The 60,804-nt window shown below is 41.6% G+C and overlaps 1 protein-coding gene across 1 annotated transcript; it reads right to left on the bottom strand.

Moving 5' to 3' along the window:
- Window positions 1–30,407: 30,407 nt before the first annotated feature.
- LOC146959841 (heat shock 70 kDa protein 12A-like) lies at window positions 30,408–41,977 on the bottom strand. The gene is made up of 5 exons (XM_085772861.1): window positions 41,702–41,977; window positions 40,511–40,735; window positions 40,263–40,434; window positions 39,374–40,136; window positions 30,408–30,744 (listed from the first exon to the last, which is right to left on the bottom strand). Exons 1-5 carry the CDS (start codon window positions 41,975–41,977, stop codon window positions 30,408–30,410), a joined length of 1,773 nt encoding a protein of 590 aa, XP_085628987.1.
- Between the last annotated feature and the right edge of the window lie 18,827 nt (window positions 41,978–60,804).

Here is a 60,804-nt window from a genome sequence, read left to right on the forward strand (position 1 = left end):
TCAGATCAGTGATGTTGTTTTTTATTGCATCACAGTGGTTACAGTACGTTCAACAGAATCAGTGGTTCTCATGGGGGTCCTGGACCCCTGTGTGGCGAGGTGTATGTGTGGCTGGAGGCCACCAGAACCTGACCCAAACAACGCCACCTGGGGAGTTTCACCCCAGGAAATATCTTATGAAACTCTGAATAAGACCTCAATACTTTCACAGACAACACAAGTTCGTATACTAAGACAAGACAGAGACGTGGTTTCCAAATAAAGCCAAATTTATTTGTTTCAATTGAATTAATTAATAACTGGAGATATCTGTAAAGAAGGGGATTAGTGGCACAAAAAAAGATGAATCAAATTAAGAAAGTATAACAAATTTTATTAACAGGGGATTCTTTTATAAAAACACTAAAATTACTATTTTGGTGACACTTATTCTGAAATTAACAAAAAGGAGTGGACAGAAGCCAACTACAGGGAGGCAGCCTACCTAAGGATGTGTTCCAGAGGTGCAACAACTTACCCACCACGTGCTCACGGCAAATCACTGCAAATGGTGCACACTGCAACTGTGTCCCGGTGCGCTTTAACACTACAAACGGTGAAGGGAACCACTCTATTGTGACTAGCCTCCACTATAAGCCGACTAATGCCACTAAAAGAAATAAAGCAAAACAAACATTAACACAAGCAACAAAAACACCAGTTGGTCCAGACTAACAATAATCAACAATGAAGGCAACACTAAAAGCAAGGCAAAACAGCAGCTGACAATGACCTTAATAAAAAGGTGCACTGGCTAACCCAGGTACCAGCTAATGAGTACCCACATTGGAGAACTCCATTCATTCATTAGTAGATGCAGACACCAGTAAGACCAGGGGAGAGAGGGAGAGGAGAGCTCAGAGTCAGAGGAAGCCCACACAGCAGCCAGAGAGAGACAAAGAGACAGCCAAGAGGTCACAGGTGACTTAAATGCCCTCAGTCTAATCAGGAGGCAGTAGAAAGGGGTTGGCCTGAACACAAGGGTGTGTTCAAGAACCAACTGCAACTCTGGTTTCCCCATCACACCTGCATATTTTTGATCTCTCCTGTAGCCTGGCCGGGTCTGGCTCCAAGTTTAATTATAGACAATTTGATCTGCAGACGCACAGAGGCATGCGTAAAACACATATTTTGACTACTTCATGCTGTTGCTATTTTTTTTAAAAGTTACCTTTCGTTTCCTTTGGATTTTTGTGCGTATTATGGAGCCGTCCTGGTCCATGTTTGTAAGCCTTTTTACCAGGAGTAAATTCCCAAAAGTTGCAACAACTTGTAGTGATCCACTTGCCTGGCCAGCTGGGGTAGTTGATTTGCAGGTTTGCTCCCCAGGTTTTTTTCATTGTGTATTAGGCCAGGGAAATTATCAATTATCCTTGTGGTTTGCGCACTGGGACGTGCGGACCTTTAATGAATGAATGAATGTTTCTTTTTTTCTGTAAATTGTGTGCGTAATACGTAAAAGTGCATTAGTGGGACCGAGGGTTTAAATGGAGAAGTGACGTGGTGAGAGGGGAGGAGAGGCGGCAAAGGCCCGTTTGGACACCGCTGTGAGCTCGCGCACCCCTGCACACACACATACACGCCGGCATGGACAGTGACAGTGCGCTCGCGTACCCACACACACACTCATTCCCACTCGGTTCTGTTGATCTGTGTGTAATTGTTTATTATGTGCCGCCTGTGATGGGCGTGTTTTGAGTTCAGTGAAATACAGAGACTCAGACTAAGTAGCGACTTTGATTATTGCTTCCCTGGACGCACCATTAGGGCGAGCCTAGATCCGCCTGCAGCAGTTGTGTCAGTTCCCCTTATATCCTTATTGTAAGGGAAATTGTTACAAACTGACATCGGAGTGTGTGATTGTAAATGGCGAGACTTTGTGTTTGTTTATTTATTAAGCTTCCACTGACTGTATCACATCTGTACACATGTCTTAACTCATTGAGTGCCGCGCTCCTTTCCAAAGTTTTAGTCAAGTGTACCGGCAAATTAGACCATATTTGACTTTTTATTTTAGAGCCATAGTGTATTCTATATTATTGCCACCAACACATACTGTAGCTCATTTGAAAGGTTTAACTTTATCCTTCAAATGGCCACAAACCGTTTGTTTCTACGTGCCTCCGTTCCTGAGAAAAGTCAAGCTAAACATGGCTGGGTTTCACCAAAATCCCTCCTTTTTTTCTAGAAAAGGAGATAGAGCGTCTTTTATGAAAGGTGCGCTGTTTGTGTCTGTCGCTCTTCAGACACTCGCATTTCTGGATCAAAGGGCTCGTATAAGATAAATATACACAACAATTGTTGTTCTATTCACAAAACCACCATCGGGGGCGGGGGGGCGCCACTAAACAGCAATAACACAGACGCACCGTGCCGTGTCACAGCCTCTCGCCGCGGAACGTGAGGCTCTGCCGGCCACAGCGGCTCGCGAACACCGGTCCCGCCGGTGGTCGCGGTCCGTCTGTGGTACGGGTCGGTGGTGCCGGTCTGCTTTGGTCCAGAGACCATCAGATTTTACCGCGGGAGGACTTTGGGGAGGACACGGTGTTGCTCCAGATGAAGACCGGGCGGGACAGTGGGCTGAGAGCTTCCTGGTTCAGCTCCCAGCTGCTGCAGCCTCGCGGGTGAGAGCGGAGCAGCTGCTGCATCCACATGCAGAACTCCGTTTGCAGAAGCTGAGTTATGATAAAAACTTCCAGATCATGAGCTGTCATGTGACTTTGATCGTCATCTATTTCAGTTCTCCTCGTCGTAGAGTCCCCAAATTTACATATAATGTGTATTAAAGTGTCTATTTTCATAATTTAAAAAAAAAGCAAAAAACAAAAAATTTCGTTTTTGGCACTCAACGCATGGGAACGAAAAACGAGAAATTACGTGGTTGGCACTCAATGAGTTAAAACATGAAAAAAAAAAAAAACATACACACATACACCTAACCGCCACTCGGAGTAACGCACATTTCCTTATGGAAACTAAAGCCTTGTCGGAATGCCGGGACGAAACTGTCGGAATGGCAGGACGTTTGCATGTCGGAATGGTGGTATGTCTGAATGGTGACATGTCTGAATAGTAAAATGTCGGAATGGCGGTATGTCGGAATGGCAGCATGTAACCGTGTGGGAGAGGAGTGCGCGCTTCCGCGCGCATTTGTATGTTACCTGTGTGTTTTGATGTGTGTGTGTGTGTGTCTGTAACTGCACGTTAACTGTGTTTTAATCACATGAAGGTGTGTGTGTGTTTGTGTGTGTGTGTGTGTGTGTGACTGTAATCACATGAAGCTGGCTCTAGAGTCTGTGTGTGTGTGTGTGTGTGTGACTGACTTGACACATAGTTAGTTAGTAGCTGCATCCTGTGTCAGTCTGATTTAGCTGTGTCTGTGTTTCTAAACATTTAAACGAGCGCCAGGTGGATTGTTTATGAAGTTAACGAGCTCTGGCCTGAGGATCAAAGAGGTTACCACGGCGATAGGGGCCCCCGCAGGCTGAGACAGACAGAAACGTGGAGAAAAAGAGCGATTTTCTGCCTCTGCACCGGTCTCACATTTAGGCTTAGGGTGAGAAAACGGTAACTCCTATCAGAACAAAACACACATCATAAATATTTTGGAGAGGATGGCAGTTTTAAAACATCAGTCCGTTCTGCTTCTCTCAGAAAATATTTGTATTGGAGTCAATGAGGAGCAGAGACAGACGTGGCCGCACACAGAGGCTTATTCTGTCAATTCTGTAAGTCTCTCTGATATTTTGAGCACATGACATGAGAGATAACAAGTTTGTCTTACAAATTCTGAAAAAATGATGTGTGTAGAGTGTAAATTGTGGCCAGGCTCAGTGTGGAAAGAGAAAAAATCTTTTTTCTGGCATCTCTCCCACTCTAACCGATGATGTCACGCACTCTGACACGAACATTCCGTGCAATACACAACCATTATAATCTCATAATTTCTCCCAAAATGATCATGGTCATTGAACAGGGATTGATCAAAAACTATATGACCTATCAAAACGTGGAGTAATACACCAATACACAAGACTTGTGTCTACTGTTTAAAGTTTAAATGAAGTCTCTAGGCGAAAGTATGCCTGAGCAGTAGACGTTTGTTAAACTCCAATGATTGGTCTTTTTCGCTCTTTTTTTTCGCCCGTCCCATTGACTTCAATGCAAAATTTTGCGCAGTTTTTCACGACTTGCGTCGCGAAAAATTCGTAGACTGTTGAGAAAAGTAATAGCACACCGATCCCAATCAAGACGCACGTTTTGACTAGTAGCGAACCGAAAAAGCGTCCGGAAAAGGACGGAGAATAACTAGAACTAGAAAAAGCATTTCCAAGAATGGAAATGGTGTGACTGCTGAAAGCAGCTGAACGCTGTTGCAGAATTAGCAAATAGTGCAAGCAGTGATCACCATACAAATGTTTGACCAAGGTCGGAATCGAACCCACAACCTCATGGTCAGTAGACTTCCACTCTGCCTCTAGGCCACAGTGCACACACAGTTGCAGAGACTGTTGTCTGTTAATGATCTGCACTCTGTCTCACTCTGAAGTTAACGAGCCCAAAGCTGCACCTGTTGGAAACACTGTCAACATCAAGAAAGCTTGAGAGTCAAGCTTGAATGACTTAGAATGAAAATTTCTGTGAATTTCAGGCTGAGAGCAGCAGTTTCAACATGAAGCAAGTTATCAGAAGTCAACAGAGGACGACTGGGAAAATAATTCACTATAATTGTTATTGAGGCAAGATTTGAACCAGTAACCTTCAGGTCTCCAGCTCAGCAAGCTAACCACTAGGCTACAGGCAGAGACAGTACGTGAGGGGCAAAGAAAACTTAATAAGAGGATCACTGGCTCCTGCTTAAAAAAAAAGGTAAGGAAAGTGCAGAAATTAGCCACACCAAGAAAGAAGAGGACTTTTTTGTGACCTGTGACTATTTTTTGGTGAATTAAAATGATTTCAAAAGCACTTAACAGCAAGTTACAAAGTTGAGCTCCTTCTCCTGCTGCTGTGAAAAAAATGTATTGGGCTGAATGAGAGCAGAGAGCTCCCTGGCTGCATTTAAAAAATATTTTAAATTATTATCTAAGTCTCTTTGCATTTTTGACCAGAATTTTAGCCAGAAGACAAGTGTGGCTACAAAACTGGAGAAAATAATGTGTCTAGAGTTTAATTTGTGGCCATGCTGACAGTTTAGCCAGAAAAACTCTAGAATGTTTTTTTGCCTCTCTCCACTCTAGCACCACTCTAGCTCTGCTCTTTAGACGCAACACACACACATTATAAAGCTGAAAAAAATCAGAAAAAGTTAAATATTTGAAAAAGTATAAATAGTTAAAAAGAGAAAAGTAATGCCGATAAAGTTAAAAAAAAGCTGCACGTTTTGATATATGAATTGTTGAAATCGCACAAAGTATGAAGGACTAGTTAAAGACCGTAAAAAGGCGGAAGAAAATGGCCGAACAGAAGAACAATAAAGCATTTCCAAGAATGGAAATGGTGTGAATGCTGAAAGCAGCTGAACGCTGTTGCAGAATTAGCAAATAGTGCAAGCAGTGATCACCATACAAATGTTTGACCGAGGTAGGAATCGAACCCACAACCTCATGGTCAGTAGACTTTCACTCTGCCTCTAGGCCACAGTGTACACACAGTTGCAAAGACTGTTGTCTGTTGATGAACTGCACTCTGTCTCACTCTGAAGTTAACGAGCCCAAAGCTGCACCTGTTGGAAACACACTGTGTCAACACAAGAAAGCTTGAGAGTCAAGCTTGAATGACTTACAATGAAAATTTCTGTGAATTTCAGGCTGAGAGCAGCAGTTTCAACATGAAGCAAGTTATCAGAAGTCAACAGAGGACGACTGGGAAAATAATTCACTATAATTGTTGTTGAGGCAAGATTTGAACGAGGAATCAAACCCACAACCTCATGATCACTAAACCTTTACTCTGCCGCTTCGCCACAGAGAGCACAGACATAAGCATGTTGCCATTGTAATGTGATGATGTGCTGCAAACGGTGGCAGTAGCAATTAATGCGTCTCTTAACGAACACCTGTAACCAATTGAGGGTGCGGGAGGGGAGCAGAATTCAACATCACATAACAAGATTGCTCAGCCTAGATTCGAACTAGTGACCTTGGGGTTGGCAAGTGGCCACCTTACCAACTGGACTACAGACAGAGTTGTGGAGAAGAGAGGTTGAGACTTTGATGAATGTGAGATTTTTCAATGATGCTTTAAAAAAAAGAAGAAAATAGTATACTAAATGAGCCACAACAAGTAAGTAGAGGACTTTTTTGTGACCTGTGACTATTTTTTGGTGAATTAAAATGAATTAAAAAGCACTTAACAGCAAGTTACAAAGTTGAGCTCCTTCTCCTGCTGCTGTGAAAAAAATGCATTGGGCTGAATGAGAGCAGAGAGCTCCCTGGCTGCATTTAAAAAATATTTTAAATTATTATCTAAGTCTCTTTGCATTTTTGACCAGAATTTTAGCCAGAAGACAAGTGTGGCTACAAAACTGGAGAAAATAATTTGTCTAGAGTTTAATTTGTGGCCGTGCTGACAGTTTAGCCAGAAAAACTCTGATATATATAATCGAACCCATGACCTTATGATCATTAAGCCTTTACTCTGCCACTCGGCTACAGAGAGCACACTGCTTTCAAGACTGTTGTCATTCATTGTAATGTGATGATGTGCTGCAAACTAGTATGAGTAATCAAGGAGATAACAAACACCTGTAACCAATTGAAGGCGGTGGAGGAGAGCAGAATTCAACATAACATAACAAGAGTTCTTCCCTTGGATTCGAACCAGTGACCTTGGGGTTGGCAAGTGGCCACCCTACCCCCTACACTACAGAGGAGTTGTGGAGAAGAGAGGTTGAGACTTTGATGAATGTAAGATTTTTCAATGATGCTTAAAAAACAAAGTAAGGAAAGTACAGAAATTAGCCACACCAAGCAAGAAGCAAGATGCTTTAAAAAAAGAGAAATGAGCCACAACAAGTAAGTAGAGGACTTTTTTGTGAAAATAGTGCAAGCAGTGATCACCATACAAATGGTTGACCAAGGTAGGAATCGAACCCACAATCTCATGGTCACTAGACTTTGACTTTGCCTCTAGGCCACAGTGTACACACAGTTGTAAAGACTGTTGTCTGTTAACCCTGTAAAACCCAAATATAGAAAAAAGCAAAAAAAAAAAAAAAAAATTCAACCATTCAGATGTTGTTGTAGGAGGCCTTTGGGGCTGAAAATGGAGTGTTTTCAAAAATGTTATGTTTTAGTAAGGTTTTACGGAAATGTTGTAATATTGCAACGTTGGGCTTAATGGGGAGCAGAATCTCCTGTATTTCCACTCATTGTCTGAACAGCAATACAGAACTAAGGATTCATTTGCAGGGTTTTGCTTTTCCCAAACCAGTATATAACATGAATAATAATCTCAGTCGTGTTGTTATGAAGAGTCATTTATTCCAACAAGAAGAACTTTGACATTTATTTACATTATTTACAGTGATAGTCCCAGGAGCAGTTCTTGTCCTCTGAAAAACAGAGGCAGACATCCAACCCAGTCTCACAGCATCACACTTGCTTTGGGTATCAATATACCTTTTTGAATGCTGTACTCATTCGTATTTGTTACCAGAGCTTCAACCATGTCTTCTGACACAAACTTTTGGAAGTATTGCAGTGGTGTGAGGAGGGAGTTGACATCATCAGTGAGAGCTGGACCAGAAAAATCAGTATTGGGACTGATAAAATCTTTTTTTTTTTTGCCAGTGATATCTTTCACGGGGCATGATGTGTTTGTTTGATTGGGGCTCAATGTCCACATTGGCTGGGCAATCAGTAGGTACTTGGTTTTCTTTGTCCACACAGGCATCGCTATCTGATTCTTCATCACTTGCATCAGTGTCGTTGAAATCCATGTCCACATGTCCTATGTCCTCTCTCCATTTTGGACGATGGCAATTACATCCTGCACACTGTACCGAGGATCTCTCCTTGGTGGTGGCATTCTGAAATGGAAAAAATAAAATTGAAACAAATGTACCGGTGTATACAAATAGCACACATGCCTACTAGATTCTAGATGACCAGCAGGAAAGATGGGGCGGTGGGGAGACTGATTTCATTCTGAAGTGTTTACAAATTGCACTGAAGTAGCCTATTCACACATTTCACTGGTCATACAATACTGTATGGCTGACCTATAGACTGTGATTATCATCCTAAAAGGAAATGCATGTAGCCTCCATCTTACAGCCACACCTTACATCCATGAACATTAACACCTGTTCCAGAACAATGCCACAAATGCACCAGGAGCATCCCTGCTTTGACTATGAATTGCTAGGAACATTTTCTTATCAATAGAGACTAAGAGAAAGATCAGACATGCACAAACTAAATTTCTTTGTAAGAAACTCCTGCATTCTGTGATAAGGAGAAAATACTGAGTGTTGAAGGTGGTTAGAAATTAAGTAAATTAAAATGTTTAAATATTGCATATATCTTTGCTCTTTAGTTTCTAATACAATAAAAATATGTAAACATGTAATCCAATATAAGGCTGAAGGCTAGAATGTGTAAACCATGTGTAGTTTAAAGTTATATTGTGAAAATTTCAATTGAAGTTCCTCTCAAAAACAGGGCTGGACCCAATGATCATGTTAATATGGTTGAACCAAAAAAAAAAAAAAAAATTAGATGTTTTTTGGGGATAACCAAAAATGTTGTAATTCTGCAACACTGGGTCTTACAGGGTTAATGAGCTGCACTCTGTCTCACTCTGAAGTTAACGAGCCCAAAGCTGCACCTGTTGGATACACACTGTGTCAACACCAAGAAAGCTTGAGAGTCAAGCTTGAATGACTTACAATTAAAATTTCTGTGAATTTCAGGCTGAGAGCAGCAGTTTCAACATGAAGCAAGTTATCAGAAGTCAAAATAATTCACTATAATTGTTGTTGAGGCAAGATTTGAACCAGCAACCTTCAGGTCTCCAGACGCAACACACACCCATTATAAAGCTGAAAAAAAATCAGAAAAAGTTAAATATTTTAAAAAGTATAAATAGTTAAAAAGAGAAAAGTAATGCCGATAAAGTTAAAAAAAAAAAGCTGCACGTTTTGATATATGAATTGTTGAAATAGCACAAAGTATGAAGGACTAGAAGAAGACCGTAAAAAGGCGGAAGAAAATGGCCGAACAGAAGAACAATAGTGTGAATGCTTTCAGCATTCACACTAATAATTCACTATAATTGTTGTTGAGGCAATATTTGAACCAGCAACCTTCAGGTCTCCAGACGCAACACACACCCATTATAAAGCTGAAAAAAATCAGAAAAAGTTAAATATTTTAAAAAGTATAAATAGTTAAAAAGAGAAAAGTAATGCCGATAAAGTTCAAAAAAAGCTGCACGTTTTGATATATGAATTGTTGAAATAGCACAAAGTATGAAGGACTAGAAGAAGACCGTAAAAAGGCAGAAGAAAATGGCCGAACAGAAGAACAATAGTGTGAATGCTGAAAGCTGAAAGCATTCACACTAATAATAAAAACTAGAAAAAGCATTTCCAAGAATGGAAATGGTGTGACTGCTGATAGCAACTGAACGCTGTTGCAGAATTAGCAAATAATAATAGCAAGCTGTGATCACCATACAAATGTTTGACCAAGGTCAGAATCGAACCCACATCCTCTTGGTCATAAGACTTCCACTCTGCCTCTAGGCCACAGTGCACACACAGTTGCAGAGACTGTTGTCTGTTAATGATCTGCACACTGTCAACATCAAGAAAGCTTGAGAGTCAAGCTTGAATGACTTAGAATGAAAATGTCTGTGAATTTCAGGCTGAGCACTAACCATATGGCCACAGAGAACCTGAGTTACAATGAGCTTTATACTATGAGGAATCAAAGACTGTCCAATGACAGCTGAATAATTGGAATCAAAAGTCAAGCAATGAAGTGAAAAGACTGAGGCAGGAATCGAACCCATGACCATATGATCACTAAACCTTTACTCTGCCACTCGGCTATAGAGAGCACACTGCTTTCAAAACTGTTGTCATTCATCGTAATGTGATGATGTGCTGCAAACTGGTATGAGTAATCAAGGAGATAACAAACACCTGTAACCAATTGAAGGCGGGGGAGGAGAGCAGAATTCAACATAACATAACAAGAGTTCTTCCCTTGGATTCGAACCAGTGACCTTAGGGTTGGCAAGCATCCACCCTAACCCCTACACTACAGTGGAGTTGTGAAGAAGAGAGGTTGAGACTTTGATGAATGTGAGATTTTTTGTGAAAAAGTTAAATATTTGAAAAAGTATAAATAGTTAACCCTTTGATGCACAACATGGGTCTAAATAGACCCGAGTGAGTTTTTTTGTGCTATATCTTTGCGAAAAATTTATTTCATCATATAGAATTCCAGGTATTCCTCAATTAACTTGTTTTTGATCATAATACATCCTTATTTTATTTTTTACTTTTTCACTTTTTTAATAAAAACACATTTTGTATCACTACCCCTCTAATGCGCAACATGGGTCTAAAATGACCCACATTCATTTCCAATGTGATTTCATGCTGAGTGATAGTTTCTTTGCTGTAACTTTTGAAATCTATCTATTTTATGATTGAATGTTCCAAGTATTATTTAATATCTTGTTTTTTATTAGTGGGGTCATTATTTCCATTTTTCCTTTCTTACTTGTGAACAAAAATGAACAAAAATGTCTCAGTGAGTGGACCAGTTGAAAAAACAAGTATAGCAAGAATACTTTAATTTTAGCATTCCCTCACTATCTATACCAACAACAGACAATTGTTTCCTTGATTACAATAATGACTAGTCATTACTTGTCCTTTTTCCCCATTAATAGCTCTGTTGACATATTCTACTGTGGTCAACAGCTAGCCATAGTTTATTCTATCTGAGTAGGCTATTTCAATGTTATATCTTTGAAATCACTGCACAGTATTTATCATTTTCTTAAGTAAATATTCTTTTTTAAGCACATATAATCATATTTACTTGTTTTACAATTATTCCAATTTACCTAAGGAAACATTTGATGACTCATTAAAGATAACTGTGCATAATTGATAAGGTTTTAGTTACCTTGAATAAGTAGCTACATTACTTGTCATAAAGGGAAATACCTTATATTAGCAAGTTAGCTAACTGTTAACATGATGACATGTTCTAGCTGGTGACAACAATAGAATAATATTCTATTGTAGACACCAGCTAGAACATGTCAACAGCTACCTACCTAGCTAGCTGTTGACATGTTCTACTGTAGTTAACTAATACAGTAGAATGTAGAAATGTCAACAGCTAGCTAGCTAACTGGTCCACTCTCTGAGACTTTTTGTCTATTTGTTCATAAAATAAGAAAGTAAAAATGGAAATAACACCCTGTACTAATTACAAACAAGATATTCAAATGATACTTGGAGGATTCAATCATAAAATTTATTGATTTTAAAAGATACCACAAAAAAACACTCACCCAGCATGAATTCACATGGAAAATGAATGCGGGTCATTTTAGACCCATGTTGCGCATTAGAGGGGGTGTGCATATGTTGTGCATCAAAGGGTTAAAAAGAGAAAAGTAATGCCGATAAAGTTCAAAAAAAGCTGCACGTTTTGATATATGAATTGTTGAAATAGCACAAAGTATGAAGGACTAGAAGAAGACCGTAAAAAGGCGGAAGAAAATGGCCGAACAGAAGAACAATAGTGTGACTGCTTCAGCAGTCACACTAACTAGAAAAAGCATTTCCAAGAATGGAAATGGTGTGACTGCTGAAAGCAGCTGAACGCTGTTGCAGAATTAGCAAAGAGTGCAAGCAGTGATCACCATACAAATGTTTGACCAAGGTCGGAATCGAACCCACAACTTCACTGTCAGTAGACTTCCACTCTGCCTCTAGGCCACAGTGCACACACAGTTTCAGAGACTGTTGTCTGTTAATGATCTGCACTCTGTCTCACTCTGAAGTTAACGAGCCCAAAGCTGCACCTGTTGGAAACACTGTCAACATCAAGAAAGCTTGAGAGTCAAGCTTGAATGACTTAGAATGAAAATTTCTGTGAATTTCAGGCTGAGAGCAGCAGTTTCAACATGAAGCAAGTTATCAGAAGTCAACAGAGGACGACTGGGAGAATAATTCACTATAATTGTTGTTGAGGCAAGATTTGAACCAGCAACCTTCAGGTCTTCAGACCAGCAAGCTAACCACTAGGCTACAGACAGAGACAGTATGTGAGGGGCAAAGAAAACCTTTGATAAGAGGATCACTGGCTTCTGCTTAAAAAAAAGTAAGGAAAGTGCAGAAATTAGCCACAACAAGTAAGTAGAGGACTCTTTTGTGAAAATAGTGCAAGCAGTGATGACCATACAAATGGTTGACCAAGGTAGGAATTGAACCCACAATCTCATGATCAGAAGACTTTGACTTTGCCTCTAGGCCACAGTGTACACACAGTTGCAAAGACTGTTGTCTGTTGATGAGCTGCACTCTGTCTCACTCTGAAGTTAACGAGCCCAAAGCTGCACCTGTTGGAAACACACTGTGTCAACACCAAGAAAGCTTGAGAGTCAAGCTTGAATGACTTAGAATGAAAATGTCTGTGAATTTCAGGCTGAGAGCAGCAGTTTCAACATGAAGCAAGTTATCAGAAGTCAACAGAGGACGACTGGGAAAATAATTCACTATAATTGTTGTTGAGGCAAGATTTGAACCAGTAACCTTCAGGGCTCCAGCTCAGCAAGCTAACCACTAGGCTACAGGCAGAGACAGTATGTGAGGAGCAAAGAAAACCTTTAATAAGAGGATCACTGGCTCCTGCTTAAAAAAAAGGTAAGGAAAGTGCAGAAATTAGCCACACCAAGAAAGAAGAGGACTTTTTTGTGACCTGTGACTATTTTTTGGTGAATTAAAATGATTTAAAAAGCACTTAACAGCAAGTTACAAAGTTGAGCTCCTTCTCCTGCTGCTGTGAAAAAAATGCATTGGGCTGAATGAGAGCAGAGAGCTCCCTGGCTGCATTTAAAAAATATTTTAAATTATTATCTAAGTCTCTTTGCATTTTTGACCAGAATTTTAGCCAGAAGACAAGTGTGGCTACAAAACTGGAGAAAATAATTTGTCTAGATCTTAATTTGTGGCCATGCTGACAGTTTAGCCAGAAAAACTCTAGAATGTTTTTTTGCCTCTCTCCACTCTAGCACCACTCTAGCTCTGCTCGTTAGACGCAACACACACACATTATAAAGCTGAAAAAAATCAGAAAAGGTTAAATATTTGAAAAAGTATAAATAGTTAAAAAGAGAAAAGTAATGCCGATAAAGTTCAAAAAAAGCTGCACGTTTTGATATATGAATTGTTGAAATAGCACAAAGTATGAAGGACTAGAAGAAGACCGTAAAAAGGCGGAAGAAAATGGCCGAACAGAAGAACAATAGTGTTTTCTAATAATAAGAAAAAATCCACACAATAACAGTAGTGCCCGGTGCGATTGCCCGTGGCCCTAACTAATGATCCAGTACTCATTACCTAGTTTTTTTGATGTCTCACTTTACTATAAGGTACACAAAAAGGGTAACTAATGATTCAGTCATGATTCAGTACTCATTACCTAGTCATTTTTATGTCTCACTTTACCTTAAGGTACACAAAAAGGGTAACTAATGATTAAGTAATAGTTAGTTCCTCAGTAATTTGATTAGGAGTTACTGAAGAACTCGCCATTAACTAATATTGAGTTCCTCATTCATTCCAAATTTGTTTCATAGTAAATAACTACTCTAAATTTTGTGCACCTCAAACAACTTTACTGTGAACCACGGTGTGATCAGTATACAGTACTACACAGCCCCATGATACATTCATTTAACCTACCAAACATGTGACAAACTATCATATTTATTTCGAAGGCAACATGGATGGTCATATTGATGTGTATGTGGTCTGAAATTAATGAATACAATCTTCTCAAGAATCCTGCTGTCTGTGGGGTTTTTTTTTAAGGAACTACTAATTGTAAAGATGAAGATGAAGAAATGAAAAACCACTCATTATGTGTCACTTTAGGTCATAAAGGTTAACTACTGGACATGTTATTGAGTAATGATTCTGTACTGATGAAGTAACTAGTTCACTAATCATCAAGTTGTGATTAACTATCTATGAAATTTGATCATGAGTTAATGAAGAACTGACCATTAACTAATAGTTAATTAATCATTAGTTCCCTAACTAACTACTCATTAGTTCCTCAGTAACTACTCCTCTGAAATTTGATCAGGGGTTCCTGAAGAACTGACCATTAACTAATAGTTAATTAATCAGTAGTTCCTCAGTAACTACTGTAATTTTGTGTACCTCAATTCCTCACTAACTACTCATTAGTTCCTCATTAGTTCTTCATTAGTTCCTCATTAACTACTCTAATTTTGTGTACCTTATTGTAAAGTGTTACCGGCATGGCCAAATGGCTGAATAGCGCCCCCTAGAAATTTTCAAAACATCAGCCCCGCCTTTGCGTTTCACCTAGACCCATGAAATTTGGTGGGCTTATAGAACATGGCAAGACGCACAAAAAATCCTCTTCACGACATGGTGAAATCACAACAGGAAGTCGGCCATTTTGATTTGAACTTTTGACCTTTTTGAACGAACTCCTCCTAGGGATACCCTGGCAAGTAAGTAGTTTTACAGTTAAGGCTCTAACAAGTCTAGGCTACAGGGATGACACAGGTGCATATATTTCTATTGTTGAAAACCTGGAGCCTGGTGGGATTCGCTGCCATATTGTACAATGTTCGACTCACCGGCTGCTTCCGCTCACCACCTGTAGCTTGGTCCGCGAGGCTTTCCTGGCAGACCGGCGTCCTGCTTCAGTGGCACCGGGCAGCCACCAGCTCCAGCGTCCTGCGTGTATCGATTTAGATGCAACTCTGATAAAAAGTTATTAAAAGAATGTGTGTAGGTCAAAGGGCGTGGCTTCTAGGGCCTTGTAAATTTTGGCGACTTTTCGTTTGTTCGCCATTTCACCTTCGAACAGCTCTCACGCCCACATACTTTATCCGATCAGCTTCAAACTTGCTGGACATGATGAAAGCTCCGCCCTGAACGTCCCGATATATTAATTTCCTACATCACTCATAGCGCCCCCCGATGGTAACAGGAAGTGGCCAGGTTTTCCTTTAACGTGTACTGGTGACACATACTTGACCCAATCAACTTCATTCCACTTCTAAAACATGCAGAACAAGTTGGTGAAGCTACATTATGAACGCTGTGAAGCTATGAGTAATGGCGACCATGTGGCGACGTGGCGACTATCGACCCTCGCCATGAAATTACGTTTGCCCTTTTGATGGCTTTAATAAACGTTTATCGTATCATCATGAAAATTGATACACAGGTCCAGGGTAGCGACCTCAACGTCTCCATATGCTAATAGGCAATCTCACTCATCTCACCCCCTAGTGGAAACAGGAAGTGCCATGTTTTACATCAACATTGTCCGATTTCCACGAAAATTCACATGTGTAATGACTGTCCCACCCTGAACGCATGAACGCCACAGCCCCGTGATGCCTCAGGCCCCGCGGTTGCATGGGGTGAGGGCCCGTCATCGCCGCTTTCTTTCATTATTTTTCTCTCAAAAGGATCGCATTTTTGGAGGCTTCAACATGCACATCAGGCCTCGCGAAAAATTGGATATTTTAAAGTCGTTGGGAATGGGCGTGGTCAAATGGCTGAATAGCGCTCCCTAGAAAATTTCAAGTGAGTTTGGTGTGATGTGTTGGGCCAGCAGGAAACGGGCTAACCGAGTCTGCCAGTCCCCAACGACTATCCTCTGCAGAGCATCCTTTGTCGTTTGCAACCATCCTCTCAGCTTGGCCATTAGAGGAGGGATGATACGGGCCGTTGTCACATGCCTGATTCCATTTTTCTGGGTGAAAACCTCAAACTCCATGGACGTGAAAATCCGTGCCGTTGTCCGACACCAGGACATCAGGGATACCATGAGTAGCAAACAGCAGCCGCAGCATGTTGATGACAGCACCAGAAGACATAGATGGCATGACGGACACCTCCAGCCATTTCAAGTGGGCGTCCACCACAATCAGAAATGTCTTCCCCTGAAACGGTCCTGCAAAGTCGATGTGGATTCTCGACCACCTCTTGGTGGTCCACTCCCACTGGTGCAACGGAGCCATAGGTGGGTTTTGACGAGTGAGCTGGCAGGCCTCAAAGGCTCTCATGACCCTCTCCACCTCTTTATCCATGCCAGGCCACTAGACATAGCTCCTCGCCAGGGCCTTCGTATGGACGATCCCTGGGTGAGCATCATGCAGCATTTTCAGGACGTCAGCTCTTGTCGCCAGGGGCACCACGACCCTGCTCCCCCAGAGCACACAGTTCTTGTGTGCAAACAGTTCGTCACGGTGCTGGATGAAAGGCTTGAAACACTCCTCCTGCCTCCCTGCCGGCCAGCCATGGAGCAACCAGTGCAACACACGAGACAGCACTGGATCCTTCTGTGTCAGACTCCAGCGCAGCATGCGAGGCGATACCATCTGTAGTACCGGCCTGGAGTGATGCATTAGTCCCAACAGTGGCTTTTGGTCTGTGTAGATAACAAACTCTCTCCCCAGCACGTACTGGTTGAACTTCTTCACAGCAAAGACAACACCTCTTTGTCAATCTGCACGTAGTTCCGTTCCGTTGGGGTGAGGGTTCTTGAGGCAAAACATACAGGTGCTTCGTGTCCATCTGGCTCCACGTGGCTCAGCAGAGCCCCAACCCCATATGGCGAGCTCATATGAAGCAGCTCCTTTGCCTGTCTGTAGGCTGCATCGTGGACTGCAGTCCAGTTCCAGGCTGTATCATGGTCCAGCAGTCGGTGCAGTGGTTCCAAAACAGTTGTTTTGCCCTCTAAAAAACAACTGTAAAAGTTCAGGGGCCTCATTTATCAAAGAGGGTGTAAAACTGCTACTACATTTTTGCGTACGGCGAAAAGACGAAAATGGCGTACACCCAAAATATTTACACCTTTTTCAGATCTATCAAACTGTGCGTACGCACAACTCTCCGCAATAAATCACACCGGACCCAAGAATGGTGCACATGTGAACACACCTCTTACTCCGCCCCCATACAACTATATATGGTCAGCACGTGCATATTTAATTAGCCATGTGCGCTCTGTGGAGCGGCTACAAAGTGACAACAAAGTGACAACGAGGCGGGCGGAGGACGGGGGAAAGAAGCGGAACTTCTCCAAAAGCAGATACGGCGATATCAGGCAATAATTCAGTCAGAAAAATGATCTTGCATTTTAATAAGCTACAATAAAAACAAAAACCTCCCAAATCTCAACAAAAGGTAGCAGAAAGAAGAAGAATCTTATGTAATCTGCCCCTTTATCCCAGAAAATCTTTTTTTTTTTTTTTACCTAGATGTTAAAACAATGTAGGAAGCAGGACGATAGTTACCATTACTTTGCACGCCTTTCCACTACACAGTTACGGCTCTATACTGGACTCGGTTTAGGTCATTTTCCATTACAGCTGAGTCCTTCACAGTTCCTCCTCAGGGCCGCATTGTCTCACTCTTTATTCTCTCCTCTCATCAGCTCCAAACACACGTGCACCTCGTTAACTCAGGTGACAGAATAATAACAGTCTAGGCTGCAGATCAGTGTGCACTGCTGCTGGTGTGTTTTTAAACTTGGATGGTTTGATCCTTGTCGGACGTCACACAGCCTAATCAAAAAAGCAAAATCCTCAATCCGCTCTGTTTATCAATTAACATATAGCCTAGTGTTATTATAGAGCGGGTTGGATTGCCAGCATCAACGGTCCACCACTACCACAATTACTTCAAAAAATCCTATTGTGCTCTTCTAAATGTACTCCGCTCCTCTCTCCCTCTCACACTGCAGTTCTCTGACTCAGCAACGGTGTTGCCAATTCCTCCTGTTCATCAAAAAAGGCGTAAATCATGGTACGCCAGTGTCAAAATGGGTGTAAATGTCCGCACTTTTCCCCGTCAGGTTTTGGCTTGATAGATCCCAAACTTGGCGGAGAAAAGTGTGTACGCATAAAACGGGGGGAAAAGGGTGTAAAAAAAGGTGTATCCACAATGATAAATGAGGCCCCTGAAGTCCAAGGAACGCCTGTAGCTCCGTTTTCGTCTTGGGTGTGGGTGCATTCCTGATGGCCTCCACCTTCTCTGTTGTGGGGTGCACTCCATCCATGCGGAATCCCAAGAACTCCACCTCTGTTGCAGCAAAACACACATTTCTCTTTCTGCAGCCGGAGTCCTGCCTCTGCTACCCGACTCAGCACTGCCTGCAGCCTGCCTGCATGTTCCTCTGGAGATTTCCCTGTAATGAGGATATAATCTAGATACGGTTGTACTCCTGGAATTCCTGCCAGCAGGGTGTCCATGAACCTCTGGAAAATAGCCACAGCCGTTGATACTCCAAACTGCAGCCTTGTTGGCCTAAAAAGTCTCTTGTGTGTGTTCATGGTCAGTAGCTCCGCTGCGTTTTCATCCAGGACAAGCTGTTGGTAAGCCTGCCTGCAATCCAGTTTTGTGAACAGTATCCCCCCTGCCAGAGAGGAGAACAGTTCGGATACAGTTGGTAGGGGGTATACATCTGGGAGTACAGCTGTGTTCACTGTGCATCTGTAATCACCACAGATCCGGAGGCTCCCATTCTTCTTAGAGATTGGCACAATGAGCGTGGCCCACTTGTATTAAAAGCCAGGATCACCGAAGAAAAACACTTAAAACACGCACAGACGTGGACACAGACGTACTTGCTGCCGGTCGCTGCACGAGCATGCGCCCCAATCACTTGGAATACTTCACTAGAACCAGGACACCTTGCTCCACCAGCTTGTCAAAAGCCTCATCCACTTTTGGACGCAGCGCAAAAGGGACTGGGCGCGCTTTGAAAAACTTAGGTGCTACCTCTGGGTCCACGGCCACAGAGACAGGTGGTCCCTGGCAGGCCGCCAGCTCCCCGAACACCTCATTGTAATCCTCCAGCATGGACTGTATCAACTGGTGCTGGATTGTGTGCACTCCTGTCACGTCGATGCCTAGTAGTTTAAACCAGTCTCTGCCAAGCAGGCTTGCTCCTTCCCCTCCCACCACGAAAAGTGAGAGTGTGCCTTTGAAAACCTCGACTTCCACTTGGATCTTTCCTAGCACCTGTAGCTGGGCTTGGGACCACTGTTTGAGCACCCCTGTGACCTGCATAATGGCTGGCGAATCTGCTGGCCATAGGCTATGGTATGTCTCTTCACTGATCAGTGAGCATGCTGAACCAGAATCTACTTCCATAGTGAGGGGTACTTTGTTCAGGATTACCTTAGCCGTGTACGGCGCCCTCTTGTGTGTCAGCTGGTCTGCAGAGGTATGATGCAGGAAGTACTCCTCCTGGCCCAGGCTCTCCAATGTAACAGCATGTGTCTGAGCCTGCAGCACGTCCTCAGGCTTGGAGGCTAACCCTTATCCCCAGAGAATTCTTCAATCCTCCCGAAAGTAGCCATGATCTGACAGTGAGTAGCTTCACTAGTAAAAGTTCGACTTTACCGTGTCCTGCTAGCCGCTTGTTAGCTGTTAGCCGCTTGTTAGCCGTTAGCTGCTTGTTAGCTGTTACCGTTCTCTTAAAGGAGTCATCACCTGGTTTTTTATGTATCCAATCCCCCTTAAATTGCTTTGAATCAGTTCTTAAAACTTATTGGAAACATTTTTTTTTTTTTTTATTCAAACATAGAGCCACTTTTTCATATGGCAACTTTCTCTCGTGAGAGTAGGCGCGAGGTTTTGACTGGTCCGGATGTTCATTGTATTAATATGTAATGAGGCACGCATTAATTGGACGCAGGGAGGACAGAGCCGGAATGGTGGCTGGCCCAGTGGGCTACATGCAGGCTGTATTGGAAACCGCATACTATGCTGCTCTGTCGTGTACCGTAACCATGTTATAACCTCATAAAATAAAACAAAATTGTATCGGTTCATTGTAAAACATGTATTTATTGATGCAAATGTGGTGATTTCTGTACGTAGGCTACAGAGCCCCGGTGCAAAGCTGCTGCTGCTCTGTGTGAAGCTTCACTTTTCATTCAAACAAACTAATACGACTGCCACAATTGTTATTTCATCAATGAGACAAACGTTTATCTCCTAAAAATAATTTAACCAGTCGGCGGTAAACCTCTACAAACCTGCGGGTAAGTTAATTAACGATCGTTTCCTCCGGCGGCATGACAACGTAGTTTGACCGGTTAACGAGCAGCTGCAGGCGGGTTGCTGACGAGTCACTCTCCGCTCCTCTGCCTCGCTGGAGCTGCACTTCTCCCAACGCGAAGCAAACTTCTAAGCCGTCATTTGGATAAACTAACTGCACATTGGGGATCTAATCCCTTACTTTCTCGCATGAATAAATATTAAAACTTAATAAATTAACGACCCTTTCCTCCGGCGGCACGACGACGTTGTTAACGGCCGGCTAAACGAGCACTGCAGGCGGGTTGAGGAGTCACTCCTCCATGGTGCTCACTGCAGCTGGCTGCACCTCACTTCTCCCAACGCGGAGCTAACTTCTAAACAGCCGTCATTTGGATAAACTAACCGCACGTTGGGGATCTAAACCCTTACTTTCTCGCATGAAAAAATATTAAAACTTAATAAATGAACGATAGTTTCTTTCGGCGGCATGACGATGTCGTTCGGCCAGGTAAACGAGCGCTGCAGGCGGGTTGAGGAGTCACTCCTCCTCCGCTCCTCTGGTGCTGGCTGCAGCTGGCTGCACCTCACTTCTCCCAACGCGGAGAAAACTTCTAAACAGCCGTCATTTGGATAAACTAACCGTACATTGGGGATCTAAACCCTTACTTTCTCACATGAAAAATAAATTAAAACTTAATAAAGTGACGAAATAACAGCACTACAGTGGGAAATAAAACAACACGTAATGGCGGCGCGGCGGAAGTCGGGGTGGTGGAAGAGAGGTGTGTTTATGAAAGCAGTCTCCACGGTGACGTCACCGTAGGAGCAGAATCAAAATCTCGTAATGTTGTGGTGCGCAGCCTCATGAGCTACTCTGGCTTAAACAAAGAGCCCAAACGAAAAAACTCAGCCACTTTCAAACCCCAGGTTTTCAGGCAAGTTTCCACTGAGGTCCAACACCAGTATACATGTTTTAACAAGGAAAAATGCGATTTCCGGGTGATGATTCCTTTAACGGTCCTTATGTCTCCACAGTCTCTGGAGCATACCACATCCGCCTCGTCGCCAGTATTAGATCTTCTCTATCTATAAACACGACCGGAGAGTGGACTGGAGAATGCATGAGCTTCAATAGCACTTCAGTGATACAGTCAGGGAAAACAGGCTCACTACTCCTGAGGACTGCACAACAACAACAGAACAAAACTATGCAGTTAACCCTGACCTATGCCTAGAGTTCCCCCTAGTGGACCACCCCCAAACCCTCTTATCAAGCTCAACTAAATACATATCAGCTTGGCTGCATGATTATCATGCAGCTGGTACCCTGGGTTAATTGGCGACTCTAAATTGTCCCTTAGGTGCGAATGGGAGTGTAAATGGTTGTTTGTCTGTATATGTTAGCCCTGCAGACTGGCAATCTGTCCAGGGTGTACCCCGCCTCTTGCCCTAAGTCAGTTGAGATAGGCCCACAACCCTAGTGAGGATAAGCAGTACAGAAGTTGAAAGATGAGTTAATTATTTCAGATTCAGTCAGTTTGGTGAAGATGTGATAATCAGTTTGTGCAGGTCATGAAATGTCTTAAACAAAACTGAAGACAGACATATAGCAGAGCAGATTTGGGTACTTACTTATATTATGGTTATTTAACACAGACAGCCGATCACACATGCTGACATTGGTGGCGTGATTTTGGTTTTCTGTCACTTGTCACATGACATGTGTCTCAGAGCAGGTCCAGTTGGTGCAGATTTCTGGTTGCTAAAGAGGTCTCATAAAGCTGACAGTGATTCAGCGGTGTGTCAAGAATGTCTAATATCTTCTTATGAGTTACAGTTAAACTTGGTACATCCTGTTGTGGACTATTCAAGGTGTGTCTGTCTTCCCGGACAGGTTGTTCTCTGGACAGCGCCAGCCTGATCAGAATGAGGATATAAAGTGAAGCACACAAACAACCACAGTTTAATGCAGAGAAATGTCCAAAGATCAAATCAGGAACCGGTGCATCAAGAATGTCTGACATCTTCTTATGAGTCAAAGTTAAACTTGGTACATTCTGTTGTGAACTATTCAAGGTGTGTCTGTCTCCCAGAACAGGTTGTTCTCTGGACAGCACCCGTCTGATCAGAATGAGGATATAAAGTGAAGCACACATAGAAACAACCAGAGTTTAATGCTGAGAAATGTTCAAAGATCAAATTAGGACATGGTGCATCAAGAATGTCTGACATCTTATGAGTCAAAGTTAAACTTGGTACATTCTGTTGTGAACTATTCAAGGTGTGTCTGTCTCCCAGAACAGGTTGTTCTCTGGACAGCGCCCGTCTGATCAGAATGAGGATATAAAGTGAAGCACACATAGAAACAACCAGAGTTTAATGCTGAGAAATGTTCAAAGATCAAATTAGGACATGGTGCATCAAGAATGTCTGACATCTTCTTATGAGTTACAGTTAAACTTGGTACATCCTGTTGTGAACTATTCAAGGTGTGTCTGTCTCCCAGAACAGGTTGTTCTCTGGACAGCACCAGTCTGATCAGAATGAGGATATAAAGTGAAATTTAACCAGTTCTGGAGCCAAATTCACACCACATTAAATACAGTGTTCGAGTCATGACTCATGTACTCCAGAACTTTGAAGATTTGTATCTGGGTCATGTCGTGTGCTTGAAAGTGAGGAAGTACCTATAGAAAACCATCATATCCCTTTCAAAATAGCATGATTATTTGTCGTATACAGGCACAAATAACCCTAACCCTGTACCTGTATGAATTTACCAAATCAAACTAATGAAAATAATGACGAGACTTCTGAAATTGAATAAACATTTAAAACCTAGAATAAGAGCCTAGAAAAGGCCATCAGTCCCCTAATTTAATACTTCATAGATCCACTGTTTGTTTTAACCACAGCAATCAGTCTCTTTCGACATCTCTCAACCCTAACCCTAACCCACAACTAGTCTTGGGAATATTTATCCATTCCTCTTTGAAGAATTGTTCAAGTTCAGTCAAATTCTGTGGTGAGCGGCAATAGACTACTCCCTTCAGTTGGATTTAAGTCGGGACTCTCTCTTGGCCACTCAAGGACATTCACCTTCCCATCTGTTGGAGAATAATTTCACTTCCCTATAGATAGTTTGTGTAGTTAATAGTCAATCCCTCTGTGTCATAGTGACTTTCTGTTAGATTACTGTTGGGATCAGTTATCTGCCCTATTTTCTCTCTGAGGAACATGCCAAGGCCATGGTCTCTCTTTGGCGTCCTCAATCTCACTCTGGCTGGTTGCAGACACAGCTGTAGAGTTAGATGATAACGCTCTCCGTCACTGGATGTCACTTTGTATTTCCTAGCTGGTGTGAATCCTTATCTTCATGTTTATGTACTATAGCCAATTGGATGTTAACACATCTCCCCTTTGCTATCTCGTTCCATTTCTAGTATAAGAATCTGAGTTTTACTGTTTGACCCTCAGAATTGAGGTGGACTCATGCACTTATGTTGTGATGACGAATCTTCTGTTCTCCTCGATCGATCCTAAATAAACTCCTTCAGCATAAGACATACAGGACTCTGGTACTTCTTCTTCTTCATCTGCATCACCACAAATTCCTCCCTAACACCATCCGGGCTCCTTTACTGTGGAACCAGCTCTCTCCATGGGTCAAAGAGGCAGACACTCGAACTACATTTAAGTCTAGACTTAAGACCTTCCTTTATGACAGGGCTTTTAGTTAGGGCTGGTTCAGGTAGCTCTGAACCATTTCATAGCTATGCTGCTATAGGCTTAGACTGCTGGGGGACACATCTGGTTACACAGAGCCCTCTCCTCTCTCCTCTCCTCTCCTCTCTCCTCCCTCCTTCTCCTCTCCTCTCCTCTCCTCTCCTCTCCTCTCCTCTCCTCTCCTCTCCTCCCCTCTCCACTCCTCCCCCCACCCCTCCTCTCCTCAGTATATTTTTGAACTGTCATTTTCTGTTGTACTTTGTAGTTTGGCCTTGGTGTCTCGCAGATCCACCGGAGCTCCATCTCTCTGCCTGCCCTCCCTTCCCATGAACCAGTCTGCCATCCAGTCCTCCCCATTGAGCTGGCCAGCTCTCCCTGTTTGTAAAAACGGGCTATAAAATTGCCTTGCCTTGCCTTCAGAATAGTGTTGGGCGATTTTGACATTCTCAGATCGTCCCAATCGCCCTCCCTGGAGATCGCCGATAGACCTATCTATCGCCGGGGGGGGGGGGGCGGCCGTTCCGTACGTGTTAGTTCGACGGGGGGTGGGGGGGGTGGGGGGCGGCCGTTCCGTACGTGTTAGTTAGACGGGGGGGGGGGCGTCGGCGTATGAGTTTCGCTTTTACCGTGCCCTGCTGTCATGCTGTCATGCATGCGCGCTTCTCTCTCTCTCTCTCTCTCTGTCTGTCTGTGTGAGAAAGAGCGCTATGATCAATGAACGGAACGCTATTGCGTTGTCGAAAGCCGAAAAATCTATTCTGGCGGACGTAATTTATTTGTGGCATATCAGGGAACACCTCGTCGGGCTGTAACATAGGCTACAGTAACAGCGCTGGCGTCGGCAGCCTAGTCACAGCCACAACAACACCAGCTAAACGTGTTTCCTCAAATTTGAGGCGGAGTGGCCACCCTGTTTACCACAGAGATGTTGTGTGCGGCCATATGACTACCTGGCTCCGTCTGATTGGACGTCGCCAGTGGCTGCATTTGATTGGTGAAACACTGTCATATGACAGAGTGTCTGTTGGAAGCAGCCAGAGAAGCGGCTTCATTAAAACAAAACAAACAGATTGCGCATTGGATCAATAAAAAAGTAGCGAGTATGTGTGTGTGTAAAATCGCCAAGAAAACAAAACATCGCCGATCGTCCTTCCAATCGCCGATAGACGATTGGATCGCCAATCGGCACAACCCTACTTCAGAAGTTGTTTAATGTTTTGTAAAACACTTGTCTTTAGAGGGTTAAAACAGCAACGTTCTATTTAAAGTCATAATAGATTAAAATGCCCATAACTTTTGATCTGAGAGGGCTATCTCAGTTATTCAAACAGCTATGAATAGCTGAAGGCAAGGCAAGACAATTTTATTTGTATAGCCCGTTTTTACAAACTGTTTGTCTCAAAGGGCTTTACATGGCATCGTAACAACATCCTCTGTCCTTAGACCCTCACATCGACGGAGGAAAAACTCCATAAAAAACCCTTTTAACGACTTCCGGTTATTGCGTGCACGGAGTAGACGCTAATTCTCAGGCTCCCACCACAGTTTCAGTTTCCACCGATTTAAACCCCAACTTTCTTTAAACACACCGACTTGACCTCTTCTACTACTTTTACTGGAGTGTTTAGTGTTGCCGGACTGCACATTATGCCTCCCAAAAACGCAAAATACAACAAAGACGAGGACGCACCGACAGCTAACGATAGCCTAACTGTGGAAGCCATGACGGTGCTACTGGAGCAGCACAGGAAATCTCTTTCCACCTCCCTGAAAACACTGAAACCGTTAACCCTCCTCAGTTTTTCTCTGGCTTACTGACCGAAGTCTACGGAAAAGAGACGCTTTCAACCCCTCCAGAAGTACCAAGCCCAAACCAGGAGATAGACCGCGCCCGGTTGTACTGCGCCTCCACCGCTTTCAGGTCAAAGATCTCCTGGTCCAGGAAGCACATCGCAGGGGTTCCTGTCATTACATTCAAAATATCATCATGTTGCTGGCCCTACATTCACAAACAAAAACTATTTTAAATTGTGTATTTTTTTTAGAGGTTCAGAGGCAGTAGTCAAGCTGCTCAGTTTTAATATAGCCTAAGCCTATACTTTTATGTGATTGGCTATTTTAAAAAATCATTTAAATGTGGCTGGATGATCAATAACAAATTAAACTGTAGTTTGACAAATTCAAACACATTTATTGATGATTTAATTTAGAGGAACCACAGTAGCCTATAAGATCATGTGTAAGATCAAATTCAGTGTTAAAGGCGCTCAGGCAGCCTACAACCTACAATGAGTAACAATGTAAACCTTATTAGCTGGAATGTCAAGGGTCTAAATAACCATGTCAAGAGAAATAGGGTTCTGACACACCTCCAACACCTTAAAGTGGGAATTGCCTACTTGCAGGAAACCCACCTAGGTGACATGAACTGTTCTCTACTCAGGAGAGGCTGGGTTGGGCAAATATTTCATTCGTCTTTCCAGGCAAGGGCGAGAGGAGCCGCCATTCTAATTGAGAAAAACATTCCGTTTGAACCTTCTAGTGTTGTCAAAGACCAAAATGGCCGCTACATCATTGTGTCCGGAAAACTGTTTAATAGAAATGTGGTTTTGGCTAATGTTTACGCCCCGAACTCAGATGACGCTGCCTTCCTGGAGCGCTTCTTCTCCCTTCTTCCTGACCTGGACTCACATTCTCTGATACTTGGTGGTGACCTCAACTGCTGGTTAGATCCAGAGCTGGACCGCTCATCTCCTAGACCAGCCGCAGTCAGTAAGTCAGCCAAATGCATACAGTCCTTCCTCTCCGAATATGGTCTCTCAGATGTGTGGCGTTTTCTACATCCCAAAGACAAGGAATTCTCATATTTCTCAAATGTTCATCACACTTACACTAGAATCGACAATTTTTTCCTCAATAACAATCTTTTAACACAGGCCCGCTTCTGCAAACTAGAAAGCATTGTAATTTCTGACCATGCCCCCCTTGTTCTGGGCTTATCCCTCCCTGGCACTGGTCAAGTGAGAAAACACTGGCGATTTAATTCAACTCTACTATCGGATGAGTATATTACAGAACAAATATCATTATTCCTTGATACGAACACCTCCACAGAGGTCTCCAGTCTAATATTATAGCTGCTGCGCAGCAATGGGTCGGGTCCGGGCTAATTTTGAGCAAATTCTGAGCAACAAACAGGAGAATAGGAAGACAGGACAGTTGACCTTATAATGTTCAATTTGCATCAGTTGAGGATTGAACCCAGGGGACAAATTATCTCCTTCATAGCGAACAAAAATAAATAATAATAATGCATTTTTCCTGAAGGAAATACGGGTGAATGCTGAAAGCAATAAGCTGAATGAGCTGATTACAATGTTGAAACAATGCTGAATTAAGTTAAGAAACTGAAGAAACAATCTTGAAAACATGAAAAACTATGAAGAGTATGAAATGGTTGGAAATTACTTGAATTGTTGAAGATCAGTATGAAGAAATTGAAAGTCTGAAGTCTACTCAGATTTACTTAAAACATTTTTGAACCATTACTAATGTAGATTAAACAATGACCGGAGGGGAACCGTAAGTTTCGCTTTTACCCACCCAGGGGGAAGGAGGGGGTGCGGTGATTCGTACCCGTGCAGGGAAGTTACATAGTGCAGTTTCAGCCGACGCGACCCCGCTCAGGCTGCAGCCGCAGCACCATTCATCCTATTAACCATTTTTCTACCATTGCAATGAGTCTGGAAACATTATTTTAAGGCCGAAAAACTCCGCAATGTTACTTTAAAGTGCACTCAGATTTATTTAAAACAGTTTGAACCATTACTAATATAGATGAAACAATATCTTAAGTGTAAAAGTAGAATAATATAGAAGTAGTTACAATCCGTTAAAGGGCAGAATAACTAAAAATAACTACAACATATCTGAAGGGTAAAAGTAAAACATGTTAATAAAAAGTTTGAGGAAAATGTAGAAATCCTGCATATTTATAGTTTAACAGTTGAATGGTTGAAATCTGAAATAGGTGAGAAAATATTAAAAAGTAAACCTTATAAGAAGGATGTCAAATTTGTATGAAATGTTTGGAAAATTACTTGAATTTTTGAAGATTAGTATGAATAAATGTACATTTAAGTCTTCTCAAATAAATAAATATATTATTAACAGCTTGAAAGCATTTCTTGAACAAATATGTATAATGATGAAGCAATACCTGAAGTCTATAACTTGTAAGCAGGAGGCTGAATGATATAGAATGGATGCAAATGCCAGAATTGTTTAAGATAAGTGTAAAAAAAAAAAAAAGAGTGTGAAGATATACATTTATGAATGAAAAATGCGAAAGTCCTTAAATGGTTGAGAAATGGTCTGAATTGTTGGAATTAAAAAGAAAAAGTTCAAGTCCTTCAAAGTAAAGGGTTAAAGAGGTGGAAAAGCCAAAAGTCAGGACATGAAGAAGCTCCAAATCCTGAAATCTCCATTACGAGAATAAACTGAAATGTATGTAAGAGAAATAAATTATTAGAGATGTTTAAAAATTCCCCTCAAAGATATGAACTCATTTAGAGGCTGATTATGAGCTGTAAGCCAGTGTCTCTCTGTGTTTGTCTGTCTCTCTGTCTGTGTCTGTGTGTGTCTCTCTCTCTGTGTCTGCACCACACAGAGCAGAGCAGTGAGATTTGAGCTCGGTACAGCTCCCAAACAACAGCCTCTGAAAAGAGAACCGTACCTCTTATCAGAATGTGGTCATGACTAACGGGGCAAGGAGACCTTCCTGAGCGAGCCAATGTGCATTAAATGTTTGTAGGGCAAAAACTTTTCTCACAGTCGCAGGTAAGTTAAGGAGGTCATTTCTGCTTTTCTCAGAAAATCAGCTCCTACTTTTGAATGAGAGTCAATGAGAGGAAGAGCGGGAACTGGCTGCACCCAGAGGCTCCGAGTTTAAATTCAGTTAGCCTCTCTGCGTTTTTGCGCATATTGTGAGAGACAGGACAAGTTTGTCTACCAAAGTGGGGGAAAATTATGTGTCTAGAGTGTAATTTGTGGCCGTGCCGACAGGTTAGAGAGCAAAGTGTCAGAGGATTTTTAGACTCTCTGTCACTCTAGCTGCCGACGTCACCACTCTAGCTCTGAACATTCCGTGCCATTGACTTGCATGTTAAATTTTAATTTTGTCAAAAATGATCATGAACAGTTGAAGGGTACTGATCAATAATGGTAGAAGATATGAAAAAGTTGAATGTACCGTGAATACTTGAACGTTTTCCGAACGTTTTAAAAGTGTAATGAAGTCTGTAGGTGAAAGTATGTTGAAGCAGATGAAGTTCAAAGAAGGAGAAGATTTGAAGAGTTTGAAGACTGTTTCAATGTATTCCTATGGGGAGAAAATTTCAATAAAGTTTGAATATTTTGAAAAGTATGAATGATATGAAAAAAGTTGAATGGGTCCTATAATCTCCTGAAGAAGCCGCACGTTTTGATATAGGAATTGTTTGAATGTTATGAAGTATGAAGAAGTAGTTGAAGGCCAAAAAAGGAAAGAAGAACCCAGAATAATAATAATAAAGAAAATGGCCGAACTGAATAACAATCAGCTCAGCATTCACCCTAATAATAATACATTTTATTTAGAAAGCGCCTTTCACTAAATTCATTAAAATAAAACTGTGCAGAATAAAAGGGAAAAAGTTAGGGTGAGGGGTGGTGGGGTGGATAAGCAATTTTAAACAGGTGGGTTTTGATTTTTGTTTTGAAAAGAGGGAGAGAGTCAATGTTACGGATGTGAGATGGTAAAGAATTCCAGAGTCGGGGAGCAGAGCGACTGAAAGCTCTGCTCCCCATGGTGCTGAGGAGAGCAGGGGGCACAGTGAGGTGGAGAGAGGAGGAAGATCTGAGGGAGCGTACTGGAGGGGCGAGGTTGTGGATAGCTTTGAAAGTATACAGAAGGATTTTGAATTTAATTCGTAGTGCGACCGGGAGCCAGTGAAGTTGCTGTAGGATGGGGGTGATATGGTGGGAAGAAGGAGTTTTGGTGATGACACGTGCAGCGGAGTTTTGAACCAGTTGAAGCTTATGGAGAGACTTGTGAGGAAGACTGAAGAGGAGAGAGTTGCAATAATCGAGACGGGAGGTGACGAGACTGTGGACAAGGATGGGGGCGGTGTTGGGAGTGAGTGAGGGACGGAGTCGATTGAGTGCTGTCAAGGATGACACCGAGACTCTTAACCTGAGGGGAGGGGGAAACTGAGGAACTGTCGATAAGAAGGGGGAAACAGTCAATTTTGGATAGTGTAGATTTGGTGCCAACTAGAAGGATTTCTGTTTTTTCACTGTTTCATTTGAGGAAGTTGGAAGTGAACCAGGATTTGATTTCGGATAAGCAGGTGATGAGGGAAGAGGGTGGGAGTGCGGAGTTTGGTTTACTGGAAAGGTAGAGCTGGGTGTCATCCACGTAGCAGTGGTAATGAATGTTGTATTTACGGAAGATGGTGCCAAGGGGGAGGAGATAAGTGATGAAGAGAAGGGGCCCCAGGACAGAGCCCTGGGGCACACCTGTAGTGACTGGGGAGGGGTCAGACTTGAAGGATTTGAGCTGGATGAACTGAGTGCGGCCTGAGAGATAGGAGTGGAACCAGTGAAGGGGGGTGTGGGTGATGCCGATGGAGGAGAGTCTATGAAGGAGGATGGGGTGGGAAATGGTGTCAAAAGCTGCACTTAGGTCAAGGAGGATGAGGATGGAAAGTGAACCGGAATCAGCTGCAGTGAGAAGATCGTTGGTGATTTTTATGAGTGCAGTTTCGGTGCTGTGGCGGGGGCGGAAACCAGATTGAAAAGGGTCATGGAGGGAGTTTTGAGTTAAGTGGGTGTGTAATTGGGTGGCGACTACTTTTTCAAGGATTTTGGATATGAAAGGTAGGTTGGAGATGGGGCGGAGATTATTGTAGTTGTTGGGGTCTAAGCCAGGTTTTTTCAGGATAGGGGTGATAGCTGCAGTTTTGAGGGGTGAGGGAACAGTTCCAGTGGTGAGTGAAGAGTGAATGATGGCAGATATGAGGGGAAGCACAGAGGGGAGACAAGATTTGACAAGGGTGGTGGGAAGGGGGTCAAGCTGACAGGTAGAGGGTTTGGATTTACGGATGAGGTCATAGATTTGAAGGTCAGTGGGAAGTTGGAAATTAGAGAAGTGCTGACAGTGTGGCAGAGGTGCTGGTGGGAGGAGAGGACGTGCAGGTGGGAGAGAGGGAAGTGAGTCTGAATCTAAGTGTTAGTGAATGATGGAGATTTTGTCATTGAAAAACTGCATTAGGGAGTTACAGGTGTCAGTTGAATACAGGTGGGAGGTAAGGAGTCAGGTGGCTGGAGAGTTCTGTTGAGCAGTGTGAACAGTGATCTGGTGTTTCCTTCATTGGAGATTATCTGAGCGGAGTAGTGATTTGTTTTGGCTTGGATGATTGAGTCCTTGTAATGGCGTATGTGGGTTATGTACATTTCTTTGTGAATGGTGAGTCCAGTTTTCTTATAGAGTCGTTCCAGTTGGCGGCCTTTAGTTTTCATAGAGCGGAGATGAGGGGTATACCAGGGGGCAGTTGTGGAGAAGGAAACAGAGCGTGTTTTGAGTGGAGCGAGGGAGTTGAGGATGTTGTTTAGACTTGTGTTGTAGAGGGTTATCATTTCGTCAGAGGTGGTAGAACAGTCCGGGATCAGAATAGTGTCAGTCAGTACGTTTACATGCAGAGCTTAATCGAGCTATGCTCAAACTTCGATTTTGGCGTCAAGTCGGACTTCTGTCCTTGTCTCAATATACATGCAACTGAGAAAACCGAATAACTGACGGGGTCCGCCCCCTCATGCAGCGTCACCCGTTGTTTCAGCGGGTTAATACGCCCCCCTGTCCTGTTGACTTTTCTGTCACCTCGTAAAAAACTGAATATAAACAACTTAGTAAGCTTAATAATAAATTCTCAACTGCAGTTCCTGACCAGACGCGCCAGTCTGGGCCGGATGCGCACTGAGAATAGGATACGGGCTTCCTTTCTCTCTCTCTCTCTCTCTCTCTTTTTTTTTTTAATAAAACACTCTTGCTGGTTGCGCTGTGTGAAATGCATTGAATCGGCGCTGACGTTGGTTTTTTTCTTTACTTTGCCGGGTTCGGGCGGCTTCTCTGCTCCACTTGGTGCCGTCTCTACTGTTGTGCGTTGTCCAGTTCTACTCCGACTAAGGTGTATACATGACGGAGAAAATCGAATTCCAATCGCATTATCTGGGTGTCTTAATCGGAGTTCTCAACTCCGATTTCAGTCGGACTAAGGTGTTTACATGCACTTCAGTTGTCCAGTTATAGTCGGATTAAGGCAATAATTCGGTTTTTTCAAGTGTCATGTAAACGTACTGAATGTTGGAGCAGAGAGTGTCAATGTTGATGTTCTTTAAGTTCCGGAATGAAATGAAGCGTGATGACTTGATTCTTGAGAGGCAGAGTGCAGTGCTAAAAGAGATGAGGAAATGGTCACTCACATGGAGATCGTCAGCACCCTTAATAAGAAACGATTAGACATTTTAAATCAAATCCATAATATGGATAACCAATATGCCAAGACACCCAACCCTGAACTGTATAAAAAGCGGCTTGGGCTTCGGACCGAATTCGATCTCCACTCAACATACCAGGCTGAGACCCTGTTGCTTAGAACTAAGAGTGACCACTATGAGCACAGTGACAAGTCGGGAAAGCTGCTAGCAAATCAGCTTAGAGGCATGAAGGCTAAACAAATCATCACTAAGGTTCGCAGGGATAATGGTGTAGCTACGTCAGATTCAACCGAAATAAATGAAACTTTTAAGAACTTCTATTCTAAATTATACTCCTCCCATCCCCCCTCCTGCATCAGCGACACAGAAAACTTTTTGAGTCAACTAAATATCCCTACATCACCTCAAGATTTAAAAAACAGGTTAGAACAGCCCATTACAGCAGGAGAGATATCCAAGGGTATTTCGGCCATGCAGTCTGGGAAGTCCCCTGGCCCAGACGGCTTCCCGTCAGAATTCTACAAAAAATTCTCTACGCAGCTCACACCGTTACTCACCTCAGTTCTATCTGATTCTCAGGTTGGTGGAGCAGCCTTCCAGTGTGCGCGCGCCACTCCCTGCTCCAATTCAAAGTTGTACATAGAGCTCATTTTTCCAAATTGAGATTATCCAAGATGTTTCCAGATGTCAGTCCCAACTGCGACAAATGTCAAAGTCCAAATTCTTCACTAATCCATATGTTCTGGACATGTCCTAGCCTTGAAAAGTTCTGGAGAAATGTATTTCAGACCCTCTCACTGACCCTAGACACTGTCATAGAACCTGATCCACTCTTGGCCCTTTTTGGTGTCATGAAAGACGGGGGGCTGCCAAAAACCAAACGCGCTGCCCTATCGTTTGCTCTTCTTCTGGCGCGCAGGTCAATTTTGCTCAGGTGGAAAGGAACTCAGCTTCCCACACACTCCCAATGGCTACAGGACCTCATGTCTTGCCTAAAGTTAGAAAAAATACGCTGCTCTATTCGTAAATCAGAATAAAAGTTTCTTGCTTATTTTCAAAGACCTGATGTTATAATTGAACCGTGATACTCCTAACACTGCCCTTGATATTCCAGCACTAAGACCCACAAACCAGGCTCCCAAATGGAACTACTGTACCTTTATAGCAGTTGTCCTACTGTGATTTCCTATTGTGTATATACCACTATTGTTTCATTCATACGTGTATTATTTGCATTCCTTTACACATATACTTGTGTCTATGTTTGTTTTATTTTATTTTTACTTGTTTCTTTAGTTTCTGTTTTTTTTTCTGTTTTGTTTTTCTTTGAGTGGAGGGGTGGGATGGGTTTGAACATGCAATACTGTGACTACCTCTAAAGACTATCCTGTACACTTGTCAATACCTGCATAAAAAATCAATAAAAAGAATTTGAAAAGAAAGAAAACCCTTTTAACAGGGAAAAATCGTAGAAACCTCAGGGTGAGCAACAGAGGAGGGATCCCTCACCCAGGACGGACAGCGGGGGGGGGGGCTGGCCAGCTTAATGGGAGGACTGGGTGGCAGACTGGTCCATGGGAAGGGAGGGGAGGCCGGTCTAACAGCAGGGGAAAGGGTGGGGGGGGGGGGGGGCGATGCAGGCAGTGGCTGGTGCAGAGAGATGGAGCTCCGGTGGATCTGCGGAAACACAGAGAGAGTGCGAGACACCAAGGCCAAACTACAAAGTACAACAGAAAATGACAGCGGAGCAGAGTGCTCTGGTAGGACAGTAAGGAATGATTAGTTCTTTCAGATAGGATGGAGCTTTATCATTAAGAGCCTTATAAGTCAGCAGAAGGATTTTGAAGTCTATTCTAAACCCTACAGGAAGCCAGTGGAGAGAAGCTAGAGTGGGAGAGGCAAGGCAAGGCAAGGCAATTTTATTTGTGTAGCCAGTTTTTACAAACAGTTTGTCTCAAAGGGCTTTACATGGCATCGTAACAACATCCTCTTTCCTTCCTCTCGTCCTTAGACCCTCAGAGATGTGCTCTCTCTTCCTAACTCCAACTCCAAACCTAGAAGTGATAAATGCATGCACCAGTTTCTCAGCATCACTCTGGGAGAGGATATTCCTAATCTTAGTGATACTGCGCAGATGTAGGAAGGCGGTCCTAGTCACATGTTTTATGTGGGAGCTGAAGGAAAGGTCCTGGTCAAAAATGACTCCAAGTTTCCTCGCAGTTGTACTCGGGGTCAGGGTGATCCCATCTAGAGTAGCGATCTGACTAGAGAACACGTTCCTGAGATGTTTAGGTCCAAACACAATGACCTCAGTTTTATCTGAATTCAGTAGCAAGAAGTTAGAGGACATCCAGGATCTAATGTCTTTAAGGCAGTCTTGCAGATTGATGAGGCGGCTTCTGTCATCTGGCTCCATGGACAAGTAGAGTTGCGTATCATCCGCATAACAGTGAAAATTGATTGAGTGCTTCCGGATGATGTCACCTAATGGGAGCATGTAAAGAATGAAGAGAATTGGCCCTAAGACTGAACCCTGTGGTACACCATACGTAACTCTGCTGTACTCTGAATGGTCGTTATTAACATTAACAAACTGAAACCTGTCAGATAAGTATGACTTAAACCATTTTAGGGCAGGTCCTTTAATCCCAATTTCATGATCCAGTCTCTGCAGCAGGATGCTGTGGTTGATGGTGTCGAATGCAGCACTGAGGTCCAAAAGTACAAGTACAGAGACGAGACCTCTGTCTGAAGCTACAAGAAGATCATTAGAGACTTTGCTATGCTGCCCACCTCATTACCGCCACTAGTGGCTAAACACAAGCAATAACATGGATGGCACATCTATGCTGCTACATAAGGAAGGTTGATATAGGCCTATAGTTGGCTAAGACATCTGGGTTAAGAGAAGGTTTTTTAAGTAACTGACTAGGGAAAGATTGATTTGGTTCAGAAAAGAAATGTTAATTAAGGGGAAGACATCCTTAAAGCAGAAGTAAGCGATCCGGTCGTTTTGGCTAACTTCTTGTCAGCCGATGGAGTTAGCAGTCCCCGCCCTCGTCCCTACGTCACCACATTCACACGCATCCCTTGGCTGCACACACAGAGAGGGCCGCCCCTTTATGCCGTTCTCTCTCCTCATTGGATAAAGGTTGTAGGATACAAGGAAAGTTTTCTCCTGGGCTCAGAGCAGAGCAGAGTGACTGACAGACCCGTGTTTCAGACCAAACACTCTATGTAAGTGATTGCTGTCGGAAGATATAACTATTTAAGACTTATATTAACACAAATATTCCGCTTACTTCTGCTTTAATGTAGTGGCTATCTTACGTTCTCTTCTTTGTTAATTTCTTGTTCTGTTAACCACTCATGAGAGATGACAGGAGACCGTTTATACTCGTGGAGCTGCAGACAACGCTATGCAGACATCGGTAAAACGACTGTGTCGCTTCTGCCATCACTCATTTATTCAACATTCTTTTACAACAACGCTTCACTTCCTGCTCTTGCTACGGAAGCCGCACAAGCCCAACCGGCAGCACAGATGGCTCAAAACTCAAAGCACATTCAAAACATGTTACTAGTCAATATAAATCAGCGCAAATGACAAAATAATAAATGGCTCTTACACAAACTAAAAGCATAAAAAATAACTTTTGTTTCAGACCAAACACTCTATGTAAGTGATTGCTGTTGGAAGATATAACTATTTAATACTTATATTAACACAAACGTTCCGCTTACTTCTGCTTTAAGTAGTCTTGTCGGGACTGGATCCAGCAGACATGTGGCTGACTTGGAAGAAGTAATTGCAGAAGTTAAGTCTGACAGGTCGATGGGAGAGAAGCTGTCCAAGTGTGCACCAAGTCTGGGAGGTGCTTCTATGGGTACCGTAATCTGTGCTCCATTACTGGCAATCTTCGTTCTAATATTAACAATCTTTTCGGTAAAGAAAGTTAGGAAATCATTACTGCTGAGAGTTGGAGGGATGAAGACTTCTAGTTTATGGAAATATCAAAAAATGAAAATGTCAAAATCCCACCATGTGAAGGGTTTTCCCAGGCCACCACACAAATAGTTCTGCAGGTCCAGGTTTTAGTTTTCAGGTCAGTTTATAACTGTAGTAGCAGCAGAGAGATGGGGCAGCTCCTGTATGGGGAGCGGGGCTCTGACTTAGCTCCTGTCCAGCTGAACAGCGGAGTGATAATGTCTGTAAAAAGTCCCAGTGCTGTTATACTGTATCAGCACTCATGGAATGTCTCTTGTCCAAGCAATCAAATTACTCGGTCGTAACCGGTCGGAGCTAACTGTTGTATAATGTAATGTAATAGGCTACTACAGTTAGCAGGATATGCTCAGGAAGCTGGCAACAGCATTGCAAAATGTGTTAAAAAGGTTTTATTTTGTTTAATGTTTATTGTTAGCGATCTTAGCTCGAAGGCTAAGCTAAACCTGCTAACTTTCTCCCATGAAGCTGTGCCGAATGAGTGCTGTGCTTGACCGTGAGCTGACCAGTCGGTTTCCATATTGTTATGCAGGCAATAAAAGTCCAGTCCTAAAGCTAAAAGAGTGTCGGCCCTTCTTACAAACGGGTACTGGGTGCCATTCTGAAGGGCCGCCATTTTGAACGTTTACTTTCATGTTTCGGAATAACGGCCCTTGACTATTTTTTGAAAAGGAGTGCCATTCTGAACCTGAAAAAATGTCTGCCATCGAAACAATTAAGGCACCTGGCACCTGATGCAGCAAAAGCTATGGTGGTGCAGTGGTTGGAGTACCTGCCTCTACCGTGGGAGATCAGGGTTCGACTCCTGGAGGAGGTGCATATTAGCAGAGACTTTCTTGGCCTCTACCTGATCTTTTCACTAAACTTAACCAACTCCTTTCCACATTGCCTAAACCCAACCAAAGCACAGAGCAAGGACATTTATTTTTCAGCAGGAGCGCCGCGGCTGCATCAGACTCGCGCCTGGGTGAAATTTCGAAGGCGTTGGTCTATGTGCCGCGGGCGATCGTGACGGGCAGGAAGTCAAACACAGAAACACGAGAGAATCCGGTCAATTTTCAAAATAAAACAAATTTGGAATGACGGCCCTTTGAGGATTTTCAGAATGGCGGTCCTTCGGAATGGGGGTCGCCCCCCTTTACAAACACAACACAACGCAGACAACGGTTACAACAGCAACTGTGTGAAAATTAAGACATTTTTCAAAGATTTATAATTTCACCTGGTATCTTGACACTCAAACCAGAATTGTTCTTTAGCCCCTTATCTTCAAATTAGAAGTGAAAACAAAGCTTTCGCATCAATTTGAAATGACTGAGTGTTCAGGAACCCCACTATCAGCCTTATGCTGCGTTCACATGGAGTCCGGTAAACGGCAGACGACATGCCGGACTCCATGTTAGTGGATGAGAGAACGACGGTAAAACTTGGGGGCTGGCAAAAAATACCGTGGACGGCAACAGCAAACGGCAATGCCATCCCGAGTTCAAATATTTTAACTTTTGTCGTCTGCCGCGAGGGTAAACTCAACCGAATGTGACATGTGAGTACGAGTCTGTTGACGTTGCCGTAGCAACATGGTGACGCGTCTTGCCCTTGTGCCGTGCCGTCCGACAGTTTGTTTGTTTTTACCGTTCCGTCCAGCGGCATTTGCCATCTACCGTCTGCCGTTTACCGGACTCCATGTGAACGCAGCATTAGCCTGGAAAATTCCTGGAACTTGGAGCAGAGGTTGGGGTCTACCCCAGTGTGGGAGGTTGAAAGGGGACAGAGTAGATAGTTGATGGTGGTGAAATGTGTTCTGGGATGGTTTTGCTGTGAGGTTATTATCGGCACAACCAAAGGCAAAAAAAAACCTCTCAGAGTGTTTTTATTACTTAAAGAGTTCTTGATCAACAGCACAACAAACAGGTAAACTCATCACTTCAGTTGTAAATATGATACAACGTTTTATGTTACAGTATTGTGTCCACAATTACCAGTTTGATTAATGTCAGTGTTAATTTCTCATAAAATGTATACTGAGAAACATCTGATGAAGAAAAAAAAGTGGAACACCCACATATAATACATTTTGATGCAGCATAATCAACAAACTACACCAATAATAAACGAGAAATCTCTTGTACATTTAATCTCAAAGATTTGTCTTTTGATTATGGTTTCAATTATCATCTGTACTACTCATGTAATTTGCAATTTGCATTTCATTTGTAAAATGAGAATGGAACAAAAAAGTGTGATAAAAAGATAAAAACGCAGAAAACAAGATAATTTCATTCCATATCAATTTTACATTGTGTTATAATGCAACAACAGAGAACACTAGCGGAAGAGTATCGCTATTTCTATTACAAAATTTGGTTAAATTACAACATTTTCGGCCTTCGCATGTGTGTGCCGACAGTATAAACCACATAACACCTCCATAATAATTGATTGCAAAGATTAAAGTTGGTAGCATTGTGGTGCAAAAAACTTACTATTGTTTGGATGCTTTTGCTTTGGTCATGAAGTCGATCTTGACTGATCCTGTTGACCCAGAGACTAGGTCGACAGCTGTGGCTGTTATCTCTGTGGAGCCAAACTTCATTACCAGTTGAACATCTCGATTCATGCCCTGTGTAGTATCAGGCATGCTAACAACAAAAGAAGCAGCATCCTGTAATCCCCACTCATCCACATACTTGGCATTTTTTCTTTCTGTGCGATAAAATCTAAGGTTCATTGATGTCTGATTTGCCTCTACTGGATTAAAGATGTACTCTTTGCTTTCATTCCAATCTACATCTTCATCAACTTGCACCAGTCTCTGGAAAATATCACTGCAGAAGTCATGCTTGTCAGCTGTGAATTTCTTCTCTGCCTTGTGCTTGGACTCATCAAAACTCTCACTGATAGCAATGCCATAAGTGTAGGCACTTTTCCGAGATGCCACAACCTCAGGGTTCCTTCCAAACATTACAGCTCCCCTCACAATTGCTTCTTGAGCCCTAAAAGGACACAGCACTCTACACTGCAGACTGAATTCAGTCTTAATGTGTTGACGCAGAATCTTGCTTTCAGCATAGCCCCCCACAACCAGGATGAATTCAATGTTGAAGTTTTTGTTGAAGATTTTTTTGAGACTTTTGGTGATACCATTTAGAGACTCATCAAAGAAGGACCTCATTTTCACCTTGGTGATTTTGATTGACCCGCTGTTCCAGGACGCACCCTTCACTCTTTCAAAAAACTCATCTATCTGTTTCTTTCTCTGAGCTATTTCTCCCAAGTTATAAGTGCAGGTGATCTGAACATCATCATCTTCTTGTTTGAGAACCGTGAAATCATACATCATTTTCTGAACCTCACTGGGAAACTTTCTCTCATATTCATCCCAGACACCATCACAGAAGATTTCTCTGAGGAACTCTTTGAACTTCTTGTCAACAGTTTGACCTCCCATGTTGTTTCCTGAGGCCTTGTGCAGTTCCTTCAGGGCTCCTCCTTCCAGCACCTCATGAACAGTTATGTCAATAGTTCCACCTGAAACACAAAAAGCATGAGACATTCTGTACTTTACTCAAGAACATACAAACAAACATTGTCGAACAAATATTTATTAGGCTCAGTACAATAAGAAATGTTCACAAACACTGTTACAAACATTACCTCCACAATCCACAACGATGTACTGGGTTCCTGGACATTCCTCTAGTGCTTCTTTATCATGGTTTTGTGTCACAAAACCATCAGCTGGCAGCTTCTTACACCAGACCGAGGCTGCCTCTGGTTCCAGTGCTATAACCAGTTTGTCTTCAGTTCCTTCTGTTATAATACCTGCCTAGAGGTGAAATAAAAACTTACTCTTTGCTTTGAGCATTCCATAATTTCAGTGCTCCTTATGAAAATGTAGTTACCTGTGTTGCAGCTTCTCTCATGAACTGTTTGGCTGAAGGATCCCAGATTGCAGGTACAGTCAGCACCCAGGTGAAGTCAGAGGCAATGAACTCTGTCCCAGTGGTGAAGTCACTAATTTTTGTCAATGCATTTTCCTTCAGGTAGCTCAGTGCTGCTGTAAAAATCTTCAAGGCATTCATTGACTTCCCGTTTATAGCTTTAATTGTCACGTCCTTGTCGAGTTTCTGCAGATTGAAAAGATGATTGAAATGATTGAAAAGTTGCTTCATTTAAACTGGGGCAACAGTGAACATATCTGTTACCTAATACAATTTGATGTTACTGAGTACTGAGCTCAACTCCCTTTTCAAAAAGTATTTCTGTAGTATCCCATCCCTAGTTACATCTGTTAAACCTGACAGTTATGTGTCAGTGTCAATGTCAGTAGCGTCCCCTACTGAAATTATATTACAACATTTGCCATTTTATGACACATAGATTTCAACAAAAGGCGCGTTTCCACTGCAGGAACTTCGGGGTAATTTTACGGGGCCGGCCCCGTTGGTGCGTGTCTCCACTGCAGGAACCTCCCCCACAGGGCTGCTTACAGGAACTTTTACAGGGCCGAACGGAGTCCCTGCCTGGGGGTATGTAGTACTCGGATCGGCCCTGAAGAAGTCCCGGTGGGGCTTGAGATTTACTCTGTGCTGATTGGTCAGACTCAAAGCAGGATCATGTGACACTAACAGAAAGCCCCCAAATAAAATGCATTTTTACCACCCAACGTTACTAAAAACGAAAAAAAGGCCGCAAAAAAGAGAGAATAACTCAGTAAAAGACGAGAGTAGCAGTAGGCCTGGTAAAAAAAAAAAAAAGAGACAATGGTAAATAGGCGGTCGCAGGATTACGTGACGATTGAGACAGCTTTTTTTTTTTTAAGAAAGCGTCTATACTGACAGAAAAAAACAACAACAAGAGCAGTAAAAAAAAAACAAAAAAAAACGCTGCACAACGACCACGCAATGATGGAAACTGTTGCACGTGGCCATAAGAGCCCGGTGGGTCCTGTCTGCAGTGGAGACACGGCCACCGAGAGAGAGGACGGTTCCTGTAGAAGTTCCTACCCCCTCCTTTTACCAGGAACTCCTGCAGTGGAAACGCGGCTAAAGGGTAGGAGGCTTTTCATGGTTAGGTAGATGACCTTTACTTACAGTGCCATAGAGGGCCATCTTGAAGGCTTCAAAGAAGTAGTGGTTTGTTGCTTCTTCTCCACGCATGTTGATATATGCAGTTTTAGCTTCATAACCAAACTTGAGAAATTGTTCTTCTTTGTTGAAAAGAATGCAGGTTGGAGTCTTTGGGGTGTCCAATCCGAGCTCCTTGCCCCACCGGACCAAGAAGATATCTTCTTCTTTGGATGTCACACTGTAAGCATACCCACTGTATGCAGTGCCAAAATCTATGGCTATGATGAATGAGTCACCCATTGTGACAGTCTGGATGAGGAAAAGTCAAAGTGCCAATGAGCAGCAGTCACAGTGCATTTATTTACTGTGTAAACTCCGCCCCCGGTTTTTAACTGGAGTTTCAAAGCCTTCAAATTAAAACCAAAATGGCAAACAGCCAAATCTTCAGGTTTGTATGCTTTCTGATACAGCTTTCTAAAATTAACACTGTAAAGTTGAAGCATTTTGTATTGTATAGAGGGGGTGGGGCAGATTCAAAGGCAGGCTGCTGCAGACTGGGAACAGCCTTTATTGTACACACACTGCAAGGCAAGCCACTTTGGGTCATCTGGACAGCAATAAACTTAGAGCAGAGGTAGGACGACAGCTTGCATAGAATAGCCCTGTAAATTAAGGTGTACCAGTGTAATAACCTTCAAATATTAAGGGAAACTGTATAAAGCACTGGCACTAGAAAAAATGTGTCAGCTAATGGTTAGAGCTAAATTTGATCTATAGGGTCAGGGTTCAATGCGTTGTGAAATAAAGAGTGAGAATTCTGTTAGTTTGAGTAGTTTGAGTAGTTACACCTGGTGCCTACATTAAAATAGGCATGATGTTAAAACCCTTTTCATATTAAACACAGCAGGGGTCAATCAATCTTTAACTAATTATGTAATTAAAGATTGATTGACTTGTTTTTCATTGCAGATAAACTCTGGTATTTGTCTGAGAATTTTTTAATAAGATCAGAGTCGGTGAAGAACTGAAATATGTTTCCTCAAACAAAGGAATGTATGATAACACATTCCAAACTAAATCATTCCTACTGATAAGTCCCTCTTTCATTGTTCAGTTTGTTCTCTGGAAACACAAGGACATGCAATGACCCAAAGTTTTATTTAATTTTTTAGGTTAACCTGTGACTGGGAGGGGGGTAGGAGTGGCAGACATTAAAATGGCTGTGCTGAACGTGCGCTCTCTCTTAAACAAATCTTTTATCATAAATGATATAATTTTAGAAAATAATCTGGACAGCATTCTCCTTACAGAGACATGGCTTGGCACTGATGCACCTGTTGTTCTCACTGAGGCTTCCCCACCGAATTTTAACTTTTTTTTTTTACTGCTTAAAGAACACCATGCACACGAACAGTGTAAAAAAGTCTTTTTTAACAGCTACTCATCATTTGAGTATCATGCCTTCATTTTTAAATGACATCAGGTGCAATTTAGATAATCAAACTCACAGTCCTGGTAGGCTACTACTGGATCTAACCGCCGGCTTCGATACAGTACGTAGTGCCCTCTAGACGTCAGGTCTATTTTACTGAGGTGCGCTCCCCAAGTTCTTTAAGTTTAAGAAATCACTTTCTTTAAGGTTAATCAATACTGGTAGGTAAGTATACTGTAATAACCTATTTATGAACTGTTCTATTTATTATCTGATTTAAGCTACTTTTATTTAACCAATAGCGTGTTTTTACTACTGTTTTTAAGGTTTTTTAGTTACTCCTGTACAGGGCTGCCCCTGACCAAAATGGGGCCCTAAGCGAAAAAATGTCTTCGGGCCCTACTATAATCGATTATAATGCAAACTACAACCACTAATACTGGCAGTACTACTACTTCTATACTTATACTAATTTAATTTAAAAACACTATTGCTAATTGCTATCTATTATTACTATTATTGTCATTATTGTCATCATTATTATTATTATATAGGCCACAACTACAATCCTAATAAAACATACTAATTCAGTACCAAAGAGACTGATATTTCAAAATGTAGCTACATTCAAATTTAGTTCCTTCTGTTAACTGAAGTATTAAATACACTAATTTCTATCAATATTTATCTCTAATATCTCCTCTAAAGCTGCCTGTCATAGATTAAATTCACCAACAGATGGCGACATTTTACATCCATTAAAATAACATTAGCCAAATCCTTGTGTGGTGATAAAATAGATTATAAACTTTAGCCGAAAATACGACCAACAACTGATAAATTTACCACTGCCTTTCAACAGAGGTGAATGCATATGCAGACAAAGGTGTTAACAAGACATTTAATAAATGGTAAGGGCAGATGGAAAATTACTTTCATCTCCAGACCACAGTCCACATCTGGACTCTAGCTAAATGGACTGGAGGCTAGCATCTCTCCTCCTACCTCTTGAGTAGCAGCAGCAACTGTGCTAAACATGGAGGTTTAGTGCTTGCTTATGCCACAAAGTTTCATATTTTTACTAGTTAACACCATTAAAGGACAATTCCAGGCGAATTCAACTCGGGGGTGTATATTTCATATCATCATTTTCAGTTTAATGTCTCCTGTTTTGCGGTAGTTGCGTCTGTCCCCGCATCGCCACGGCAGCAATGAATGGGAGTGGATGTAAGTTCCGCTGTTTAGGCTGTTTACAGCCCTCAAAGCTGCAATTTTTTTCCACAGTGTCAGATGGCGACTCAAACATGCACAGAGAAGTTTATTTACTGCAAGCAAGCCGACATGTTTGTAAAACTAGATCTAATTCAAAGTCTCCCGGAGTCTCGCGCGAGCCCGAAGTTGCAGTGCTGGTGTATTCAGGTGCAGTAGGAGCTACCGCTTGTGTCATAAACACAGGAATATCAACTTTTTACTTGCTTCAAGTGTACATTTTTTTCCACAGACAGCGTCAGGTGGCTACTCAAACATGCGCCGAGAAGTTTTTTTTACTTGAAGCAAGTAAAGAGTTGATATTCCTGTGTTTATGACACAAACGGGAGCTTTTCCCACTGCACCTGAACACACCAAGCACGGCAACTGGGTCTTGCGCGAGACTCTGGGAGACTTTGAATTAGATCTAGTTTTACAAACATGTCGGCTTGTTGAAGTAAATAAACTTCTCGGTGCATGTTTGAGTCTCCATCTGATGCTGTCTGTGGAAAAAAATTGCGGTTTTGAGGGCTGTAAACAGCCTAAACAGCGGAACTTACATCCACTCCCATTCATCGCTGCCGTGTCGATGCGGGGACAGACGCAACTACGCAAAACAGGAGTGATTAAAGTGAAAATCTTCAGATTCCTTCTTTTAGACCTAAAATGATATGAAAATACACCCCTGAGTTGAATTCGCCTGGAATTGTCCTTTAACAGCGTTAACACCATTAACGGACATTAACGGCGTTATCGGCGCCGTTAATACGGCCTAGCACTAACTTCAACCATGGCTGTATACTATTCCATGACTTCAACAAATACCCACCTTCGAGAGAAGCACGAGTTTCCTCTTGTTTTGTGATTGGTCAGATCGATTGCTGTCAATCATTGCAGTGATGGTGCATGCGGTGTCAGATTACAAAAAAAAAAGGTCTCTTCTCTCTCTTCTCCTGCCTCGTGCTGACAGCTGATCTAGTAGCGCGCCCCACGGTTGTGCAAAACGGGACCCCTATTGGATCGCGGGGCCCTACGCACTGTGCGTGTTCTGCGTGTAGGCAGGGGCGGCCCTGCTGCTGTACATACTCTCCTTGTTTTTCTCTCTCTCCTCTCTGCTCCTCGTGGTGGCTGAAAGGTAAGTAAAACCTAAACATATGTATATTTTTACATTTAAAGCAGAAGTAAGTGATATATTTGTGTTAATATAAGTCTTAAATAGTTATATCTTCCGACAGCAATCACTTCTATAGAGTGTTTGGTCTGAAACACGGGTCTGTCAGTCACTCTGCTCTGCTCTGAGCCCAGGAGAAAACATTTATCGTATCCTACAGTTTTTATCCAATGAGGAGAGAGAACGGCATGCAGGGCTGTGTGTGCAGCCAAGGAACGCCGTGAATGTGGCGACGTAGGGACGAGGACTGTTATGGTGCGTTCAAGGAAACTCGTATTTTTCCGACCGTGAAGTCGTACCAGTTCGATCTGGTACGAGTTCACGGGTCGGAAGTTACGAGTGGCCGTTATAGTGACTTTCACCGGTAAAACAGGTCGGAAAAACACGAGTGGGTTGCCTGAAACGCTACAAAGTCGTAAGTTGTGACTTGAAGCTGTAATTTACGATTTCAAAAGCCTGCCTGGAACGCAGCATTAGCCAAAACGACCGGACCACTTACTTCTGCTTTAACTATTACTTTTTACATTCTTTTAACAAAAAAAAAAAATTAAACGAATATAAAAAAATATAATAAATGAGTGCTTTTCTTTACCCATTATTTATTTCTCTATCTTTTTTGACCGGGTTACAAGTAGACCATCACATTTTATTAAATAGAATGAGGAACCTGGTCAGCCTCTCTGGTACTGTTTTTAACTGGTTCACATCCTACCTTACTGATTAGGGATGGGAATTGATTCGTGAAGCGTGTTTTTTTGTGACAGGTTGCCTGACCCTGACCATTCACTGATGGCAGGGCCCTGTACGTAACAGATTCATTAATGGAGCAGTAGCATTTAGAAGGCGTGATTCCATAAGGCCTTAAGATCAATGTTAAAAGTTGACTGGAAATTTGGAAATATGATCATCTGTTCTTATAATGTAAACACCAGCTATAGCAGAGTCTTACAGAAAGGCACTCTTGAAATGCTGTTCAATAACCACAAAAAAATAATAATAATAATAAAAAATATTTAAATAAATAACATCAACTGTTTGCAATAAAAAAAAATAAAAAAATAAATAAACAACTGCCTGGTGTCTCCATTGTTAAACTCTAGCCTTATTTCTCAGATTATTATTTTTTTTATTCTCCGAGATTTTTTACATCTGGAGTCACGTACACATGACATACCACACTCTTTTTCCGGTCAGTCGTCATGGAAACGTGACACCCACGGATTTACTGTTTGGACCAGAGAAAACAAACGTGTTCAGTAAGTCCTTAGAGCACCGTTGATCTGTGTTTTGTTCTGATAGGAGTTACCGTTTTGTCACCCTAAGCCTTTTGCGAGACCGGTGCAGAGGCAGAAAATCACTCTTTTTCTCCACGTTTCTGTCTGTCTCAGCCTGGGGGGCCCCTATCGCCGTGGTAACCACCTCGAGTTGCCGTGGTAACCTCTGTGATTCTCAGGCCAGAGCTCGTTAACTTCATAAATAATCCACCTGGCGCTCGTTTAAATGTTTATAAACACAGACACAGCTAAATCAGACTGACACAGGATGCAGCTCATAGTCACACACACACACACACACACACATATCTACTGAATGTCTTTAAAATGTTTTAGACAAACACTGACCTTGTCTCTTTAAGTTTCTGTCCAAATCCATCGATCCCAGTCACACTGTTAACACATGATGGACGGTCATTAAAACACTTCTATGACTACATGTTATCACAATCACTGATCTAATCGTCTTGGTAACAAATCTGGTTGATGGCTCGTCGCTGTTTTTTGAGCGTCAAGCGCGAATGATCCAAAAATGATCCAGCGGCGCGATACAAGCGTTTCAAGCGATTGGATTCGCATCTATTACGTTTGGTGTGAACGCCCCATTAGGTTGCAGATTTTATGACATAATTAAAAAGAAAAACAAAAAGGAATTGCTTTTCGTTTTCATGCTCGGCCCGCAAAATGTGTTTCATAAATCAAAATGAAAAAACAAGCACTGAATTTCCCTCTAGTCTGTAGTATTCTTTATGTAGACCGATCGGTTCATTGTTGGCTAAATCATTTATTTATTGATGTAAATGTGGTGATTTTACATGGGCGCATGACGTCTGTCCGACTACCCATTTCTCCGACCATACATTTCTTTATTTTTGCGTCCATTAGTCCGACCTCCCACTTCTCCGACTTACAGTAAGTAGCCCTAACCCTTAACCTTACCCTAAACCTAACCATAACACTGTAGAATGGGTAGTCGGAGAAATGAGCCGTCGGACTTTTGGGCAGTCGGACTGATGTATGCTCCCCTTTTTACATCCAGAGCCTGAGAATTCAATTTATTCTGAAAGACAAGTTGAGGGACTTTGATAAAATCTGGCAACCTTTGGATTCTCATCTCGAAAGAGTCCCTAGTTGGATGCACTCCTAGGGGGTGTTGGGAGGGACTGTACTGTTTTTTTTGTCCTGTCTGTTTTGTTTCATCTGCTTTCTTGATGCAGGGCTCTGCCTGTTTACTCGCTTTTCATTTTTGTCATTAGTCCTTTTTGTCAGGGATTACTTTCTCATCTTTTGTAAAAAAAAAACAAGGAAACATAATTGTCGACTGTTACTTTCTCTGTTATGTGATCGGTTTCCCAATAAACATATTTGAAACACATCCAGAGCCCCGAACGGCAGCACTGCTCCTCTGTCCAGTTTACACCTGAAGCTTCACTGTTCAAAAACAAACTAATGCAGCCCACAGTAGAATACAACAGAATCAACTAGAATAGAAATATAAAACTATCAATCACAGAATGATTGATGTGTAAATAAATAAATCCAGTCCAGGTCACAGGGTGGAGATCAGAGACTAAGCTCATTTTACACTTTGAATAAATGTTTGTTGATGCTGATGGACAGCAGCTGTGACATCATCACTGACGCCTGTGACATCATCACTGACCCCCCCTCTTCACACCATCATGGTTCACTGTGTGGGCGCGCACACACACACACACACACACACACACACACACACACAGCGGATCACGTGACAGGAAGTAAAGTGAAACATGTTTCTAACAGTGAAGTCGGTCTGATGGAGGTGGTTTCCATGGTGACGCTCTGCCCTCTGCTGGACACTCGTCAACACTACAGCTACAGACAGACACAGCTGCTCTGCTGATTATTGATCATCATCAATAACTCAGACAGATCAGCATGAACATCCTTCTATAACTTTAACTATCATGTAGAATACATGGCCACAATATCTAAAAGAAAAACCGTCTTTGACATGTCTGTGATGTATCATACAACATAGGTTCACACAACAACCGACCAACATGCTTCTTCTGTTATTAAAGCAGATGATAAACACCACATATGGAGTCTTATTCAATGATATCACGACAATATTACACACTGCAAAAACTCAAAATCTTACCAAGAATATTTGTCTTATTTCTAGTCAAAACAAATCTAATTCTACTTAAAATAAGACTCATCACATTAAAAAGCTACGGAGCCCGTGATATATCATGGAATAAAAAAAATATAATTTGTGGCCACGAAATAGCAAGTCGTTCCCACGAAATAGTAAGTCGTTCCCACGAAATAGCAAGTCGTTCCCACGAAATAGTAAGTCGTCCCCACGAAATAGTAATTTGTGGCCACGAAATATTAAGTCGTTCCCACGAAATACCTAAATCGTGGGAACGAATTACTATTTTGTGGGAACGACTTACTATTTCGTGGGAACGAATAAGATATAACGTGAGCACGAAATACTAATGTACTCATGGACACATATGCGCCTGGTCCCGACCAGGTTATGTTCAGAGTTTAATCATAAAATATATATAAGTGCCGCTGTTTCATTATTTTAACCTATTTACAGCTGCGTCACCTTTACTTTGAAAGTCCAGTGGAGCTGAGCGTCAGGAGCTTATTATATATTAGGCTATAGCCTATATATGTCATTTTATATACAGTCAGTCACCGCTGAAAGAAGTTGTGCGCTATAGGCAATAGGCTACTTGATCAAAGGGCAACTTAGGTCCGCCCACCAAGAATAGGCTTCCTTCGCATTACAGACCACGGTGATCCCCTTATTGCAGCGACCTGGCTCTCAATAGTCTATAGTCTACAGGACACCCCCCCTCCTCCCCCTCGCTCTGAAAATATTGTAAAGACCCCGCAGTAATGTATGGTTGGATGAGAAACTGAGGGGCTGGGGTGATTGTGAGGAACAGAGTCCTGTGTGTCTGTGTGTGTGTCTGTGTGTGTGTGTAGGTGAGTGAGGAGGAGCAGAGGAAGAAGTGAGAGCTGTCAGATAAGTTTGTGTTATGTTGTAGTTACGTCGGGTCTGACGCTACAATATCAATAACAACATGTGCTTAACATAGACGTTGGACGCGAAATAGCCACGGAGCGGAGCCAGTTTCCTTTCGGTCCCGTTAACCGACTGTGCCAGATGCGCCAGAGCGCGCACCTCTGTGCCAGGCTCGCGCTCTGCGGCGATTTGTGTTTAGCTATTCGTCTTAACAGAGATGCTGAACAGAGGGATTAATACACACATTGACACAGGCTACGCACACACGAGCTACCCACAGACACACAGCTGAGGGGCCGAGGCACGGAGAAATGCACATCTGGTGGCGTGCCCCCTCAGTGGGTGCTCAACCTGGTCAGTGGGTGGCCGGAATCGGCGCATATGTGTCCAGGAGTAGGAATAGTATTTCGTGCGCACGTTATTTCTATTTCGTGGGAACGAATTATTTCGTGGGAACGACTTAATATTTCGTGGCCACAAATTACTATTTCGTCGGAACGAATTACTATTTTGTGGGAACGAATTACTATTTCGTGGGAACGATTTGCTATTTCGTGGGAACGACTTGCTAATTCGTGGGAACGATTTGCTATTTCGTGGGAACGACTTGCTATTTCGTGGCCACAAATTATATATTTTTTATTCCATGATATATCAAGGGCTCCGTAAAAAGCAGCTTGTTTTTAGACACTTTTTACTTCTTTCAAACAGATTTTCACTTGAAATAAGTAGAAAAATCTGATAGTGGAGCAAGTTTTTCTTTCTTATTACAAACATAAAAAACTTGCTTTTACTGGCAGATTTTTCTACTTATTTCAAGTGACAATTAGTTTGAAACAAGTGAAAATTATCTAAAAACAAGTTTATTTTTATGTGATGAGTCTTATTTAAAGTGGAAAGAGTTTAGTTTTGACTAGAAATGAGACATTTTGACAAGAAATAAGACAAATATTCTTGGAAAGATTTTGAGTTTTTGCAGTGCAGGAATTTGAGAGAAAATTAAAAAAAAAAGATAACTGTAACCAGCATGAAAAATCAGGTAAGTAACCCTGTATTCATTCATTTTGATTTATTCCATTCATGGTATACATCCTACACATGGTTGCACATTACATAATGTACACACATTGTCACCATGAATGAAAAGGAGCAGGATGAAGAAAACTTCTCTGTTGTTATTACATTGGCTTACTTCAACACCAGTATTATACTCTATTTCACCATGAATTTGTCTATTGTTTATGCTTAGTTTATGCTAATCGCTATGCTAATCACTAAGCTAAAGCTAAGTTTCCATGCGGTTTGCAATGAGAAGATGCAGTTTATTTTTTTATGCCATCTGAACTGCTCCACTGCAAAGGCTAACAGTACCATTCAAGGTGTGGTTTATTTCATTTTTTGATGAAGAAATTGCACTTTTGAGTATAAAAACCGTATTTAATTTGATGTTTGAGAGTTTAATATTAAAAAGGTGAATTAAAATAGTTAAAAACTGACGATACAAGATAAATAGAGGTTAAAAAGGATGCATAAATTAGGCTTATGTGTCTGTTAAAAATACTATTGTTGATATGATAAATCATGAATAATTGATTACATTTATGGTTAAAACTAATTGTGTTAATTTATAATAATTCATTTATTGTGTATTAATGTATTTCCTTGATTTTTAGTGAAATATTATATGTTTGAAGTGAGAATATGATGAGACAGAATCAGATTAAGTTCCTTACAACTGTGCATTTTCTGTGTAGGTTGGTTTTTCTGAACTACTGTCCGAGAAATAGAGAGAAAGAGCCGGTTGAGATGGCGAGCCCAGCCCAGCGGTTCAGAGAGAGAGTTGGAGACGCGGTGTGGCCAGCTGCAGAACCTTCCTCGACGACTCCATCATCTGAATCTCACACTCTGACAACAGATAAGACACACACACTCCTCACCTACCCGGGTTGAAGTAGTAGTAGTAGTAGTAATAGTACAAAGACACTGAGGACAAAGAGACTGAATTGACATTGATACTCAGCAGTGTTGTTTTTGGCAGGCATTTTAGATTTAGTCTTAGTCTTAGTCTTTTTGACGAAAATACTTATTAGTTTTAGTCAATTTTAGTCATTTCTATATGTGATAGTTTTAGTCGACGAAAACTCAACAAGGTTTTCGTCTAGTTTTAGTATAAAAAAAAAAAAAGTCTTTTAACAAATTAATTCAGTAAAGGAATCGTTTTACACCTAATGTTTCCACCCAATGGCAAATACTGTCTGGTGTAAGGATTATGCATTAGCCTACACACAGATAAAGTGGTAAGTAGCGTGGTGCATTCAGTTTTTTTTCTGCTGGATTATATTTAAAATGCGTGCATATATCTTCTGGTCGAGTGACGGCAGCTGTGTTGAGCAGAATGTGCTGCATGTCAGGATGGGATGCAGCAGCGTTGCAGATACTTGTTGATTCTAATTGACAGATTACACGCACAATAAGCAGAAATGTCATGCATGTGAACGTCTGACCATCCACCGGTCAGCGCCGCGGTCACCGGAGCTGATCACTGGTCTGCTGCACTCTGCCGCTCTGATCACAAGCACCGGGCACACCGCGGCCCGCGGCTCGTCTCAGCAGCGTCGCTCTACATGTTGACAGAGCCGTTGCTAAATCATGTGAAGCTTAGAGTAACGACAATCCATAATATGGAATTTAGAGGCGATCACACAACTCTACCACTAACTTTTACGTCCGTTCTCGTCTCGTCAACGAAAACTCACACACGTCTCGTCATGTTTTCGTCATCAGAGAGCCATATTTATCTCCTCAACGTCTCGTTATTGTCATGAAAAAAAGGGGCGTCAACAAAATATTTCATCATCGTCATCGTTAACGAAAACAACACTGATACACAGAACACACACATTGGATCCTCTTGAACTGAACTTACCAGAATACTGAGCAGGAGAGCTCGGTTTCTATTCCTTGGACTCTTCTTTTTGTTTTGTTTTTTATTTTTACGGCGCCTTATTTTGATAAACAAGTGCACAGTCAAGCTGTTGATGTTTATTTGTTTTTGGCTTTTTGTCTTTATTTGATTGCACACAGTAGAGATAGACAGGAGAGAGGGAATGACATGCAGGAAAGGACTGCCCGATGCGGGATTCGAACTGCGCCACGCACCGCCGCGTTTATTATTTGTTTTGCATTGATATTAACGTATCACTATCACCTGTTCAAATACCAACACACACTCCTTTTTGTGTCACTTCCTGGTGCAACTCAGCTCCTGGTGCTAATGTTAGCTAAAGCTTTAGCTAACATTAGCTAAAACTTTTTTTTTCACACAATGCAAATGAATGAAACACGCTGGCCGCGAGGAACGCTATGTAAACGGGAATAATATCAATGGATTATTAACCTGTTGGAGCTTGATGACTGCTGCTGCTGACTGATTTGGACGTCACCAGTGAAGGTAAGAAACATTTCTTAGAGGTTTGATCAGCTGTTCCTCTGCTCAGCTCGAGACTCAGATTAGAGATGTGATGATCATTTACCGTCTTATTTTATGGTGATGGCGCTATTACAGTTAATACGGATGTTTACATCAGATTGCTGCTGTGTGTTTGTGTGTGTGGTTGTCGGTGTGTGACCGAGGGTCCAGCCTGTCGCCGTGGTGACTGGTGTTTATCACGGTGTGAATACGTGATAAACTTGTAAGCAAATCAGTGCAGTGCGCTAATGAATTTTGTCCAAGTGGAGTTGCCGTAGGCAGCTGTCACTGCATCTTTTTTTTTTTTAAATGTATTATTAGTTTGACAGCATTGGACCGTTCAAATAACTTATAAAACTTTTTGTGCATTTTTTTTTCACTAATATTGTCCATTTGGAATAACATTCTGTCTTTGAGTAATAGATAGAATAGATAGGGAGAAAGAAAGAAATTATGCCAGCGACATGCTGCATCAAACTGAACCAACTCGTCTCCTCGTTCTTCTCTTCCCTACAATGTAAATAAAACACACACACACACACACACATACACACCAATAGGGGTAAGAGGGGACCTGTCAGGCCAAGCTGCCAAGAGGGGTCTTATGTTTCTGCTTATTTTGAAAAACCAAAAATGGAATATAAAATTGACTTTTAAGGTGTTTTACCATAATATTACTGAAAATGTGACTTTTAATTATTTTTAAAGAAATTGCCAAGAGGGGACTTGGATCTCTGAGCGACATTTACCTATCAAAGAGTGGACCTCCACATACTGCAGTGGAGCTGTCTGCACCCATTCATTCACCAAACGACCCATTCACCTAATGAGTCTTTGTGATGACTTTCTCAGTTTCTTTCAAGAATGGATAATATAACTTTAGAGTTATCATTACTTATTTTAAAGTCTCTGTAATACAAATTTGTATTACAGAGACTTTATATAAATAATCATGGCCACATTTGAGAGTAAATATTTTTTATTGAATTGCATGAAATTCAGAAGTAACATGGCTGCATGCACTAATATCAAGTTCTGCAGTATAAGCAACAACATTTACTTAAAACCAGCTTTAATTAATGAATTCCTTTTTTCTTAACAAAGATAATTTGCTTGTCTGTCTTTACTCATCCATAAATGTGTTGCCTCTGTCATTCTTAGCAGTCCAAGAGGGGACCTACTATCATCTCAATTTTAAATAGTCAAAATGCTCAATACATCTGGTTTCAACCAATTACAGTAATAGGAAATACATTAATATGTAATATGTATGAATAAGAAAGAAATAAGCAAATGTGATCATTCTTAAGATAATGTTTTTCATCAAAACTTAACACAAACATTTCTAATAAAGTAGCACCAATAATGTTGTCATTATTTTTAAATGTAGGGTGTACTACTGCAACACACATATCTACAGTCTATTAATTTTTTTTAAATTAATTTTAATGTACTTGCATTCTATATCTATATTAATAGGGATGCATTTTACTTATTGTTTTGCATTGCAGAAAAAAAAGGTCCACACTTGGTTTATATGGAATGACAGGGGTCCACTGTTGGTTGGTGCATAATGATACAAGTGCCCACTTAGTTAGCATGAAGTGAAATACACACTCCATCATGTATGAATAAGAAAGAAATAAGCAAAAGTGATCATCCGTAAGAGAAATTTTTCATCAAAACTTAACACAAACATTTCTAATAAAGTAGCACCAATAATGTTGTAATTATTTTTAAATGTAGGGTGTACTACTGCAACACACATATCTACAGTCTATTAATTTTTCCCCTACAAGAGTTTTATACTCCTTGACTGCATTGTTGTTATAGGAAAAATATTTGAATTAAAACTGAGGGTTTTAGGTCACATTTAATGTACTTGCATCATGAATCTGTATTTATGAGGATGTATTTTATTTACTGTTTTACATTACAGAAAAAGGTCCACACTTGGTTTATATGGAATGACAGGGGTCCACTGTTGGTTGGTGCATAATGATACAAGTGCCCACTTAGTTAGCATGAAGTGAAATACACACTCCATCATGTATGAATAAGAAAGAAATAAGCAAAAGTGATCATCCGTAAGAGAAATATTTCATCAAAACTTAACACAAACATTTCTAATAAAGTAGCACCAATAATGTTGTAATTATTTTTAAATGTAGGGTGTACTACTGCAACACACATATCTACAGTCTATTAATTTTTCCCCTACAAGAGTTTTATACTCCTTGACTGCATTGTTGTTATAGGAAAAATATTTGAATTAAAACTCAGGGTTTTAGGTCACATTTAATGTACTTGCATCATGAATCTGTATTTATGAGGATGTATTTTATTTACTGTTTTACATTACAGAAAAAGGTCCACACTTGGTTTATATGGAATGACAGGGGTCCACAGTTGGTTGGGGCATAATGACACAAGCTCCCACTGAGATAGCACGGAGCGACATACACACTCCAGCATGGGTGGATAAGCAGAAATGAGAGAAATTGCTAAGTTTTAAGATACATTTTTAATCTAAATTTAATACAAACATTTGTAACTATTAATACACACAACACACACGCACAAACACACATATTTAAACTAAAGTATCACTGGTGAAGTTGTCATTGTAGTTGTTTTTAAAACATGGGGTGTACTGTGAAAACTCAATGGCAACCTATCAAGATACTTAAGGGAATATTTCAGTTATTGACATTTATGGCTCAACAATAAAACATGTATGGGAAAACAAAGGAGGCGCTGGGGGGTCATCAGTTTGTCTGAGATACAAGGGATAATTCTTCTAGAGGATGGATTAACCTCACTAAGTAATATGTTATACCACTGCAACACACCTTTCTACAATCTGTCAAGTTTTTGACTTACTGAAGTTTCATACTCCTTGACTGCATTGCTGTCATGGGAAAACTACTTTAAATAACTAAACTCAGGATTCAACATGGTCTGATGGCCCAGAGCCACAAAGTGTTATTCTGTAGTCACCTAATGTCCCATATAGATGAAGCTCTGTGGTGGCCACCTATTGTCACTCTTCTACTTTTTAACAGCACATGGTTTCAATCAATTTTAATGTACTTGCATTCTATATCTATATTAATAGGGATGCATTTTACTTATTGTTTTGCATTGCAGAAAAAAAAAGGTCCACACTTGGTTTATATGGAATGACAGGGGTCCACTGTTGGTTGGTGCATAATGATACAAGTGCCCACTTAGTTAGCATGAAGTGAAATACACACTCCATCATGTATGAATAAGAAAGAAATAAGCAAAAGTGATCATCCGTAAGAGAAATTTTTCATCACAGCTCCACGTTACACTTGTTCCAGGCTCTGCCCGTCGTTTTTCTCTTGAAATAGAAACTTTTTCCAACTTTTTTATCTCCGTAGCGATCGCACTCGTCTTCTCCTTCTTCTTCACTTCTTGCTCTGATCTACAGTCTCATTCGTTCTACATCCCAGAAGCCCCAAAATTACTCACAGTGTGGGCGACAGCGTCCCCATTTACCAGCCGCAGAAAACTGCGTTTGACGTATATGTACGTCAATGGCACTCGATGAGTTAAGTGGGAGGTACACAATAAATCTAATTCTAATCAAATTCATTTTGAAAACAAATAGTAGAATGGCAATCTGATTCAGTGATTAATTTGTTACACATTTGGGTTGCTTCCTAATGATTTTTTGATGTTTTAGTACCCAGCTAAACACAAGTGTGTATATTCCTTACTATCTACAGTATGTATGTGCCTTGTAGGCACTTTACTTGCAAGTGTGTGTATGCAGTGTTTTATAAATCTGAATATTTTTTGTCACATCACATCTACCCCGACACTTTAGGGCGCTTCTGTCTCGACGCCGTGTTTGCCTTCGTTCTGACCTGAACACGGCATGTGTTGTTGGGTTAGAAACATGCACATTTGCAAAGGAAAAAAAGCAAAATCGATTAGCGGAATCATTAAGCATGCACGCACACAATCCCAAGGAAATGATCACGTGGGAACCAGTTCTGAAGAGGAACCGGTTCTCAATTCCCACCCATAGACTTCAGTCTATGATGTGGACACAAAAGCATTCCTCTACATTGAAGTAGTGAAGTCATCAACACTCATGTATTTCACAGATCCTAAATCCTGGTACACACATAAAGATTCTCTAAATTTTAACCAATTTTTTTTATCTGTGAAAGACCCCACACATGAAGATAAAAAATCTGTGATTGAACAGTTTTGATCGTATTGTGTGTGGTGTGCTGTGATATTCCAAACACCACACACATTAAGATTTTTCAGAATCTTGACCCTCCGGTCAGAAAACACAGAAAGAGATCAGTATTGTTGTAGCTACTCTTTCGGGTCTATTTCCGGAATGGACAATGAGAGCGATGTAATTTTTTTAAAATGAAAGCGGGACACTTCAGCCTTTACAACGATACCATCTGTGTGTGTCTGTGTGTCTGTGGCTTCGGACGCCGAGCAGTAAAGCGGCTGTGAGCGGCGGTCACATGATCGTTTAAACATGGTTGCTCTATTGCTGGCTGTTGCTGGCTATGATCGCTACCGTCTTTGCTATCAGCTATCAGGAAATCTCCCGTGTATGCGGGAATGTCTGTGTGAACCTCATGTAATGCCAGGGCTGCACCGTGGCTCTCTGTGGGATTGTCGGTGTTGTGTCGAGAAGTGGCTTGCCGCGAGCAGCATGCAGAGCTTGGCAAGCAGGCACTTCTCAGCACAACACCAGCTTTCCACACGCAAGATGACTTTTGATTTGTAAATATTGAACATGTTTAATATTTACGATTATCGGCGCCAAACGTTTTCCGAGGCAATTGTTGTGAGAATTTTGACTCTTAACACACCACACACTACAAGAGAATCTCATAAAATAATCTTAAGACCTTAGGATAATCGGCCGATTTTTGTCTTTGGTCGGAAGGAGGAAAATCGTGGCAAAATCAGCCCGATTATCTTTATGTGTGTGGTAGGCTTAACTCTACCTCCACTCTCCACTCTAAATGTGGAACTGGCTTCTGAGAAGTGAGTGAGGGCTTTAAATCTGTGCCAGACGACTTGTGTCAGTCCTTGACTGTCGGCAGTGTGGGGGATGGTTTCTTGTAGCTGACGATGGTCGTTAGCAACTCTGAAGGGCAACCTGGAAAAGACTAACATCCTTCAGCCAAGATCTTATATCCAAATCAGACTAACAGACAATGGAATTCCCCAGTCCTAGGTTGGCCATGTGCTACACACCTATGGACTTCTGTGGCAACTGTAAAGAGTGGGTGTCCCAGCAATAATCCACCCTGTCAAGTCTTTGATGAGTTTTGTAAAGGTGTGTGATTCCTTGTGATCAGTATAATATTTTGTCAGCCTTTATATGATCTACCATTGTGTGCCAGTAGAAATGTTGTCTGAAATTAGGATTAATCAGATTTCCAGAGATACAGGGGATAAATCAGCTATAGTGGATGGAATAACTCCAAAATACCCACTGTTGAACTACTGCAACACACATTTTTACTTACCAAACTATTAGCTCTACTGGAGTTCATGTATACCTGTCTGAATATTTTTGGTCCACAACAAAAATGAAAACTAAAACTAAATTTGTGTTTTTCCTTCTGTATATTACACACTGTATCACATAGTCATACACATCTATAGATGAAATTGGTGTATGAATTAAAACCTAATTTAAAGTTGTCAAAAGGTACAGGATTGGCACAGGATCAGAGAGTTTACATTAAGTGGGAAGTACACAATAAAAGCTGTATTCAGTTCACACTGGTGCTCAGCAGAAATGGGTCTGGTTGCTTTCAGGATGTGTGGATTGTACATTCAACAATCCCATATTACCTTATTCATAGCATCTGAAGTGGATTATAAACAAATTCAATTAATTGTGTTCAGAAGATGGTAAAACGTTATCTAATTTATTTATATTTTTAAGTAATTAATTTGTTATCTATTTTGGTTGTTTCCGAATGATTTTCTTTCGTTTCAGTACCCAGCTAAACACAAGTGTGTATATTCCTTATTATCTAGGGCGGTGCATATTCTCATTTGCCCAGGTCATAGTATTTCAAAGGAGGTTAGATCGAAAGCAACTGGACTTAGTTATTTGTCTAGTCTAAATAATTATTTGTCTAGTCTAAATAACTAAGTCCAGTTGCTTTCGATCTAACCTCCTTTGAAAAAAAAAAAAATAAATTATTATCTAGGTATAACCTTGTGCATGTTGTAGTAAGCAATGTGACTTCATTACATTTACACACAGTTTTCTAAGTAGAGTTGAACATTTTTAATGGGGTTTCAGTCTATGATGTGGGCACAAAACATTCCTCTACATTGAAGTAGTTAAGTCGCCAGCACTCATGTATTTCACAGATCCTAACTTTAAGGTAGAGATGTTGAACTGGGATCTGAGAAGTGAGTGAATGGAGTGAGAGCGGAGTGAGTGCCAGATGACCTGTGTCAGTCCTTGAGTGTGGGCAGTGTGGGGGATGGTTTGTCGTAGCTGACGATGGTCGTTAGGTATTTTCAGGTTGGGCTTCAGAGTTTCTACCTTCTTTCAACCAATATCTTATATCCAAAACAGACCGACTGAGACACAGGTATTCCCAGGTTTTAGGTTGGCCATGTGCTACCTACGCACCTATGGCCTTTGGTGACTCAACTTCTGTGGCAACTGTAAAGAGTGGGTGTACCAGCAATATTCCATTTTGTCTAAAGAATTGTCAGTTCTTTGATGAGTTTTGTGAAGGTGTGTAATTACCTGTTATAATATTCTGTGACAGGGCCTTTATATGAGCCACCATTATCTGCTAGTAGTAATGCTGTCTGAGAACAACAATTAACATGGAATAAGAAATTAGGATTAATCAGATTGTCATGGATACAGGGGATATGTCAGTGTGTGGACGGAATAACCCCAAAACCCCCCTGTTAAACTACTCATTAAAAGGTTTTTAGAAAATCAAGGGAAAAAAAGGAACGCATAAATATAAAAACACACGCAAAGCCTTACAAAGCTTTGTAAAGGACAATTAGGACACGGCAAGAACTAGTGTTGTCACGATACCAAACATTTTGGTACCGGTATCGGTACCAACATGTTTTTCGATATTTTTCGATACTTTTCGGTACTTTTCCAAATAAAAAGAGAATACAAAAAATGTCATTATTGGCTTTATTTTAATAGAAAATCTTAGAACTATAACATATGCATCAGTAAATAATAAGTAAATCAGTAAACTGTTACTGCTGCTGCAGGATTAAATGTCCATCTATATTAATCTGAACTCTTCCTAAATTAAAACATTAGTGGTCTGTTTAAAAATACAGGGATGCAAACGGGTCAGGACCAAAAAAGAGAGCAATTGTCTGGCGGGGGGGGGGCTCACCATTAACAATATCACAGAAAAGTCCATTTCCAGTAGTTCAACCCCAACCAAGTATTGAGTGCATATAGATGGACAGTTTTC

This window comes from Trachurus japonicus, unplaced genomic scaffold (genome assembly GCF_045865225.1).
Source record: "Trachurus japonicus isolate A0001 unplaced genomic scaffold, Traja_1.0 AP031020.1".
Classification (NCBI taxonomy): domain Eukaryota; kingdom Metazoa; phylum Chordata; class Actinopteri; order Carangiformes; family Carangidae; genus Trachurus; species Trachurus japonicus.

Coding starts and splice junctions, on each gene's coding strand:
- LOC146959841 (XM_085772861.1), bottom strand. CDS start 41,977: ATGGGTGACTCATTCATCATAGCCATAGATTTTGGCACTGCATACAGT. Junction 40,736..41,701: donor AGATGGCCCTCTATGGCACT/GTAAGTAAAGGT, acceptor TTCAATCTGCAG/AAACTCGACAAGGACGTGAC. Junction 40,435..40,510: donor TGAGAGAAGCTGCAACACAG/GTAACTACATTT, acceptor TTTCACCTCTAG/GCAGGTATTATAACAGAAGG.